The 61,698-nt window shown below is 38.6% G+C and overlaps 1 protein-coding gene across 1 annotated transcript; it reads left to right on the top strand.

Annotated features, from left to right (window-relative positions):
* Positions 1-17,051: 17,051 nt before the first annotated feature.
* PALMD (palmdelphin) lies at positions 17,052-60,733 on the top strand. The gene is made up of 8 exons (XM_036883846.2): positions 17,052-17,362; positions 31,217-31,297; positions 36,352-36,476; positions 53,018-53,132; positions 53,269-53,302; positions 53,420-53,533; positions 55,205-56,296; positions 60,379-60,733. The coding sequence occupies exons 1-8, from the start codon at positions 17,318-17,320 to the stop codon at positions 60,420-60,422; spliced, it is 1,650 nt and encodes a 549-aa protein (XP_036739741.1). The 5' UTR covers positions 17,052-17,317; the 3' UTR covers positions 60,423-60,733.
* The last annotated feature ends 965 nt before the right edge of the window (positions 60,734-61,698 follow it).

The following is a 61,698-nucleotide window of genomic DNA, read 5'->3' on the forward strand; positions in this document are numbered from 1 at the left end:
CTCTGCTGCTGGGTCGTGCTTGTAAGCAGTAAATGGATTTCTTGAATTTTATTTCTCCCTTTGACTGATTTGGTTTCAAAGGTATTTTGCCCCAGGATTTTCCCCCCAGAGTTACAGAAGGAAACCAAAACTAATACCACTTCACTTCCCAGATTCTACTCAACTATCCTGAGCCTGTCCTGGAAGGCTATAAACAAAAATTCAACAAGTTGTAATCCAATATTAAATAAAATTGCCACATGCATTTCTGGAAGATTCAAAGGTATTCCTATAAAACGTGGCAATTAAGTACATGCCTTTGGCTGAATACAAACTTTGCTCTATGTTCCCTCATAATAATATTAAATAAGGCGTGAATGAATAGAGAGAATTAATGAAACAGAGAAGTAGGGACTTACAAGCTTTCCACTTCAATTTAGATAGTAAAATATATAATAAAAACATGTACTATTTGACAATTAAAGAGTGCCAGTCTCAAACTCTGACAATGTTATAGTATCAAACTGTTTCTAAAAATTCCTTTCACAGTTGCCACTATAGAAGTTTACGTTCTGCACTATTCTTAGCTCTCAACTAGATCTCCAGCAGTTGGAGAATTCCGGGGAGTCCTCAACGCCAAATTCCAGGACATGAAGCTAATACCACTGTTTCAAACTTCTCTTTTTAAAATAAATGCATGATTTTAGGCTTTAGTTTATCAAAAGAATGCTGTTTTTAAATATAAGGTAGGCTAAAACAAATATTATCCTGTAGCAAACTCTTAAAATAATATTTGATCAATGAGTTAATCTGAGAAATTGGGAGATGCATTCAGTATTGCCTATTAAATTTATCAATCAAATTGTTCAACTATGTGAAATATCAATTTTCTTGGAAAATTTGGGACTAGAAACATATTAGGTCTGATGCTTATTATTAAAAGATGTATATAAACATACTTATGACCCCTATTGCTGCCTTTGTCATAAGCTTTCATTGAAATGGTTACTGAGCACCTATTAGGGGCCAGCAATAATGCCTACAAATAAAACAGACTAAAATCCCAGACTTCACGGAGCTTACATTCTAGTGGAGAGAGAGACAATAAAAATAGAGAAATTATGCAGTGTCCTAGATGGTGGCAAACACTATATGAAAACAGCACAGGGTGAGAAAATCAGGGTGGAGATGCTATACAGTTTTAAATAGTGTATTCTGGGTGTGCCTCATTGAGAAGGTGATGTTTAACCACCAGGGAAGAAGCTGATCACGTAGTTACATAGGGAGAGAGAATTCTGGGCAGAGGCCTATGCAAAGGCCCTGAGATGGAGCCCATCAGTTTGAGTGAGTAGGAGGGAAGAACAATTGAAGGTGAGGTCAGAAGTTAACAGGGGCCCAGTCAATGAAGGATTTTGTAAGTCATTGTTAGTGTTTTGGCTTTTACACTAAGGGTCCTATGCAGAGAAGTGACGTGATCTGACTTATGCTTTACAAGGATCAGTCCTTGTTGAAACAAATCGAAGCAGGGAGACCAGAGGTGAGAGATGGGCTTGTCCCAGGGTGCTGATAGTGGAGATGATGAAAATTGACCAGATAACATACACAGTTTAAAGGTCAGGCAAATGAGATTTTCTAACTGATTAGATCTGGGGCAAGAGAGAAAGGGGAGATGAGGAGTAACTCTAGGGAGATTGCTCTGATCAATTAAAAGGGTGGCACTGCCATCAACTGATATGGAGACAAATGGAGCAGTATTGCAGGGGTATTGATCAGAGGTTCCATTCTGAATATATTTTTTGAGATATTGATGAGTTCTTCTAGTAGAGATTTTAGGGAGGCAGAAGATAGAGGCAACTGGTTCAAAAGAATTTTGCTGCAAAGGAAAGCCAAGAAATGGAGTGGTAAATGGCAGGGATGGTGGAGTCAGCAGAAAGCTTTGATTCCATTGTTTTAAGGTGGGAAATACTATAGCGTATCTGTATATTGAAAATAATGCTCCATGAAAGTGGAAAAATTGATGAAGCAGGAGAGAGGGGGGAGAATTGTTGGGACAATGACCATTAGTAGGTAAGAAAAAAATGGGATCTAGCACACAAACGGAAGGATTGGCCCTGTAAGGAGAAGAAACACAGAAACAAGCACAGATGGTAGAGAAATGGACGCAGATGCTGGTAGACGGGTAAATATGCTGGCTGGAGGTGGGGAATTCTCATCAGTTGTGACTGAAGATGATGAAGGAGGTATTGAAGTGAAAAAAAAAAAACTAGAAACGTGGGAGGGTCAAGAGAATAGGGAAACAATTTCCAGGCAGCACTAAAGATGAAATACATATAAAGCATCAGAGATCTACCTAAAGTAGATAATCACTAATTTACAGCAGGACAAATCTGTACAAATTATACAGTGATGCAAGTTTTTCTGTTTTTCTCTAGTCCTGTTCAGATGCATTACTGTAGTTGTGTAGTAGATAGAGAGATGGATTTAGTGGCTTCAGCAAGGAAAGACACTGAAACCAAAACAGGCAAGGAATTGAGGAGACAGGGAAAGGTAGGACTATACTGAATGCAACTGGGATTTAAGGCTGATCAAGGAGGAAGAAAAGGCATCAAGAGGGTGACAGTAAAAAGGTAGTAGGATCAATGGACTGGAGATCGAGGTGGGATCAACTTGTTGGAATTCATGGTTCAGGAAGGAGTGAGCTAGAAGATATGAAGCGGTGTTCATAGAGTGGGAAGATAACAGAGATATTGCAATCAGGGTAATGACAAAATCCAGAATAACTATCTTTTTATTTATCCAGGGAAAGGTACTATAAAGGGGAAAAATAGAATGTAGCTAGAAGAAAATGAGAAAAGACTAAACACAGTGCTGTTGAAAAGATTGGTAGTTTTCAGAAACTACTGCTAAATTGCTTCATTGGGAATTTTGTGAATATGGAGAAAAAAAGTGAGAGGTGGCAGCCAATACAAGAAAAGGGCACTAGGAAGACTTCATTTCTCAAAAAGAAAAACCATATTTATAATTATTGCACCAATTTGAAGTTTATTTGTGTTATAACACTCCTCTTTTAAAATGTATTTAACAATCAGTCATCTACACCTCAGTATGAATTACAATAATTAGACTGTTCTAACGCTCTCCTATCTCTACACTTAGATATGAGGAAGTGGAAGTTGTAGAAGATGGCATGATAAACCTCAGGTGATGTTCACATCAGCATCATTCATAAGTGGACAGAGAAGGCACTGCAGACCCCTGGGGAAGGACAATATTCCATCTGTTATGCTAGGATCACTGATTATCCAACTCCTTCCTTCTAGCAAAGGCCAGTCCCTCTATCTGCACACAGAAGCCCATTCATATCTTCACTAGCTATCCCTTCTTTCTTTTACAAAATCAGTGACTCACCCTCTATTGGATCATTCCCATTGGCTTACAGATATCTTTGGTAACTTCTTTTGATTGGAAAGCCATCAAAAAGACATACCTCTTATACCAACAGCATTGGGATAGGTTTAAATATATAGAATTATTGAAAGCAAAGTTACTTTTCATTGGGGAAAAAATTTTATTATCTCTCAGACAACTATGGTCATAGCTAAAGTCTGACTATTAAATCATAAGGTCGTTTTTTTTTTAACAAGTATCACCCATTACCTGGAGGCAGTTTTCCCTAATTGTGAAATATTTACTGTGATTCTTAAAAGGAAACAAACTCTCCCCTATGCTCAGTTTGCGAGCTTATTAAATGTTTATGTGGCAACAGCCAAAAGGTTTGGCTAGTCTGGAAAGAAAAAATAAAAACCAAATAAGTACTTAGCTACATTTCGAAGGCCCAGAATTATGAAAAGAGGAATCGAATTCAAAAGGATCTCTGAATGTTTAGCTTGGGACAATTCAAATATTATCTCCTCAGAGAGGCCTTCCTTGCCTGCTTTAAATTAACCAAACACCCCACCGTATTGCGATCCCCACCCAGGAACTCTACAGAAAGCCCTACTTTGTTTTCTCTGCAGCACTTACCACCTCCTAAAACTGTGCCTATGTGTTTGCTTTTCTCATGTCTGCTTTTCACCACCGAATCTAAGGCCCAAGAGAACAGTGTCCATGCCCCTCAGAACCCGATTATCAACATAATTCATGGTATATGCACAACAAATACTGGTTGACTGTATGAATTAAACTGTGCCACAACAATCATTTCTTCTACATGTAGGGCATTGAAAATATTCATATTGTGAACAGTTTTAGATCTCAGGAAATCTTCACTTATCATCTGATTCCCAGCAACATGTTTGAAATTAAGATTTTATTTTTCACTCCAAATGATTCATCCTTTCCAACCAACCACACTAGTACCAACACACACCAGCTGACACGCAGGTGATATGTAGACATTAATTCCCACAACAGACCTACTGATGCAAGCTGGTTCCTCAGGGAAAGGATCACCTCTTTTCACACATGAGTTGGCCACTCAGTAAAGCATGATCACTTAAGCTCACATTCCATTTAGACTATGGGAATTGTTTTCATTACTAAATATATCATTCAGATCAACCTGAGAATTTTGAGGGGTGGTAGACTAGGAAACATACCTTAGAGTCATTTAACAATGTTCTACCTAAGGATAACAATTTCGTGGTTAAAGGAGGAATAGGAAAAGGGAGGGACAAGATAGACTTTGTTTATGTAGTGAGGATGCAGATAATTACCAAGGGTTCTGTGCACATTTGGATGAGAGAAAGTAAATAAAACTGGTCATGATATGGGATTAATTATGCATGCTGCCTGAGTCAGAATGTTGGCTACAAGCCCCAAATGTGTTAGCACTCCTTGGTCTGGCAGAAAGAACCAAGAGCTATTGACAGAGAGGAATAAAAGCTGCAGTAATGTTGCGTGGGAAACAAAGACTCCCAGCTATTCTTCTATTACGTTATCAAAGTGACTTGAGAAAAATCTCATTTCTTTTCAAAAACTATTTCTCTGTAGAGTGTTGAGCTTACATTTTGATATTGGAATAGCCATTGTATGTTGAAAGATCTTCCCCAGGCCACTCCAGTCCTGGAGATCCAGGGAAACCATCAAGGGTATAGTAACCATTGCAATTATCTTGGACTCTTGAGCCCCCAGCTGTGGAGGGCAATACAGTCCTAAATGTCCAAATTTTTTCCCATTCCCTTTGGTCCCAGGGGTTCCCACATGCTCCTAGTCTTTTAATCCTAGAATGCTCTGCTCTTCCTCTGGTGGCAGCTTCTATAGCAGCTCCTCATTCAGTCGTCCTGGTCCCCTCTTGTTGGGCCTCCTTCTTTGCCCTCGTGCTCAGAGCTCACAAACTGAGGGCTAGGTCCTCTCTTCCATGGTCTTTGGAGTTTCTTATTAGGGTTCTAACAGCAGTATATTTTATTGATCATTACAGCTCCTACTCAGGATCTGAGGTCAGATTCCTTCAGGTTGAATTCAGAGGCAGTGTGGGTCGTACACATGTCCTTGACCAGTAATAATGGATCCGTCTCCCAAACTGAGGCACATGTCTTTTCAACACTGTATGCCCTGTTGAAGGTGAGTGTCCTGACCACTCAGGGCATTTCTACCAGTTTCTGGACCCCCAGAGTGAAAGAATCAGTTCCTCAGTGTCCAGCTGTTTACCCTAGGAGCCCATGTGCAAAATGCCCTGATATTACAGCATTGCCGATGGGTATGGATAGGCAGATTAGGCTTCTTCCTACCCTGCATCCCACCATTCTTCTCTTGTGAAGGTCAAGCTCTAATGTAGTGTGAACTTTGTGTCTTTGAAGCAAATGTAAGTGAGAAAGTTAAAAGCTCAGCTTAGCAGCCAAAAGCTCTTTCTTGTTTATTGCAGAATCTTACCTGAAGTAGAGAGACACCAACGGAAAAAGAAAGAAGAAGGAAGGAAGGAAGGAAGGAAGGAAGGAAGGAAGGAAGGAAGGAAGGAAGGAAGGAAGGAAGGAAGGAAGGAAGGAAGGAAGGAAGGAAGGAAGGGAGGGAGGGAGGGAGGGAGGGAGGGAGGGAGGGAGGGAGGGAGGGAGGGAGGGAGGGAGATGGGTGAGAGAAAGAAAAAAGTTAAAATCAGTGGTATGGACTATAGTAAATAGAGAAAAAAAAATACTGACAATGAATCAGCTAACATTTAGGACTTCTCTGTAGCAGTTGAATATTTATCCCAAATAGAGAGGTCAGTGGGCTGCCATGTAGTATCTATTCAATCAGCTAGAACATTTTGCTCTTTAGTATACTGAAGTTTGTAAATAAAGCTAAGCTCTGAGTTGGCTCCCAAGGGCGAGATTATGCAGCTTGTTTTGGTGGAATGTCTAGATATAAGAGAAAAAATGGTCATCAATAAAGAAATGCACAGAACCGAATCATTACATTCTTTTTTGTGAACAGACCCTTCTCTATTTGAGCCCTCTGTTAGGAAGTCACTGCTTTGCCTCTTTATAAATAATTTTGGGGGCTACCATTTGTACTGGCCTCTAAGCCGTCTCTGTACATTTCACCCATTGTGTATCCACTGCATACCATTTGTTTGCACGCTAGATGTCAGAATATGTGCATTTGTCCTTGGTAGATTTGTGGGAAGTGGGAGAAGACCCAGCAGTCACACAAAGCTCAACACAAAACTCACAGTATTTACATTGCTCTGTTGGAAGAGATCTGATTACCTTCAATAGCTCCAGGAAACATAATACTTACTCCAATAGGCCATCATAAAATGCATTTTCTTGCTTCCTCACACACTTTGAACTGGTAAATTCAAAGAAAGGAAAATGGATCTCCCCAACACCCTAAAAGGATGTGATTTTTATTTCATTCATATCCATTTCCAGAAAAGAGATGTAAGTAAAGGAAGTGCATAAGACTATAGCTTGATGGAAATCAAATGTCAAGCCGGTAAACCATAGCAAATTACTAAAGCCTTGGACAAAATTAACCAGAGATAGTGATCTGGCTGACCTTTCTTTCCCAACTGAATTAGGCTCCTTCCCCTATTCAAGGTCTGCCTTTGAGGGCTGGTTACTATTGTGGTACCATAATGGCTTAGGATTTCATTTTTCAGAATTCCAAGGTCCACAAGGAACAGAGTAGACTGCTCTTTGGAATTTCACTTAGGACATTTTCATTTAAATTGCTTTTAAATTTCTCTTATAAAAAATTTCTTCTGTTACAAGATAAAAATTAGATACATACAAAGGGATGTTTTATTGGTGAGATTAAAAAATAAGTGGTTAATGGGCAACTAATGTAGGTATAAAGTGGCAGCCATTTCTGTTACTATTTGGACTATACTTTAGTCCTTCAAATTTCATAAGGACTCTAATTAACATCCAGCCCTAAGTGAGTTGCTGCAGCTCTGTTTGTGGCAACTGTATTTCTCGGAACTTAGTGTTCTTTTGAATTCTCACTCCACCCACACCACTGCATGGCTGCTTAATGCAATTCTTTCAGTCTTTGCCCTCGGTGCACATTAAGCAATCTAACTCCTACAGTTAAAATCGCATCAAAAGAGAGGAGAGATGGAGGGAAGAGAGGAGAAGGGGGAGGAAGGAGAGGATCTAATGATGAAAAAACAATTGTCCAGAGTATAGAAAATAGAGCAAATAGAGAATAACTTCCAAATAAACATGTTTGGAGTTTTCTGTTTTGTTTTATTTGTTTAGGCTCCTTTTTAAAGGCCTACCTGAGACAGGCAATAATCATTGGCCCTTACAAAGCATCCATCTCCCCAAAGAGAGAGCCGTTGAATATTTCAGAAGTAAACTTTCAGTTGGCATATTTTAAAACACTTCTTTCCAAAAATCTTCAGGCTAGAATTACAATTGTCTGGAATCCGATCTGTCAGTAAGCAAAACCTCAGAGCCTTCACTCTTAATGGTGAAATGGACTGAAGGGCAGACACACTGACAGCTGGCTCATTTCTTGCTTTGCCATGTAAATCCACTTTAACATAACTGGCTCGCACTCTAGCTTCCAGACTGATGGCTCTGCCTAGAAACCAATCTAATTGGATAAGCTTATAGCATATTTCCATAATATCAAAGAATCAGACAAAACCTTCCAAGATTTCCATAATCAGTCTAATGGAAAGACTATTGGACAGAGAATGTTACCATTTTAATGAATTGGCTCCCTGCTCAAATCAGTCCGCCCATCTATGCCCCAGTTCCCCCACGTTAGAAATGAATATATTTGATAGTTTCTTCATTCATAGAGAAAGATGAAACTCTGGTCTTTCTCCTGAACAAGTCAATTACAGTACTGGGTTATATGTGTAGAAAAATGCATTCAGCAAATGTGAAAGCATTGAAAGAAACAATAATGTGTCTACAAGAGCTAACTGACCTTTCTGAGAACTTGTCTTACACAATAATAACAATAATCATAAAAATAAAAGTTGCTACTTATTAAGTTACTGTCAAGCTCCATGACCACCTTTATTTAAATATTCATTTAACCTTAATCAAAAAATTTTATGAGAACTGTTATTACTATCAGTTTACCCTGAAGAAGCAAACTGTCAGAGATATTAAGTGGTTTTTCCAAATTCTCACCCATCTAGTAAGTGGGAAAGTTAGAAAATAAGCCCATGTCTCTCTGATTTCAAAACCACCTTGATTTATGAACTTTCTAATCTCAGCGAATCAAGATTTTGGTGTATGCAAATTACCTAAGGACCATTCATAAATACATATGGACAAATAAATTTAAAATATGTGTGTATATATGTATATATATGTATGGTCTTCGAACACCACCTACCTTAGATAGCAAACTGGGGATATAAGCCTGTACATGAACAATTTGGTGGGTCTGTCATTTCATCATCTGCTAAGGAATCTGTGCTGGGGGGATCATGCAGTCTGTCTATGATGATCTAGAAAATCAGGGGCTGGCCCCCAACTCATTCTCTTGGTTAATTCATCCAAATTGTCCAAATCTAATAGGCTCAAAAACTCAGCTCGGCTGTCATCTCTGCAAGGATGACTTTACTGAACTTTGGCCTTCCCACTGCCGACTCTGACTGTGGTGACCTAGCACTTTTTACACAGTGTTTATTTGTCTTCTGTTTACCTCCTGTCTTTTCCAATAAAAGGAGTTCATTGTCTTATTCATCTCTGTCTCTAGCACATAACACGATATCAGTTACATAGTCAGTAGATGTTTAACCCATGTGTGATGTATGGAGAGGTGAATGAATGAACAGTCAGACAGAACTCAGAGTAGTTGGGCTTCCTTTAAGTAGTGACACTCCTTTCCAACCCCATATCCATTGCATTCTGTGGAAGCCAGACTGTTCTTTGAATCTTCTTAAGGAATGCAGGTTTTTGAGATCTAAATATTAGAACCAGGAGTCCCCATCTCTAAACTCTGGAGTCTACTAAAACTATGGAATCAATGACATCTTTATGGGGAGGATAGATCCTCAATGATCAGTTTCAATTTCTCTGTTGTATTTATTATCCTGGTAGAGATTTAGGGTATTTCTTAAGCTATACCAACAGAAACTGGGATTCAAACTTAAGGAGAAAATAAAAGGGAATGTAAAAATTCCATGAATTGAAAGGGCCCCATGCAATATTTCTTTGTGCAAATCTCAGGCAAAACTTCCAACTACTCAAATGTGAAAACTTGCAATCAGTTACTCTTTAAAATGACAAACTTGAAAAGACAAAGAAGAAATAATTTTTCAAAACAAAAGCAAAGGAAGCTCAAGCTTTTCAAGCAGCTGAGTACACCAGAAGCAAGTTAAACAATTTAAACATCCAATTAGCATGTTCCATGACATCTTGCGAGCACCATTCAAAATACTTTTGACTTCAGGAACACTCTTTGGCCCAAATATTTTAAATGTTATTTTGAATTGACTGGCTACAAATGAAACTGTGAGTGAAGATATCATAGTGGAACAACATTTTTTGAAACACCCAAGCCCACAAACAATGCTGAGGGAAGGGCAGCTTCCTCACTCTGCTAACAAAGGAGAGGAAGTGAATAAGGCAAAGGTCCTCACTAAATGCTCTGACTCAAAACACATACATTTAAAGTCCAGTCTAGACGGCTCCTTTGATCCTTTCGGTGGTGCGCACCGTACCAGGGTATTCCCACCACAGCGTGTGGGTATGTGTATGGTAAACCAAAAGAGGAGAATGCATTGTGCTGAGGCACCTATAGTCCTTCATCTTGGTGGAATGACAGTTACAGTGGACCCTTGAACAACATGGGTTTGAGTTTCATGGGTCCACTTCCATGTGGATTTTTTCAATAAATACATTAGAAAAATTTTCAGAGTTTGCATCAATTAACATTTTCTCTAACTTACTCTATTGTAAGAATACAGTCTATAACATATGTAACATACACAATATGTGTTAAAAGACTATTTATCAGTAAGGCTTCCAGTCAATAGGCTGTGAGTAGTTAAGTTTTTAGACAGTCAAAAGTTATATGCAGATTTTCAACTGCACGGGGGTCAGCACTCTAAAACTGCAGTTACCCAAGAGTCAACTGTACAGACTCTTGCTTCCCTGTGGTTTAAAGCAATGTTAATTCTTTTTATGATGCTGACTGTTTTCATTTTGTTTGATGGGTGATGGGTGGGGGTTATTTTGCTGTGGATGTTTGATTTGTTAGTAGGTTATTTTTTTTATCTGTGGCTATTTTCAATAGGCTATTGAATAGTAACTGAGGCTGTGTTCAGAAAACAGCTGCTTTCTTTATCTCCAAAAAAGTCCAACAGTTGGTTTGGTTAAATATTCTTTCCACTAGGTTGAGCTGCTGTTAGAATTCTGGAAGACTCAGCCTGAAAAAACTGTATGATGTTGGAAAAGAAAGCCAAATGCTTAACCATACACGATTTTCTACTATCTGCTAATACAATTTTTTTAGTACTTCTATACCTCTGGAATACTTTGCTTAAAGAAAAGTTACAGTCTAATCTTTAAAAAAATTCCTAAGGAAAAATGGTTATAGATTTCATCAAGTCTTAAAAAAATCAATTCCACAAATCATCAAATTGGCTTGTCATACATAATATACATTCTAGGCATACAATGATATATGTAGCTAAATCTCATGCTGTGGTGTCTCATTACAACTAAGAAAAAATAATGGTAGGATGATCTAGTGGACTGAGATGAAGCTTTGGGACCAGGCAATCCTAGATTTAAATCCTGGTTACACTGCTTACTGGATATGTAACCTTGATAGTTTATTTCATCTTTTTGACTGTTGTCTTCCAAATCCATAAAGCAGGCTATGAAACATCTGACACATACTGGGTAATCAAACAGGTCATAATAATAATCATTCAACAATTATTTATTGAGTGTCCAGTAGGTATCAGAACTGTTCTAAGCACTTAGAAGACAGACAAAACCCTTCACTATGTGGAAGTTGTTCTCTAGTGACAGAAGACAGATGATAAACAAACAGAGTGCATTATATAATATTGTAGAAGATGGTAAGGACTACGGCAAAAAATAGAACAAGGTGAGGGGGATTGAGAGAATCAGAGAGAGAGGTTTATGGTTTTCTATAGTGTGGTTGACCTCATGGAGGTCAAAGACCTGAAAAACCGTCAGGGAAGGAGTCATACAGATATCCAGGGAGGTGAATTCCAGGCAGAGGTAACAGTTCCAGACCCTCGGACAGCAGAGTAACCTAAACTAAAGATAATTTGGAGTCTTGGCATATAAATGGCATTTGTAAGTTGACACTAAGTGAGATCCCTAGGGAATGAGTAGAGAAGAATGGAAAAAAAGGGTAAGAAAGAAAGACCAGTGAGGTAGGAGTAAAATCAAACGAGTGTGCTGGAGGCAGATGAAGAAGGAAGGAAGGATCAACGCTGCCCAGTGCAGGGATCATTCATGTAAATGAGCACCTTCACTGTAAGGGACTGTTTTGAAGCCTATGTATTTTGCCCACTTACCCTCTAAACCATAAAGCTGAAATCACCTAACAAAGATATGGATATATTGTCAACCCAATTATACAGAGCACCATAGAAAGAAAAACAATACCGGGGATCTCTTGTAATTCATGTGGTCATCCCATTCACATACCCGTTGGTTACTTGCATGCAGCAATTAAATGTCATCCAGGGGTCAACCGCAGAAGGAAAGGACATGAAAAATCTCACATCGCCCAGTGATGTAGCAGTAGGAGCCAAGGGTAAGATTAGAGGTGGACTGGTTAGCACAAAATAAATCTGAAGGTCAAGATTTTCTCTATGATTCTTTCAGAGAGATAGTGTGAGAAGGAAATTCTTTGTCCTTAGGCTGACAACGCTGTAGTTTCCAGAACTCTGAGAAGCCATAAAAAAAGAAGGAATGAGAGAAAGACTGCAGGAGAGAGAGAGGAGTCCATAAGAGAGTGAGCATAGACTTGTTCAACAGGAGCTGGTTTCAAAAGGCTCTAGAACAGTCTTTTCACTTAAACATCCTAGAAATATTTATTTCCTGCCTTTGGTTTCCTTCAGTTTTCTTCCTGCCATTATTTTATCTCTGTGATTTTAATTCTCTGTGGCTTTCAACCCAAAAAAATCTCTAAGCTTCTATTTGGTGCTTAATTTGGAATTTATCAAATTCTCATCTTTCTCTCCAATTTAACCCTCTTATTGAAATGTCTTTTGGATTTCTCCCTTATAAGTCATTCATATTGCCATCACCCTTGAGTTTTTAAATATTTACATTAGCATCTTAGCTACTATTCCACTTATTTTGTCCTACTCAGTCATTTACTTCTTGGCCTCTGGATTCAGACCTTCTGAAAGATAGGAAGAAGCCTGGGAACCTTTCCTTTTACAGATTATAGGCAATTTTTTAGACTCTTTCCACAGGGACTTACATTTCATATTTCCTACCTTCTTAAAAGATCTACCTACCTAATCTTTCCTAACTCTTCCTATATGGTCTGAAGAGTTGACAGTTTCATTATCTTGAAATATGAATTCGATCTTACATCTCCCACTCCCCTAGTTCATTTTCCCTGAACATCAAATTCTATGGATGGATGTATATTTCTATCAGTCTTTCTATTTAATTTCTCCTTTCTGCCCCAGGTAGGACAATCTACTTTCTGGTCTTCCAACACACTATGTTTCCCTCCCATTCACACTTAGAAATGATTTTCTGCTTTTAGGTTCTGCTTTCTTCCTGTTGCAGTTTTCCTGCAACTCACATTAATCTTTATCTTCTTCAACTCATCTTGCACTTAACTGCTGTGTCACATACTGTTATTCACTAGGCTACAGTCTCAAACAGTGCAATAGTTAGCCCTTTTACAGAATATAATGACAGTTGATTTACTCTTTCTTTGTTTTCTAATTGTTTCAAGCATGTCTTACCTCTCCAACCAGATAGCAAATTCATTCTTAAAAAGAGCACTATCTCAGAATCTCTTAAATCCCTTAACTCCTTAACTCCTAACATAAGGTCAGGTAAATTAATTGTAACTTTTAATTCTTGCCATTCTCATTTACATGGGAGCTCAAAAAACAAAGCATTTAGCAAAATTAGTTTAATAAGATAATTGGAAGCAGATAGAGTTCTATTGAATATATATTTGACAAAGATGGAATTTGGTCCTGAGTGTATTTTTAACAATTAATGAATCCTACTTTACCAGGTTGTGTTGCTTTGACTATAATTCTAGCTACTCTGCCATCCTGCTTACTTCCAGAGTCATATTTTATAAATCCAGCAGAAATTTCTAAATTCCAAACCCATATATCCAATCATGTGTTCAATATCCCATGTGAAAACTGATTTGTCCAAACCTGAGTTCTTGGAACCTACCCTCTCCCTCAAAAGAAAACCACTTCACCAACTTCCCTGTTTCAATTGACAGCAACTCCCATTTGCTCAGTCCAAGAGTTTTAGAGTTATCATGAATCCACTCTTTCACTCAAACCCCATATCCAATCTTAAGAAATCCTGTTGGTTCTGTTTTAAAATAGGTCCACAGTTTGACCAATTCCCCCTACTCTCATTGTTATCACCTTGGCTCAAGCTACCATTACTTCTCAACTGGACTGCTGCAACAGCGCCCTACCTAGTCTCCCTGCTTCCATCCTTACAAAATATGTGAGGTCATGTCACTTCTCTGCTCCAAACATCTCAGTGGCTTCTCACCCCACAGAGAATACAGTGGCCTCACCTGCAACACCCTGCATGGATTGAGACCTGTTATATTTCCAGCCCATCTCCTCTTACCCTTCCCCCTCAAGTCCCCCTCTCTAACCACAGGGGTTTAGTTCCTATAATATACCAGATATTGCCCATACTGGGACTTTGTGTAGCCTTTTCCTGATATGTTCTTATAGGCATCATCAAGGCTAACTCCCACCCCTCGTTCAAGGCCTTGTTCAAACGGTCCCTTCTCACTGAGGCTGCCTTAAAGGCCCAATTCTAAATTGTGACTTCTCTACCTATTGGCAATCTTTATTCTCCTCTTTTGCTCTGTTTTCTTTCCACAGCATTTATCACTTTGGCTGTCATGAAAATATGCCTCTCAGGCATCTAACTACAAGAGCACAATTAGCCAAAGGTCCTGGCTGCTGCACCCTGAAATCCATCCGTGTATTTGCGGTCAAGGTCATGCGTCTTGGGGGCCACTCCCAGCCAATGATTGAGGATGGCAGGAATGCTGAAACAGTCTTCTTCCTGGGAAACAGAGGACCTCTCTGGTAGCTGACTTTGGCTCCAGAACATTCTCTGATGGCCTTGCAATCTTCCTTGGCCTATACTGCAACTAGGCTGTTTCCACCTAATTTTTCCTCTCTCTCTCTCTCTCTCTCTCTCTCCTTGACTCAAGTCAGACTCACCACAATCAGATCACTCTCCCAGACTTTCCTAGCTCCAGCCTTATCTGCCTACCTCTCCATTTTCTCTCATATGGTCATTCTGCTAATAAAACCCAACACATGAACCCATCTTGGCAATTGTTTCTCAGAGGACTCAGATTAACATAATCATCTTCTCACCTACAATATTTTGCTTGCTTATTATGTTTATCTTTTATTGCCTACTGGAATATAAATTCCAAGAGAGCGGGAATTTTGTTCATTTCAATTTCCCAAATACCTAGCACAATGCCTAACACATAATAGGTGCTCAATAAACTAGTGCAGACTGAATAAATAAAACATACTTTAAAAACATTATCAAGTAGTATTATCAAGTAAAAAATAAACACAGGATGATATCAATCAGGTGTCACAACTCTGCTCCCTCCTAAATTCCCTGATCTTATTTTATCTTGTCCTCCCCTACACTGAAAACCCTTGGGATTTCCCCATAGCAGAAATGAGATTTGAAAGGTAAATCGTTTTCAGGAAAAGATCCAGACTAAAAACTGGATGACTGCCCATCCATTCCGGGCAGCAAATATGCAAGTCTGACTGAGATATTTATCACTGTTGCTCTCTTGTCTTTAATTTCAGCCTAAATCTGCAGATAAACAAAATCAAAAGTTTTGAAGGTTTGATTCATTTTAAAACTTAAATATCCATCCAGTAGTAGCCAAACTTGGTCCATGTGAAATTATTCTCCTCTTCTCTAGTCTCCCTAAACATCTCTTTTGAAGATGAATGAGCCAGAACAAACTTCTCTCAAGTGTGATTTTAGACTCTTGAAACTGGAGGGCTCACCTGGGGTTCTGTGGTTGGGTGGCTGCAAATGACAATATGGGGAAATCTTTTCTCCATAGGGCCACCTAGTTTCCCCAGAGGAGATTCCCAAAGGGTTCCACCTGAGAGGTTTACTCCTAGCTGTAAGTGTCCTGGGAGCTGGGTGGAGGAGGAGGTGGGGGTCCAATTCTTTCTCATAAAGACTGATTTAACCTTCAGCCTGTGTCTCACCCTGCCTGTTTCCTTGGGCAGGCTTGATGAATAATGGCTATTATAAAGTCAGACAGCCCAGGTTATGGCCCTGGCTTTGATGCTTATTAGCTATATGGCAAATCACTTCTCTGAGCCTTAGTTCCCTCACATTTAAAATCAGGATAATAGCACCTATCTTTCAGCACTTTGCAAGATAAATGATATATAAAGCATTTGTCTACAGAGAGTACTCGACAAGTATTAGTTATTATTACTGATATCAATAGTGCAAAGGAAATTAAACCATATGTTCAATGTTTGGCTTGTCTTTTAACCTATTCAGTTGCATGTTGCTATGAAGGTGCCTGATAGAATCCAAATACACAGCAATGAGGTAGATGTTAATTAGAGTTTACTACATCAAAACTTAAAGAAATGATAGGGAAAAGAAAACAAAGTCAGTTGTAAAACGTCCATCTTCTGCTTTGACCTAAGAGTTACACTGGGCTTGACTTTCTTTATCTAAAGAGCAAGAGCATACCCACTCCATGTCAGACTGCATGAGTTCGAGTATGTCTCTCACACTTTCCGACGCTCCCTCCTTTCTCTTGCATAACTGGTGAGGTCAAAATAGCCACCTTCCTGAAAGGCAAGAGTGTCATTTCTGAGCAAGGTCCGAAAGAATTGCATTCCACAGAAATCTAAGGCAAGAAGAAGTGGAGGGTGGTACTCAGCACTTAAACCACACTGATCAGTACTAGTGGGCCAAGTTCTTAATGGAGACACGTTAACACCCGTGATTTCGCCATGACTTGAAGATTCCTAAGTTTGTAACAAACTGCTGAAATCGGAGCAGGAGATAGAGGAAAAGACCAGATGTAAATTTACCACTATATTAAGTTCTAAAGTAACTACAGCATTTTTTATTATTCTCTAAAGCCAATCAGAGGAAGAAAGGCAAGAAGGTGACTTGGCCCAGTCAAGGTGAGGCTCTCTGTCTTTGAAAACCCTGGAGGAAAGTGCAACTAAACTAAGTTTGTACAAACACACAGACCCACGCATGCAGAGATGGTCATGTGTTGCTTGAGCAGAGGCTGATTACAAACTCAAAGCATGTGCTCCCTGTGTCACTCCTGGAAAGTAATGAATTGGGTAAGGAATGGTTAATAAGAAAATGTGCCTTGCTAACTGCGCACATTACAACAAAGAGCTGGCAGCCCTTGAAGGAAAAGGGCTTGTGCCGCTGCCGTTCAAACTTGTCAGTCAACTCGTGCCAGCAGCCTCAGCGTCTGCCTCCCCAGCACACCCTCATTACATGTGCCTGTCTAGCCTGATCTGTACATCTGCTCAGAGACACTCCTGCCGAGTCGGGGATTTCTGCCTTTCACCACTGCTGGAAAGAGCTTCTCCTTGCTCACCCCCGCTCCTCTCCCCAAGGAGGCTCCTACTTTATGGTAGATTTGGACTTCCTTCGCCGTCTGCCTGCCCTTGACTTCTAGAATGGAAGAAGCTGAGCTGGTGAAGGAGAGACTTCAGGCCATCACAGTAAGTCTGCATAATAGTTATAACTCATGGAGGTGGTTGCTTAGAGGAACGGCAGAAACAGTGCTAGGTGCCCCTGCCGCTGAGCCCCGTAAGTGGAAAAACAGAACTGTCATCCTACGTGGACGTGTCTCTGCCACTTTCTTAACCCTTGTGACCCTCTGTACCTCTTGGGTTTTGGAACCTGAGCAACAAGCAAATAAATGCTCTTTATTTTTCACAAAACTGTGCCTACATTTTAAACAGCAATCAGAAGCTTTTGAGGCAGTTTGCTATTTAACTGTCGTTCACCTTCTATGTACCTTAAAAATGCAGCTTTTCCTTAACTTTATATTTGACAGACATTAGATCAAAAAATAGATCTCCAACTTGGAAACTTTTTAAAACATTGAATAGCCAAAAAGTTAAAATCTTTTAAGAGAGGGAGAGAAAAATTAATGAAACAGACAACTTGAAACTTTTTATTTGCAATGTGGTAGTATGTCCCAGAAAATGGAACAAAATTAGGAGTGTTTTTGTACTTCAGCTAAGCTGTTAAACAAGAGAAAAGTAGGTAAAAGCATGTATTAGATTAATTCTATGGTATCAGTTTCCAGCAGAGTCACTAACTGACTAAGATCTTGATAAAGGAACGCACTGCATGCAATGCAATGGATTTGGAAAATATTTTATTAATACTGGGAAGGAAAATTGTCCATTTTTTAAATTTGTCCTGGGAAAGAGACAAAGCAAGAAATGAATTACTTTCCTTAAATGATCCAGCTTTAAAAAATTTTTTACAAAATCCTGTATTTGGCAGTAACCTGGAAATCTGTGGTACAATCATTTATCATTAGCTGCAATTTGTGATATAATTTTTTTTTAATTTTGAAATCAACATCCCAACTTCTCAGCATTTTCTACCACTGAAATTAGCTGTCAGGAGAAAATCTGCACTTTTTAAAACCTGATGCTAAATCAGGGTGGATAGGAGAATATCAGAATTTGCTCTTCAAATTGCCCTAGTAATAATGCTAATCCCAATATAGAATTTATATTAAGAGGATACAGTGTTTCAGTTTCACCCAGAAAGGATTCAGTAAGTTGAAATATTTCCTCAGCCAATGGTAAGAAACCAGAAGTCCATGGATAAGGTTGGCACTTTTCCATAAAACAATGCTTTTGAAATGTCTAACTTCTAATCAGTACACTTTCCTTTCCTGAGAAAACTTTGGTTTGGATCGTTGTTTGTTTTGTTTTAATCTTTTTTGTTGTTGAACTCGCCACCGTTTCAGCTGTCCTGCTTTAAGGGGCAGGAACTGAGCCCCACTCTGTTGTTTTTGGCACAGGCCTTTTGCATTACAGCTGTCGTCTAAAGGTTACTTTATTAGACTGTGTGAGTTGTGTGGGTGCAAGCTCCACTTTTTCTGATGCTTCTACCACCTAATTAACTGAACTAAATCATGTATCCAACAAAACACACAAGTAGTCCCTTTTAGAATTGCTGCACACCCTTGCTGAAGCCCTCATTACCTGCTGTGTGCCTGATAACTCACCCTGAAGACACACGTTCTAAAGGAATGACTGAATCCTATTATTCAGGGAGACCAGGAGTTTTCACTGGTTTCAAATGCAAATAGAGATAGAACAAGAGTCACAGTGCCTTTCAAGCAGATAGGAAAGTAACTAGGTTCCTCAATATTATAGCATACACTCTGATGATTTAAAAAAACTGCTTTTTGAATTCTTCTGTTAGCCTAAACATATTCCATTAGAGAGAACTAAGCAAATTCCAAAGGAAGATCACACAGTAATTCTCTCTTGGAAGTGATATGTTTGTTGAAAGGTTGTAAGGAAAACCTTAGAAAAAGTTTATGGGAACAAATTTCCACTAGCCTACACCTCACCAGGCTAAGTCCAGTTACATTTGTCACCACCTACAGGGAAAACCGGGCAGTGGGGTGTCCATGGAAACAACACAGCCGCTCATCCTCCTCCCAGACACCTGGGCAAGGCCGGCTTCCCCACCCTGGCCTTACTCAGGACCCGCCCCAGCTGCTCCCCGCTCCCTGGGACAAGGGACACACAGCAGCCAAAGAGTCTGCCGACGTTATTTCTCTTTTGGAGGTACTTAAAAATCTTCAAACTCTCTCACCTGGACTAAAACCCAGAGCCTGTCTTCTTATTTTAACTGTTTTTCTCCTATTTCCCTGCACTGAAATGATTCTGTATCAGAAGACAATTGTCCAGTGTACCCAAAACACAGCAATTCACAGACTTCACTTTGTTAGAGGGAAAAAAAACATAACTTTTACACTCTAAGATCGATTTGATCTTTATATAAAAATTTGTTCCTCCAATTCTGGTCTATGAAATGAAATCATCTTCACAGTTGTATTTATTCCATCTGGTTTCTAGGGCCCAAAAAGTCGTTATATCCACTGCAAGGAATTGAAAAAACAAATATTTATGACTATAACTTGACAGAACCAAGTGCCAGTTTTCTTGTTCCTCTTTTTAAAACAAAAAGATTAAATACAGAAAGGGGATGGAATGTGGTACTTAAGCTATCAAATTGAAAACTAAATTACTGTGATGGTACCATTCATTTCTCATATCACTAAATTGAATGTTTGGTAAGTCAGAAGTCTTCTCAAAGACTTAAAGAGAATAAAGAAAAAAATTATGAAAGTACACAGAAATGATGGTTTCAAGGAAGGTATTTTAGTTTAGGCATACCAAACATGGATTCTATTTTGTATACTTATGCTTGTGTTCCTCCTCCATTATTTTATCCATGCGCCAACTCTTCCCTTACTGAATTAATGGCCAAGTATCTCTTAGCGAAGGAGTTCAGTTTTCAACTATAACTCAAAAGCAGAGCTGCTTCAAACAAACTGATTAAAAATTACTTTAATTTAAAAGTCTCTTGAGGCTCTTTCCAAGTTGGTACATATTTTAACAAACAGCTGAGTTTCATACAAAAGGAGAGCTTTTGGAGGAGACTAATAATTTGACATCCACTTTTAACACTCCAGGAACTGATGGCAACCTTGTCTCCAGCAATAGAGAGTTTCTGTCCAGGAGTAAACAGGGCCCACACTAACCACCAGTGAAAAGGCCCAAGTGGATCCCCTCAGAAATAGAAAGATAACCTTAGGATGAATAATATACCATATGCACTTGACATCCTCTCCACAAGGAAGGAATCTTATCTCCATTCCTACTGTGATGTTAGGAAATACTGTTACTAAATAATATGGGATATCTGGACTTGAAAACTAGATTTTACAGTGGCTAGACATTGTAGACTTGAAGAAATAGCACCGTATTGGGGGGGGAACTCAGAAGAATTCTGAGAACTAGAATCAGTTTTCAGAGAACAGACCCAGCTGGGGAGAAAAGAGGAGAGCATAAAGCTGGCATTTTATTCTCATCAAGGCTTACCTTCAGCTGTTAGGAACGTGTGTTACCAACTCATTCTCATTCCTTTACCCAATGAAATTCCCAAGCACCTACTACGCCCCAAGCCTCATGCATTTAAATGAAAAGAAGTCCAACTAGGGGAATTGGGAGTGTCGTACGGGGTGGGGGTGGGTTGCAATTTGCAGCAAAGTGGCAAGGAAGGCCCTCCCAGAGAGGGTGACATTTGAGCTTGGCTGTGAAGGTGGTGACCTCTGTCAAATTTAAACAAAAGTAATAATCACCAGAACAAGCACCTGCCTATGACTGACTCCATTTGGAAAGGAGCCAAATAAAGTCCTGACCCTGGAATTTGAGCAACAGAGCCAGATTTGCTGGCCAAAGCTGCTCAGGATGCAAAATAATAAGGAGCTCTCACATTTCCCCCATTCCACTCCCTGTTTCTCTCCACTCCCAAAGGATTTTTTTCTAGACTTGTAAACATGAGGATTTAGGAGGCAAAAAATTCTTTAGATAAGATAGAAATCTACCCAATACAGAGACCAATATGACAACAGAAACAGACACATGCAGACTCACATTATTTCTTGAGCACGTACTGCATGTCGCTGGACACTGTGCCTCATCTTCTCTTTTTTTCAGCATTTGGTACCTTCTAACATTTAATGACCTCAGCACGGGGCCTGCTACCTAATTAGTGGAGTCCAGGACACAGTGAAAATATGGGACCCTGTTCAAAAATATTCAGCATTTCAAGATGGTAACAGCAGAGCACTAAACCAAGTGCCAGTCACTTCAAAATGTGGCACTGGGGAGGACTTCCCAGGTCACATGCCCAAGAAACCAGCCCTACTTCTCTTCCTAAGCTGTACATATGCATCATCTCCCTGTTCATTCTGCCTATACAGAGGAAAGTGAAAATGAGAAAAAGCCCACCTGGGTCTTTGCTAAAGTTATACCTCAAAGTATGTTTGGATCGTTGTACTATTTAGAGTTCTAAGGACTTCTTACAGTATTAATAGCTAAAAGAATGCATACTGCACCTTGTTCCAAAGTACTTCCTGGTTAAGACACAGTTAAAGGAAGAGCTCCTAATTTGTTGTGAGCTCCCAAAGACATTCACGCAATGATGGTGCATGGAGGTGCAGGAATCTCCTAAATACAAAAGTCCAGTGCCAGAATATTCAAACGATTAAAGCCTCTGCACTATTTTCCACAGTGCTGTAATGAGATTACATGTTTCCTCCAGAGAGGGAAAGTCTTCTTCATACAAAGGTGCTGTACCACATTTCTTTGCCAAACATAACAGCCCACCCACAAAGGAGACCATGTGACGAGGTAGAATGATTTTGATAGCTCATTAAGGAAACTGCTTTTTGATAACAGGGAAAGGTTTTTCCAGGGTGCCACAGAATGATAATGCTACTCTGCAAAGCCCTCTACTCATAAGGATCCCCATGAACTTTCTGAACGTTACCAGATGATCAACAAGAAAAGCTGCTTTTTTATAAAACTGTGATTGAAATAAATCAGTCTAAGCACCAAAGTTTGCCTAGAGTCTAAACAAGTGCAACATAGTTCAGGCTAAGCCTGAAACTGGATTTCTCCTTCTAATCGCCAGCTTGAAACCAACTAGCTTCTCTTAAAAATAATTATAATATTCTAATTTAAGTGGCAGTGGTGTCGTTTGGTAAGAGACTTCTTGAAAATGTATTTGTCTCAAGAAGTTCCCTCACTAGGAAACTTCTGAAGTGTCTGCTTTCCTAAGACACTGTAGGAGCAGTTTGGATGAGATCTGTACTTAGGGCTTCTGTGTAAAAGTCCCAGTGACTGAGTGGATTCAGTCAAGCCACTTAAGACATGGAACCAGGTTATTCCCTGAACTCTGAATGGAAATCGGAACTGGCTCCGGTTCTGATCACCAAGTTTTCAGTGTGTAACTGCATCAGTGAGGCAACATATTAAACAGAGCTACAAAAGCTATTCAAAATCAAGCTGTGCTAACAGATCTAGAACATAAAGGACATATCTGAAGCAAAAGAATTCTGAGAGTAATAGCAATAAGAACAGCACCTATGCCTACACAACATTTAGGCTTTTATAAATTTGTTTTAAACTTTCATACCAATGTCTCATTGGCCCAAATAGCCCTATAAGTATTTTCAGAAGCAGATATCACCCTTAATTTATAGATGGAAAAATCTAAGACCAAGAAAAGTTAAGGGATTAGTGAAGTAGTGCAACTTGTATTCATTCTTTGCTTGTCAGATTCTCTGACCACAATATCACAATAAATTCTAATAAACACCAGAGGCACAAACCTCACCCCCAGTCAGAACTTTCTCTGCGGTTCACTCGTAATGGAGTTTGAAGTGCAGGAAGGAGAAGATTCTATGGAGATTCTGCTTCACTGAAGCATATTTTCTCACCCAAAGCAGTCCCTCAGCCCTTGTAGTCTTCCCCAGGCCACCAGGAGTATACGTGCAGAAGGAAAGACTATGAAGCCATTCAGAAGCATTTGTTATTGCATTAATAGGGTTGCCACAGAATCATTTTTCAGAGCATCCTAAGCCCTTGTGACCTTTTCCCCATCCCACTTCCATTCCACAGTCTATTTCCTCTGTCCAGGGTTTCTTAAGGCCAAGACATCACTGCGTCTGTAACAGCACCCCCGCACTGAGTCAGGGCAAGCTGGAGCACACAGAAAAATCAAGAATGATTAAATAAATGAATACTATCAAGCTGAAAGGAGGAGAAAGCTAATGATTGGTCTATTAACAGATTGTTTTTTTTCACTGAAGACATGGACAAGTTTACCATCACCCCTTGATTATTTAGAGGCTTGTTTTGTGTTTATTGTTTATCTTTTAGTTTAGTTTTGTTTTATCACTATTCATTAGAACAAACAATGATAGACAAAGGAATAAAAGAGTAGTATACGAACTAGATGCTAAAGATTTGTCAGAATTTGTTGTAAGGCTGGAAAAGAAGACTAAAGTTACTGAATAAAGTGAGGTTTAGAAAATGTGTTCTTATTAATTCACCCCATAAGTAGTAGTTACAACCATATCCAGTTCCCATGGCTAACTTAAGAATTAGGGTATTTCTATTCTTAACTTTTTGAGGAACCTTCGTATTGCTTTCCACAATGGTTGAACTAACTTACATTTCCACCAGCAGTGTAGGAGGGTTCCCCTTTCTCCGCATCCTCACCCGCATTTGTTGTTCTTAGTCTTTTCAATGCTGACCATCCTAACTAGTGTGAGGTGATACCTCATTGTGGTTTTTATTTGCATTTCCCTGATAGTTAGTAATGTGGAGCATCTTTTCATGTGCCTGTTGGCCAAGACAATTTGGAGAATTGTCTGTTCATATCCTCTGCCCATTTTCTAATCGGGTTATTTGCATTTTGGTTGTTGAGGCATGTGAGTTCTTTATATATTTTGGATGCTAACCCCTTGTCGGATACATCATTTACAAATATATTCTCCCATACTGTAGGATGCCTTTTTGTTCTATTCCAAAGCTAGATGCAGAAATACTCATAGCACTGGAAGAAAACAAAGATTTCTTTGTTCACATTCCCATCCTGGTTACAACATTCTCAAGAGATGTTCACCCAGCTTCTCCTTGAATAATTTCAGTATCAGTGGATCAATACCTCCCAAATACCTTATTCCACTTGAGAATAGCTCTTTGTGTTAAGAGTTCTGATATAATGTACCAGAATCTAGTTCTCTTTATTTTCCACCCAATCATCCTGACTCTAGTCACTGAAGTTACACAACTTTGTTTACTTTATTTCAATTATTCCTCATATCACAGGTGCATTCTGGACACTCTTTTAAAAGTCAGTGTTGCTCTTAATATTTGGTGCTCAGAGTTAAACAGAAGAACACTGACCCATAGACAGCCCTTGGTGCTATAGCATCCCTTGTTTGGGGAATTGCGTTTTTACTGACATATCTGGGAAGTGATAAAGTCATATAAAAATCACCTTTGGAGAGTTATAGAAAATTAGATTCAACACCATTTCCAACATTGGGCCAACCACATGGCTTGAGAAAGTGAATAAACTCTCTAGTCCTTAATCCAATGTCTCTAAAGTTAAGAAATAACTTGAAAGTTCAGTAATCAGATACACAATGAATATATAAATACCAAGGCTTTCTGAAAAACAATTATTCAAAAGAGGTATGAAAACATCCATAATAACTACAAAATTTTTAAAAACTGTTAAAACATAAAAATAATCCTACTTAGGAAATATGCAGAATTTGTATGAAGAAAATAAATTTTATACCTACTATGGATATATGCAAAATTTATATACAAAAACTTGACTAAATGATATGTGTGTCTGGAGGCACACCACTCCTTGAAGAGAAGTTTGAATATGAAAAGCTGTCATGTATTTCCATATTTATTCTAAGTTTAATGCAATTCCAATCAAAATCTCCAAGGAGGTATTTTTCTTAATTGAAACATAGTTGACATAGAATATTATATTGGATTCAGGTATATAACATATTGATTCAACAATTATATACTGAAATGCTCACCACAATAAGTGTAGTTACTGTCACCATACAAAGTTATTACAGTATTGACTGTATTCCCTATGCTGTACTTTCATCCCCATGACTTATTTATTTTGTAATTGTAAGTTTACTATCTTCCAAGTGGGGGGGAAGCTCTTTATCCCCTACACCTGTTTTGCCCATCCCCCTACACCCCCTATGGCAACCACCAGGACTTTTATGTTTATTTCTTTACTGACTTAGTATTTAGGTTTTCTATCTCTTCTTGCAGGGCGTTGGTTTAAAAATATGTTAAGACAATGGCTTTCAAATATATTTTCCTTTCTTCTCACATTTACACAAAATTCTAAAAGAATAAAATAAAAAACTTTGTCAACAGCCATGCTAAAACCAAGATATACTGAATTCCCATAATCAACATATCTCCTTTCCTCAGTTTCTTCACCTACATAGTGAAGATAAATGTGGTCCCTTAAGTGCTTTAAGTAGTTCCTGACACATAAAAAGTTCTCAGTATGTTAGCTTATTGTTACAACCATCATAATCTTCATCATTTGCAGATCTTGAAAAATTAAGCGAAAAAAATATAGTTTTAAATGTTTTGCTTTTATAATCGAATACTATCTTAGACATTCTTTGTCTAAATACAACACTGTTTAATAATTCATTCTACAGCTTTGCCACGAATTAACCAGTAAGTTCACCAGTCTTTAAATATTCATAATTCACCTTTTCCTGTCCTCCAAAAGTTGAGGTGTTTGCCATGTTCTGTCATCTGATACCTCTTCACTTCACCCAAGATTCCATGATTACTTGACAATATTTTTCTGTCCTGTCTATAAATGTTTCTGCTCCCTGAAATGAAACCCATTAGGGTTTGAGGAGCTCTGTCTTTGGTGCTTTATTTCCTCTTGGGCTTCAATTTTCCTTTGAGTGTATTTGTGTCAGCCTTTCTAGGATCAAGATTGTTCTCCTTAATCAAAAATATGGGAGCAAAATAGGAGTGGAATAGTTCTAGAGTATGTCTGTCATGTTGCTATTATACTATGTAGCTCAGCAAAAGTCTGATTACTGCCTTTATCTTTTTGCTCTCAACATATCTTAAATACATACATATATACATACATACACACACACAAATGTGTGTATGTATGTATATATATATTATATATGTTATATATATATTATATATATGTATGTATTTATACACCCACATTTTTTGTGCCTTCAGTGTTTTTTACATCTTCACATCACCTTAGATTTTTACCCTGCTTACACTATTGCAAATACATACCACCTTCTTATCTTCTTTCTTGATTTCATGAGCTCATTTGGGAGCTCCTAGTGATATTAAATTATTTGTTTTGTTTTGGTTGCAGTATTTCTCTTTTCTCTTCACCTGAAATCATTATGTATCCATGTTTCCATTTGTAAATTGCCCATTCTTCATGCTCTTAGAATATTTGTCCCTTTTTCCAAAAAAAGAAAAAGAAGAAGAAATTTTTCTAAAATTTTCTTCAATAATTTTTTAAATCTATTTTCACTGAAATCTAGTAAACCTCTAACTATGCTCAGGATTCTTTTCTAGGACTATTGTGTTAGTGGCACAAACCTCTTTCAAGGTTACCATTATTTGTACATCACCAGGAAGTTCTGCATTCTTGGTAATTTAAATTCAAATAAACATTTTCTCTTATTGTTCTTTTGAGACCTTAAGCAATGAGAATGTCAGCAAGGTATAGTCATGAAGTTATAAGGCACTTGGCTTCTAGCAGAATGAATCTGAAACCATTTGACTAATTGGATCATTTGGCCCAATTCACCAAGTTTTATTATAAATAATATGTTTGATTCCAAATCAACTTCCATATGGATCCCCTTCCTCCTATGCCCCCTAAATGTAGGTGCTTCTAAGGATCTGTCATTAGCACTCCTTTTCCTTTCCTAAACACGTCCCCTGTCATCCTCTAACCTTGTCTCCTAACCACATCTAAACCTTAAAAAATTCCTGTATCTTTATATCTAGTTCTGACACCTCTTCTGAACATTCTCCAACCAATGTGTCAACTACTTACCAGATCATTCCACCTAGTTGTCACAAAGACACTCAAGCTTAGTGTGAACCCACCATCTTCCCTCCCAAACTCTCCTTTCCTCTGAAATTCCTATTTCTATTAGGCATTCTGCTCTCCTTCAGTTCCCTAAGCATAAAAGCCTTGTACCACTTCCATTTGACCTCTTCCTCTTCTGCATCCACATATCATCAGTTGCCAAGTCCTGCCAATTTTAACTCCGTGGTATCTCTGGCATCCATACCCCTGCTACTTCTTGTTCAAGCTCTCATAGTCTCATATATGAGTTGTAGCCTCGTTGATTATCCCCTTCAAGTTCTCCTGTCAATATCTACTCCACAGTTGGGCTACATTAAACTTCTTAAAACACAGTTACAGCTATCATTCCTCACCCTCTGAAAACCTTTCATTGCCCCATCTCAATACAGACATAAATTCCAAAGCCCTTGTTCTGACATTCAATATTCTCTATTGAGGATTTATGCTAATCCTATTATCCATATCTTATTACCCACTCCTTCCTTACGGAAACTTAGATTCCATACTCGCTGTTCCAAATAATGTCCCAATTTTCTACTTCCAGGCATTGCTCACATTGAGCCCTTGACTTGAATGCCCTTTCTCCCCACACACCAACTACCCAGCAACTACCCCACATACTCAGCTTGGAAGCTACTTCAAAGCCTCTCCCTCCCATTTCAGCTAGAAGCAAATGCTCCCTGTCAACCCTCAACTCTCATAGTACCTTACTCGTGCCTTAGTAATGACATTGGTCACTTATTTCTTAGACTGTAGCTACTTGCACAAAAGATTTTCTTTCTTTATGAGAATGTGAGTTCCTTGGTGAAAGTATCTACTTCAGAATAATTTTTAAACATTGCACAGATAATGTCACCTTGAACACAGCATTTGTGCATCAGTACTTAAGTGTTGGAAAAATTAATCATTAAATAACTCAGGGTTTATTAATGCCTTTATGGATTCAGGCATTTTAGAATATTAGCTAATTATTAATCAATAATATTTCTAAAATACACTCTTAATATTGTGCTTACTTTCAAGTATGTGATTGAGATATCATTAAATCATAGATGGTCACAAGAGCTTTATGGTTGCATAAGGGAAACAAATTTTTTTTCAAAATAATTGAGGTAGCCTTTTACAGGACAGAAATTTGTGGGTATCAATCACTAATATATTCTAAGTCAGACAGCTAAAAATCTAGACAGTTGTTCATTAAACAAATATCTTTGTTGAACATTGAAGAAGCAAACAACAACATAAGTTATTCATAATACTTAATATTAATAAATACCTGATATACCAAGTTACAGTTGGTATCTATAGAAGTGCTCAAGCTTCTGCAGAAATTTCGGGAAGTGGATGGCATTTCATATCTGTTCCATGATAATTCAGGAAGGAATTAAATGGCTATGATAACTTTGGGTACATGAGCAATGGAGCTAGGTATAAAACTAAGGTTGACTTACAGTTTACTCTGACATTGTGAAACTGAACTATTGCCATATTATTTCTCAATAAGGCTTACAGATCCCTATGAAATTTGGCAAAAGGATAATAACTTGCTATTGATGAATATCTTATGAGGAAAAAGTACTCCTATCTTAAAATAGAATCAAGCCTGTAACATTACAAAATTACCTTCCTAACCACCTCCACTGATATGAGAGAAGCATCACATTACCTCTGAGCGACAGAACATTGGTATTCCTTAGCAACCCCTCCATAAGCCCTGTGTTGCCAAAACACTTCAGACGCCCTGCTGATACCCACAGCTTTCTTTACCTCATTACTAACACCAAGATGAAGCCAGCCCAAACCAGCTATCGGCAGGGGTGGGGAAGCCCTGCTGGGTTCAGCAGGCATTGCCGCAGGGACAGACCAAGTGCTCTTCCTCACAGGCTATCTGTGGAGAGAAGGATTGCAGACCACCACTCAGGAAGCAAAACCGTGTTCCCTTCCGGTGAGAGACCCCCTCCTGCAGCGGGCTGTGCTCCTTAATGATGGACTGGGAGGGCAGTTCTGAGAAGGTGGACTCATTTCCCACTTAGAGAAATGTTGTGGTGAATTAACTGAAAGTGTGGTGACTTAACTCAAATTGCCTGGGTTCAAATCCTGGTTCTCCCACTTAGTTGTGAGAGCTTGGATCAGTTAATCTCCCTAAACTCGCATTTCCTATTCTGTAAAATGGAAAGTATTACAATATCTCTTTGTTATTATGACTACTGAGTGAAATAGCACCTGTCAAATACTTACCAAAGTGTTTTGCCGAATACATTTTAAATATTACTAATATTTGCTCACTTGCAGCCTCTAGATAGAGAATTGACTCACAGATTTTCAGAGGGTTTTTTCTTCCTAATGAAAATGACCAGATTTTTTCCTAAGAAAAGAAGTGATTCTATAGACCCATGCTTGTTGCCTTTTTTTCCCAAAAAGAGTGACTTAAGAAATTTTTTAAGTAATGCTGATGAAGCCTTATATTCTTCTTATACACAAAGAGGACCATGACATCTAGTTGGAATGCAACATGTTATTTTTCTTCAACAAATGTACCTGAACTTATACATCAAAAAAGAGTGTTTATCATCAAAGGGCTCACATCAGGAAGCCATGCACAATGCTGCCAGATATTTTTGGAACCCTTCTTTCTAAATTACCTCTGAGCTTGCTTCAGATCCTTTCAGATGTCTTCATTGGCAACAACTGTTTATCCTTTGGGAGTTTTCAATTTGAAAGCAGATTTAAAACCAAATCTTATACATAAGGTAGAGGATAATGTCACCTCGCCCAAAAATAAAAATATAAGTTTATAAAATAGTTTATAAAATGTCCCAAGCAATTCCAGAGAAAGAATTTCTAAACTATTTCTGACTATTGGAGGCATTTTCAGAATTAGTGGGTTAGTTTCTGTGTGACTAACAGGTTATGTGTTTATTTACTTAATTTTATTAAACAAATACGTGAAGAGCACTATGGTCAAGCACTGTTCTGGAACTTCTACATCTATTAACCATTTAATGATCATATCTAATGAGATAGCTACTCTTATTATCCCCATTTTACAGATAATTGAAGCACAGAGAAGTTAAGGATTTTGTACAAGGACACAGAGCTAGTAAAAGGCAGAGTCAGAAATCGAACCCAGGCTATTTAATATTCCTGTCATATTTTCAAAAAAGTACAACCTCTGTGCATTAATAGTTACACTTTCTGGGTTTTGTGAGGTACTGCAATTGAAGCTTGGTGAAAGATATTGTATGTCCCCATTAATTTGTAACCTTAGCTTAGCAAGCAGTATCTGAATCCTTTTCTCTCTATCTTCCCAAAGCAAGTTACACAAGAAGGAAACAGTCCCACTTTCTAGCTTCCTAGTTTTCTAATGCTCTGTAGGTTTTCCTATTTTCCCACAGAAGCAGATCTTTCACCCAGAATTTTCTTCAGGAAATCTCTCTCTTCACAATGTGTCCCCATGCCTATTTCAAAACCCTCTCCTTAAAATTCACTTTTTCCATTGCATCACTCAGCAACTCAGTCTTGCTGGACTAACGCAGAAGATAGAAAAGGGGCTCAGGGAAAGAAAAACATTAAAATATTTTAAAATTCTCCTTGGAAAAGCACCTTATATCATTTTCCATCAGCAAAATGCATGGAATGTTCCACTTTGCTCTCCTTTACTTTGAAATATGAGATTTCACATCAACTTCGTACCAATGCCACGGGCATAGCACTGGCCAGCCATTCAAGGGCAGCGACCCTGAGGAAACATATTTAAGCAAATTGAAAAACAAAAATGATCATGCTGGAAATTTTTATTTCAGGATAAAAGAAAAATACAGGAAGAAATCTCGCAGAAGCGTCTGAAGATAGAGGAAGAAAAATTAACACACCAGCATTTGAAGGTACTATGATTTTAATTTCATTTCAATGATTTGTATTCAAATGTCCTAATGGCACTCAAATTTCAATAGTAAAGATGCTTTAGGAAGGAAAAAATTCCAAGATAGTTTTACTAACACCCTAATAACCATAGGGGAGGCCAAGAAGCTAGTAACATATGTATATGAGATTAATACCTTCAGGTAAACATGTAGGAAAGGAAAACATGGCTTTATTATTTTTATCCTTTATTACTGAATTTCCTCATTCTCTTGGGTAACCTTGAGAACTCAGCCTTGATAACTTGGCCCTGAACACAGTCTTGCCTAACATCCCTAGGGAGTGGATCCAGCTAGAAGTCCCTTTTGAAATTAATGAAAGGCTAGCATTTCCCCAGCGGGTGCAGAGCAGTCCCTGCCTGGCCTGGTCAACGATGCTTTATTTAAAAACTCTATGCAGTGAATCCAGTGTTTGTGTATAGTTGGGGTTTGGTTTGGTTTTGTTTTGTTCTGTTTTGGCAGAACATGAGATCATAACCAGAAATAAACCTCCATTTTTAAAATCAGACTTAACTTCTTTCATGGGTGTAGTCACTTTGTAATTAAAGCACATTGAGTTTCAACGTTTTATTACGCAGCTTAGTCACAGGATGCAACCAAATGACAAATAGGCTCCTTGTGAACAGGCCCAAGCAGGAAACTATTTATCTGGCCGGGCTGCTATCAATAGCTTTAATGAATCCCTCAATGAAACAATGCTACAAGCTCATGGGATCTACAAACTTAAGGTAAACTTGCCAAATTCAGCTAAATCCATCTTTCTGATGTATCAAGTAACCACCTCTGAGAAGAAACATAATTTAAGATTCCATTTAGCCTCAGTTCTCTGGATTCTGTTTGCTGCTTTGCTTTTGTATAAACTGACATTTCCAATGTCTGATGGATAATTTCAAGTTAGCCTGCTCTCCTTAAAGTATGTCACATTGAATTTACATGAGTAGTAGACAAAACCAAGAAAGGCAGTGTGTACTCTAGAGATATCAGTGAAATAAAAGCAATTTTTTCCAAGTTATTTCAGTGTACCTCTAATGAAGACAAAAGTCAAATCTTCAATTTTTGAGATAGACCATTTCTAACTCCATAATCAGTGCTGGTACCCTCCCGCCCTCTCCTTCTCGCACATATGCACACACAAACATAATGAACCAATTCCAGTTTCTGAGGAAATCAATAGCTTTCTAGCATTTGGCAGTTGCTCTTCTTGCCAAATGGGTAGCCAAACAGTAGAGCTCACTGTAAGAGAAAAGGCTTAAATATCCCCTTGGTTCATTCTAGGAAGTAAGTTTCATATAGGAAAACTGACTCACTGAAAGGTCCGTTTCTGAGGTGGCACCTCTTTTCAAAACTTGCCAAAAAGAGTATAAAAAGTAATACATGATCTTCCCTATAGGCTTGCTTTCTGGAACCCAGGAGACCTCTTCTAATCTGAGCCAATCAAGATGTGTATCATGCTTTGGACTTCTGTACACAGTTGCACAGTTTGCACACTGCACAAAGATCCCTGAGAGTGGAGGGCTAAAATCCTGCCCACTTTCCCTTGGAACCTGTACCTGGCTCAGGGCTATTTCTGTCTGGAGGATGAAGTGTTGTTTTTTCTTTGTTCTGGGCGAAGCTGCCAGCCACCTTCTCAAGCTGTGCACTGACCTGAAGGATAGGAGTGGGAAATGGTACTTTTCCTAATTTGCATACTAATGCCATAGAGACTATCAATGGCCCTGGAGGGCTGTAGCCCTTCTGCCTGCATTCTAGTGGGAAATTAAAGATTAAATAAATAATTAGAACAAGTTAAGTGATGATTATTTTAATATAAATAAGAGTATAAATAGTAATTCTTTAATTTGGGATGGGTAAAAAGGGTTCTACTATAGGTGTGGGATTTAAACTGAGTCTTAATAGAATTTATATAGGTGTACATAGGGCTTTTCAGTCAATAAACACTTATTAAGTACCTATTATGTGCAAGGTACTAAGGTAGACATTAAGAATAGAAAATAATGTTTGACTTGTGCCCTCAAAATGGTAACTGACATGTAAACTTAAAATGGCATTTATTTGCATAAACTGCAAAGGGAACCTGGAAGAGAGAGTGGCTGTCTCAATAGAGTTACATTCTTCCAAGTTTTGCAGAAAATGTTTGGCTATAACAAATAGCAGCTAGGCATAATTCCAAAAAAAGGTTCAAAAATGTAGAGAAGTATTTTAGAAATTGACTCTTAAATATATTCACCAAGTCAAGAAAGCTCTATTGGCCTCTACAGTTACCATTTTTTTGTTTTCTTTTTCATCCATTTGTCTCCCTTCCAGTGACTACCCTCACTACTTCCTCAATTGCGAATTATTTCACTACACTTCAAAGACGACTTTAAACAACACAAACATAAATATGTACAAAGTGCTCTTTCTGTATCAGTAGTACCCACTTTTCAAAACAGTTGTAGTAACTCACTCTGATATTCTTTAGCTCTGGAACCTGACAATCATACCAATGGCATGCTGGAAAGGGAGTTTCCAGGCACATTATTAGAATTCTAATATTCGAAAACCCTAAGATTTGTGCATGACTGTCTTTTATTATAAGAAACACAAAATACACTCAACCTAGAAAACTCTTCTTTTCTGGAAGTCCATTTAATTCATGGTATGAAAAGTAATTTATTCCTAATGTCTACTGTAGCTGCTATGTAGAATATAGAAATGCTTCAGGAAAACTTTTCCATGAAAGACTGCTAAAAGATATATTACTTGCACATTACTTATATTTTCATTTAGTTAATATGGCTTTTGATTCTGAATGTCATTTTTGTGAAACAGATTTTATTCATCAGTCTTATAGGGTAAAGCACAAGTCTAAACTGTGTCATAAAAGCAAAATAACTGTTTTGGTTTTTATAATATGTGATTATACCATATCTTTTGACTGTACATCCAATATATAGTCTATATTTAGATGTATATAGTCTATATTTAGATGTGAACAGTTCTTTGCCAGAGATAAATAACAATTCATGAATTATGAACAAGTTTTATAAGGCTAAAATTTAAATGATTCCTATTCCTAATCAGACTAATAATCAAGAATGAAGCCCCAAGTTAACACAATCATGTCAAAAGAATTGTTTTCTGTCCTCTACAACTCAGCATCATAAGACCATCCCATCTGAGTGTTTCTCATAGTCATATGGATAAAAATGACTGAAACTGTGCTAGCAGGTGATTTGCAAGCACTGTAATTTACTTTGATAGGTGTCAGCTCTCTTCACTATGCACTAGCTATCATCACATTTCATCAAATAAAAATAAATTAATATTAAGGTGAAGTCTTAAAATGCTGATACACTAGGATTTTTCTTGACATCTTTGACCTCAGGAGGTAAATCTTGACCTTTGTTAATAATATTTATTGCATCTATGGGAAAACATCTTATAAACCACCAAAAAACTATAATTAAGGGTTAAGATAATACTGGGGGAAAAAAATCTCTGGCTACAACCTGGATTAATCCAAGCTGCTCTTATGGGTATATTGCTTACATGCAATTGTTTGAAACTCTGAAAAGACCAACACAAAATATGATGATCCAGGATCAGGTTGTCATTCAGTCTAGTAGCTTTCAAACTATGTTCTGCGAATCCATATGCTTCCAGGACCTTCACTGCTTCAACTCAAACAGTCCAGATTTTATCTATTCTACAGATTATAGTTCCATTTAATGTTTATTTGTAATCAGTATATTTTTTTAATGCTTTGAAAACCACTGCCTTACTTAAAATAAGATTTTATCTATTCTACAAATAAAAATTCCATGTAATGTTTATTTGTAATCATTGTAATATTTTTTAATGCTTTGAGAACAAATGCCTCACTTAAAATAATCATCCTTTGGTAATTACCTAGAACAATCAACCTTATTTCAAAAAATTTTGTATTCAGAGATGCTTACAACACAGTGGTATTAATTCTAGCATCCTTTTTAAAAGACAAAAATTCCTCTTATTCGTTCTCATTTTAATCGTGGTGTAAGAGAAAGAAGTCTCAGAAAATAAAGTCCCCATTCTTCTCTCCTCACCCTTTGAGACACAGTGAATCCCCAGTATTAATTATTAAACAAATTGTTTACAAAAGTAGATTAGATATATAGTGACAGCACTTTTCTTCAGGAAGAAAAGGAGAAGCTCAAACTTTCAAAATAATACAGAACAGTTTCTACTTGAGACATGGATGGAATGTAACTAAAACCCCTCCAAAATTTACAGGTCTCCTTCATTTGCTGTAAGTATTCTTAGGCACAGGTCCAGGAATTTAATTCTTTCATGGAAATTCAAGGGGATTTCCATGGAATGTTAAAGCTGACACAAATTTAACTCATCAGTATTTAGATGGACTGGTGAATTTAGTGCATGATATTACTGGAAAAAGCAAGGAGCTGAACTTAGCTCTCTAGAACAGGGATGTTCTCAGGAGAAAGAAGTTGTAAGATACAAAGAATTGAATTGTATGATACAATAGCAATCTTGCTACCATTCCAATTAATCCCACAGACCATTTTTTTGGAGCAATTATTGTATACTGTCACTGAGATGAATATCCAAAGGCTTTTTACATTAAGGACAGAAGACACAATAACAGTAAGGTATCACATGATGAGGTCCCTATGTGACCACTAAAACATGCATGTGGACACACAGTGCCATGTGATCCTGAAGAGTCTCTGAGGGTGACTATGGGTCTGTGGGGGGGGTGAGGGAAGGGCAGATGTTTACAGAGAGGAGGGACCTGAACTACAACTTGTAGGATAAATAGGATTTAGATCCACAGAAACTAGCTTTGAAAGGGGGTCTGAAAGGGGGTCAAAAAGCGTACAAAGAAGGAAAATAACAGATTTATTCAGGAAAGGCAGTGAAGGAAAATAATTTCTCTATAATTTGTCCACTATTGAAATTCATAAGATTTGAAAGCATTCGAAGATATTGGACATTGTTGACTGACAGGAAAACATCTTTATGTTTCCTGATATCAGAAAAAGGCCTTGAGGGAGAAATGGCTTCTAGATGGAATCAGCAGTGGAAAAGAGCAGGAGGAGATGAAGAAGCAAAATCTACAAGACCAACACCAGATCCAGGTCCTAGAACAGAGCATCCTCAGGTATGGCCCTCACTGAGATACTCCACAACTACTTTTGACTTTGTCCCACATTGCATGTGAAAGAGCCATTCTCATTTTTAGGGACACAATCAGACCTTGCATTTGGATTTCTGATAAAGACCAAGGAAATACACCAGGAGGCGATTTTACTGTAAATGTCACCTACACATAGCAACGCAAGACTTATTTTTAAAATACAAATTGTTGACGACCCACACATCACAACTTACCTGAGCCTATTTCCTCATCTCCAAAATGGTAGTAACAATGCCTATCTTTTAGAGTTGTTGAGCAGATTGACAAAATATGTGCTAAGTGACTAGCACCTACCTGGCAAACACCAGGTGATCAAAAAACAGTCCTTCTTCACAGGCCCAACTGCCCTGTCACCTTAGGACAGGTGATAGTTCTACAGGTATGTTTACACTGTCCCCTGTCACACCTCTCACAGGCCCTCCTCAGTCACATCCAGAGAAGACATAATAGGAATAATTCACTAACATTTTCTCTCTTCTAATTCCCTGATTCTTTGGTGACAGGTGTGGACCTCAGTTCTCAACATCTTTCTCTGCCTGTCACATACAATCAGTAGAATCAGCAACTTCTGATATAAGTAAAGTTTTAAAATTGCCTTGGCTTACAATGAGATGATAGAAAAGAAAAAACTGGAAAGCTCAAATAGGAGGTGGGATTATTATTATTATTATTATTATCACAAAATATAGATAGCATGGAAGAAAGAGATATGGGAAATGTCAGAATGATTTTCTAACCTACACATGGAAAACAGATGGAATTTCTTGTGGTATAATAATGACAATAATTTAAAGCCTAAAGATCTTTGAAAAGAGATAACTTTCAAAACCTCTCTCACTGCAAATTTGTTGTCTTTCGTGAGGACTCCAGGAAAAACATGGATATAAAAACATCCAGTAGCTGTGCTATGACCCCATTTAGTCCGTATCAGATCGCATTAGCCCTGAAACTGACAACATGGAAAAAGCTTCCCTTTTCAACTGATCATCATTTTACTTGCTTAATTTCATATTCTTGTATATTTAGTAGCTAAAATCATTGACTACTTATTCTTACTTAGATGTTCTTTTAGTTAAAAATTTTTTAAAGTTACATTTTATACCTGAGATTTTTACATTTATACATCCCTCAGTTGTTTGCTCAAAGATATGAAATGCTTCTGAATGGTAGATAGAAATACATAAAAATAACTCAGTAAACAACTCCACAGTTTGGAAAACTTGATTCTTTCTAAGGCATCTCTTAGAGAGAGTTTCTTACCAAAGTCTAGTTTAGCTGCTGATTACTTTCCTCATTCTTCAACACAGAACACTTATCTCTGAAGGAGTCCTGAATTTAATCTCCATACACCCTTCGTTGTAGGCAGACACCTCCTTGCTTCCCTTCAGAGCCCCCTCTTTAGAGTCTTTCCACATACTGAACACCTACAGCTTTCCCTGCACTTGATGATAATTGAAGTGGCTACATATACTCAAACTCCATTAACAAGTTTGGGCAGCATCTTGAGTAATCCCAGAGAATTTACTGACTCTACTGATTGCTTTCAGACCTTGCCTGAATGCTCTGAAAAGCACAGAAGCTTCTAGTAGATTTGATAGTGACTTGCCAAGTTAGAGTCCTATCAGACAGAAAAAAAAGAAGAGGAAAGAGGAAGAGAAGGAGAAAAATATTTACTAGCCGTATTACCTCCCAGGCACTTTACATATCATCCCATTTAATCTTCATAATCCTGTGAGGTAGGTGTTACTACCTTCACTTTTTGCAGAGAGATTAAAGAATTCACACAATTAGGAAGTGGCAGATCAGAGACTAGCTCATTTGACTACCCTATGCTACCTGTAAAACGACAGCATGCAGCAACCTCTGTGGACTGAAAGGTATTATCTTGTAGAAAGTCTCCGATGCAATGGTGTGTCTCTCAGCTCTCCTGTCTCCAAACAACATGTTTCACATTCAGGAATCTTCTTCCATGACCTTCTAATGTCTTTGTTAAATTACCAATTACATTTCTGTTCAGGTACCAATTACATTTCTGGCATCTCACTATGACTTTATTTTAGATCTTCATGATGTCATTAACCATTTGGATCCCTTTATTAGCACAAATTATTTTAATCCCCAAATACAAATAATAATAACAGGAATGGTTCATTTTTAAATGGCCTTGTGCAATTAACAAAGCAGTTGCACTTATATAAGTCACTTAATACTCACTGCAATCCTAGAAGGAAACACTGACTCCTCCATTTCATAGATGAAGAAATAGGCTCAGGGAGGATAAGGGACTGATTTAAGAACACGGAGCCGGTAAAGGATAAACTTGAGCCTCAAAGCAAGTCAACTTCAGTGCTCTCCTGCAGTACAAGTATAAGAGAGCTGTAGGCTTAAATGCTCTGGAAATAGTAAAACACCTAAGGCCTAATAGCAAACTGCTTTGTTTAAGGAATGGTCCTAAAAAGATATATTTGCAGAGTTACTAAAGAATTTACATCATTATGACCCATAAAGACATGTTTATCTCATTGAAAATGTGCAGAGAACAGAATGTTCTGAAACAATATACGGAGACAAAAAAGGTTCTGTGCCTCCTGTGTATGAAGCAGCCTCCACCACTGCCCGGCATTGTGGAAATCACGTTGCCAAAGCAGCCTTACCTGACAACTGATTCTTCTCAGATATTTCTAAGGCTTCTAAATAATCAGGTTCATGTTTTTAAATTCACTCTTTCTCAGAAACAACTACCCACAGTATTTCAGAAGCTTTTATTGCCAGCTAAATACAGTACATTTTCCTGTTAGCTCAGAGGAGCAACAGAGCGAAAGGATGAAGCTGAGCTGGTCAGAGCCGTCCTCCTGCCCTAAGCACGAAAATCAGCCCACACCCAGAATGTGATTTGTCACTTGACTTAGGTGCCGGCTCAAGGGTGACATTTGCCATCTGCCAGGCCTCTCAACAAGAGGATAAGATTTTAATAGGAAAGCATCAAAACAGCCGCGTTGCTATTACCTCAGAGTCTGTAGCAGGGCCAGATTTTACCCGTGAAGTTTTCATTCCTCCGACTAGCAGTTTGTGAGATGAAGTGAAAGAGCGTGGCCTTTAGCCTTCAAATTCCTGTTCTGCCTGCCACAGTGTGCATAAGCCTGGCCACACTCTCATCTCTTTGGGCCTCAGTTTCCTTTTCTGTAATAGGGGCCAACCACAGCCACTTCATGGGACTTTGTGAGTGAAGCAGATTCAGGAGAGCCCACACATGGTAGGTATTCAAAAAATATTAATACTTCTCCTTATTAGGGGTCAAAAATTTTTAGAAGAAGGACTGCCTAGAGCTTCATCCAGGGATTTTTATGTTTTGGCCAAGATCTCTCATTTCTTTATGCTAGAACAAAGAAACTTTTTCTTTGAGTCAGCTGACATTACCACCCCATGAGGATTCTTTCCATTTGGAAATGATTGACAAGTTTTCTTTAAAGCTTGCAGACTAAAGCGCTAATAATAGGGGTTAATTTTTACAGTGTGTTTGTTAGAGACTAGGCCCTGTGCTAAGAACTTCGTAAAGATTGTGTCATTAAATTCTCACAAAGACCTTGTGAGGTAGATAACATTTACAGATGAGAAATTATCTGACGTTTGTAGATGTTAACTTGCCCGCTAAAAAATTAAAAGCCAGGATTTAAATCTAATTAAAAGTTCTAATCACAAAAAGAATTGTGCCTCAGATCCTGTGGGAAAATTTTACAAAAGTAAAGTACTGCAAATGCTATTCTTTTACAGATTTTTTTCATTTCCAACCCATGCTATGATTTCACTTTTATGTGCATTATTTTACATAGACATTCATGTGACTCTCTACCATTTTAAAAACACCAGAGGTTCCCTGACTCACACATAACCTTTAAATAAAGCACATCTGCTTATTCATTCTCTCACCTTTTCTTTCAAAAAGAGGCAACATTTCAGCAAGTAAGTGGGCTGCCATAGATTTGTCTCTGAGTCACATTCTTAGCTTTGGTATAATATTAGTGAGTATTTCGCCTGGTGCCCTAATATCTCAGGAAGGAATGGTCCCAGGAGGAAAACTATATTGAACATCTCCTTCTGAATCACTTTGCTTTAATAGAGTTTCTATTTGCCTCTCAAATGAGCCCTGCTCTTACTGTGACCACTGAGCCATTTACTTCCTGATTGTCGGCACAGGTGAAATCCAACACTGACTTCTCAGTCCAAACAACCGTGTGCACAAGTTTATAGGCTGGCTTACAAATCCTCTTCTGACACGTCTATTGCTCCCCTCCATCCAATAGTTTGAACCCAAAATGCTATCCCGAGTGCCCCACCTAAGTGTCCAAAGACCTGTGAGCTATGGCGTCCACATCCTCAGTCCCTCTTCCCCCTCCAGCTGCCCTGTAGTTCACCGTGACTCCCTCTCCCAAGCTGCTTTCCATCATGCTCCCCTCCAGACACTTGCTACTTCTTGAACTGTGTCCAAAGACCTCTGTCTTTAATTGTAGCACACAGAGTGCCGGACAGAAATGTCATAGGCATAAAATGCAAAAGGTTAACTGCCAAGGAGAGTGATGCAAATACACTGCCTTCCCTTTGAGAAGGATTATCTACTTATGATTAAATGTTCTCTGGTAGGGATTTTTTAATATTCCAAAGTACCCTTCTGACCCTCTGCCTTCCTTTAATGAACTTTAATTTGTCTCCAAATAGTTAGAAACAGACTTCAGCATATGGTACTAATGGGAAGGTGCATGTGAAGTACTGGATCTCTATGTGATTTGTGTCATGAGAAAAGCTGAGGAGTGGCCTGTTACAGCCGCTATAGCCATCCTACATGATGTGAGGGAAATTTCTCCAGAAATGGAGAGGATGAGCACCAGAAAAAGCATTTCCTCAATGACCTATAAAGCATGATCTACTAAATTAACTTGAAAGTTAAGGCAAGATTCAATTTCAAAAAAGAACTCAAAGCATTGACTTAGAAATATAAAGCTTAAATGACTTTGTTAGTGGTTATGATTTATCAAAGGTTAGCTCATTAAGATTTCTATCCAGTTTAACCCCTACCTAATGCTCTTGTCTACCTGTTAGGTTAACTGTACTTTAATGAAACAAGTATCTCATCAAATACAGCAAAAAAAACTGCCTGAAAAAATATTACATACTAAATGTTTCTGCCTCTTGCTCTGAACCAATCAGCCAACATCTAACATCACATTGCCATGAGATAGATACAAGCTGTTCTTTTGTGACAACATAAGAGAGAAGAGAACCGAAAGAAAGGAGGAAAAACCTCCACCATTTGTTTCTTAAATTTTCTGTTGCCTAGAAACACTCAAGAAATTTTCTGAGTCAATTATAGGAGTCAAAATCATTCCAAGCATGTTTTTCACTCTCTGTATTTGACTAATTGGTTTACCAGATTTGCAATAGTTCATCTGTTGTTTTTAATTTCCCAGATATTCTGATTATTTTTAACTCAGGAGATTTTAAAATTAAACAGGAAGAGCTAAGTAAAAAAGGAAGAAATCTACCACTGCCACCAAAATGCCATTACCTTGCCTACTATGAACAGGAACCTACCTCTGACTAAAAAGCTATCAAGAGAATAAATGAAAAAAAAAAATGGATGATGACTTGAAAACACCACCTATTTAAAGAGACTAACTGAAGACTAGACAAAGATGTAACATTAATGCCATCGCTTCACTTTCTTACCTTGCCCCTCCTTCATATGCTCTTTGATTTCCCCAGCATTCTACCTTGCTCATACCTGCCAATATCATTGATACATTGGTAGCAATAAGGGCTAAATGGTAACCAGAATAAACACCCCTTCACACCATGGAAGGCTAAAAGGTAGATTAGGATAACCTGTCAGTTCTCCCTCTATCTCACTGCAATTCAATAATAACAGTATCCTTTATAGAGCATGTATTATATGCTAAGTTGGTATTAGTAACACACTATTTTTCTGAGAATGACAATCCTCTGAAGGATGTCTAGTTAGCCTTGTTTTATCCATAAAGACACTGAAGCATAGACAGCTATAAATCTAGTAACAGTCAAGCCATGAGTCATACATATACCTTTCTGATTCCAGACGCTTTCTACCACTCCTCAGCCCGCTTATTCTTGATTCAGTTCAATGAACATTTAAGGAGAATCAGCCACATATAAGCCTTTGGTCATCTAGAGGATATTTGAGAATCATAAGCTCCTCAAAGCAAATTGTTTACCTCTTCTTAGATCCTTTAACTTTTCCAAGTGCCTTTTACCTTAATTATCTCATTCAAAACAATATTCAGTAATCTGAAACACAGACTTAAGATCATGTCATAGATTTTTGGCTGTATTGACATGAGTAAAGAAGGAACAAAGGAATAATGGAACAATCCAGAAAATGGGAGGGGAATTAATTTCAGCGATCCATCCTCCAGGTCCTTGTCACAAAGAATGTTCAAGGGGAGAAACTCATTGCATTAGACAAAAGTTCTGGGCTACCACAGGGTGAGGCTTCCCCATTTTCAAGGAGAGAACCCCTATGGCTAAATTTACCAGCTCTGAAAAACCACAGGGCCCCTTTGTAATGCATCTTTTGTCTGTCCTAAGATGCACCATTTAGACCACCTACGGCTAACTGGTCCTTATTGGTTATCCTGTTATAGGAAGGCTGGAATGTATATTCATTGGTCTTCAAATAATAGAGTCCTGTTCTTGGTATCAAGAATGAACAGTTAACACTAGAAGCAAAGCAAAAATGAAGTGGATAAAAATAGAAAATATAGTGGCTCTTCTATAAAATAGTTAGAGATAAGTGTTAGAGGTTACAAGGCACAAAGCCAGTAATTATCCCTGAATGAAGACAGTCAATGGCTATGGGCATTGTTGAATGTGTTGTGCCATTTAATAATATGGTTACAAGTAGTTGAGTCTCTAAAAGTATTTTTCCCTACAACTTTAAGAAAGAAATCTTCCCCAAATCATGGATAAGCTCATCTACAACTAACTTGCCATGTCCTGGCTACAATAGTATTTGAAGGTCACTTGGGAAACTTTCATCACCTCTGTGGAGGTCAGTTTGAATTATTATTGCAATTATTTTGCTTTTATTAAGTATTTGGCATGTACTACAAGGTTCTCTACAGGCCATAATTAAAAACCACACACCCAGCTTCTGTCCTGCCAGAACATTTGAGAAGCCCATAACTCACCAATTCACCATACCATACCAACCTCCAGGGCATGCATTTATTCGCATTCATTTGAAAATACATTTGTAACTTGCACATGGAAGTGGCTGATTCTCTGGAAACCAGTTTGGTTTCTTATTTTTCATGGCAGATGAAACCCTTCATTTACAAAATATTAATCTGATTAAGAGGATTTGCTTTTCTATTGAATCATTCTCTTTTGACATTACCTGCCTACACGGCAGTTTTAAATCATGATAGTGTCATCTGCCATAAGATAATTATTCATATATACAGAGTTATATTAGGAGGTGAGATTCACCCAGGCAAAAGCTTCTCACATGTAACTATAAATTATTCAGCTTTTCTAAACATCTGCCCTGTTCCCAATTATCTGAACAGACTGACATTTGTTTCAGTGTCGCTGTTGGGCTGGCTCTCTGCTTCTAGTTATCTTGAAGCTGCTGTGTTGATTGCTTGTCCTGTTCTTAAATGTTTGGGATTAGAGGCAACAGATCTGGCTGGGGGCAAACAGTGTTTGCTGGATGCCAAATGTCCTTTAATTCTCTGGCATCTTACCCATGGCCTGTGATTGTTTGCCCTGCTGGGCTAGGTCTTCTTTAGTGTACCTGTGTCTGTTGCCAAGGACTGACTATAATTCTTGTCCTATGTCTGTGCATTAAAGCATTCTCCATCTTTTCTGATACACTTATTTCTGTTTGTGAATAAGAATGTGCCTAACATGTAACAAGTGCTTCATAAAAGTTTGTTAAATGTTAGATGACATTTATCAGACCCCAACTTTAAAAACTAAAACAAAACATCCCACCTTCTACTAAACTACATCTTCTCAACTTCAATGAGAAAATATAGTTTGGCATTACCATTGGCCAAATTATCTATAAATAGAAAATATCTTTAAAGAAATCCTCCCATCTGCAACAACATGGATGGAACCAGAGGGTATTATGCCCAGTGATATAAGTCAGGCAGAGAAAGACAAGTACCAAATGATTTCCCTCATTTGTGGGGTATAATAACAAAGCAAAACAGAAGGACCAAAACAGCAGTAGACTCTTACCAAGAAGGGACTAGTGGTTACCAAAGCGGAGGGGTTGGGGGGCGAGGAAGGGGAAAGGGGATTAAGGGGCACAATATGTGTTGGTCACGGGGATGGTAGAAAAGCACGGAGAATACAGTTAATGATTCTGTAACATCTTCCTACGTTGATGGATGGACAGTGACCTCACTGGAGCAGGTGAGGACTTGATAATACAGGTAAATGTTGAACCACACTGAGTTGTGTATTTAAAACCAACATAAGATTGTATATCAATGATACTTTAATTAAAAAGATGAAATATCTTTAACCTCTAACCAATTAGTAAATAACTTATCCACCTGCTGCAAATGACCAACACACTTCAGTCAAGATTGCCTGATTAAACTCATCTTCATTTTTTTTATTATCATAGAAAATAAGAAATTCTTTTATGCTGAGCAAAATGAATGTTGTGTCTAAGTTCATAAGACTGTTTTTAAGAGTTTTGCTCCTAATTTGAAAGGAATTAAAAGCTCAGACACTTGAGTCCCTGTTGGCAGATACTTGGTCCCCACTTCCATCCTGCAGCCTCTGGGCCAGTTGCCTTTACAGGTGCCCAGGTTTTGCTCGTCTGTCAAGTGGAACTGACACTTTTGGGGTTGTCATAGGACTGACTTTGTCAGTGGGTGCTAAGTGTTCAATATATTTTAAATGTTGTTATAAAGGCTGACAAGTGAAATGTGGTCAGGTAGGACATACATTTATTTTTTATTTTTTCTCCTGAGTTCCAGTCTGTTTGGCTCCTGATGGCAAACTCCATCAGGGTGTTAGTGCTTGTTAACTCCACCAAAAACTGAAAAAGATAAATGGACCCTTAGCAGTAGAAAAATTGCCTTCTAAAATGACCCTTTCTTGGAGCATCCAGCATTTATGTACTGTCCTTTTTCTAAGACAAAAAAATTGCATGTTGGAATTGGATTGGGACATTATCTGTTAATGATTAAGGGAGGTTATTACTGGAACGGTGCATGAAATGAAAGTACCCTCTTTCACCTAGGGAGTTCTCGAAAATAACCCTCTTCTTCCCCGGCAAATAGGCAAGAGAAGAAAGATCCAATAATGGATAGCATTACAAATCCTTTTTCATGTACTCTGCTTATCTAAATTGGCACTTGATGCCTGCCTACCATCTTTCAGAAGTTGTGAGAGGTACTAACTCACCCATCAGGCCCTGCCTACCGCCCAGGAGGCACCAAGAAGGATCGTTCTCTTGCTCTGCTGCCTGTTTCTCACCAAACTGAATCAGCATTTCTGGGAGCTCAGTTCCCATTCAGAAAGGTGACACCTGCTAGAGATGGCATGGCAGCACTTAGGGAAATTCTAACCATCAGCTTTGAGATAAGCAGGTGAAGGTTAGTGCGTTATCCCCCAGTGACCTTCCCAAAAGCTTTCCATGTAGAAAAGAAAATTGTTTTACATATATGTAAATGTATATTTATATGGGGCTTGTACAGCTGAAATTTTATATATATGCATATATATATATACGTATTGTGTATATATGGGCATGTCCACATAGAAGATATATACAGATATACATATATATACACATATCTATCTCCCCAATACTTCACTAACACCTGCTAAATTTTTCTAACTACCCAAACTTTTGGAAAGGGATTGGATATGAGTACCAAATTTAAGCCCTGAATTTTTTGAGCTTTAAATCAGGGTTGAGTGTCCTCTTAACAATGAATTGTTACTGAGCCAGGGAAAATATGTAAATACACACACGCACACACACATACACATATATTCATGTGGATAGATATTTACATAGATATATATGCAGATATATATATATATAGAGAGAGAGAGAGAGAGAGAGAGACAGAGAGAGACTTAAACATAAATAGAGATAGTGTGAGAAACTTGCAAAGCAAGTTAACCCAAATGGTAATTTTAAATAAAAATAGGCTTGATCAAATTCTATTCAACTTAAAGTTTGGATTACAAATTATGGCTAAATGGATGAAAGAAATAATGAGGAAAAAGTAAAAACACCAGAGACATGAATATTTTTTAGATCCCTGGTAAAGCCTGTATCCAGCATCTGTACTCTACCAGGCACTGCTTCAGGATTTCTCAGCCTCAGCATCCCTGGCATTTTGGACCAGATAAGTCTTTGCTGTGGGGACTGTTCTGTGCATGGTAGGAAATCTAGCAGCACCCTTGGCCTCTCTACCCAGTAGATGTCAGTAGCACTCCTCAAGTTGTGATGACTGAAATGTCTCCAGTAATGCCACATGTCCTCGGGAGAAAACCACCTCTGAGACATACTATGCTAGTTATTCAAAAATAACACCTGCTACCAAATGCAACTTCCATTTTATGTTTCTTAAGAACAGTCAGTCCTCAAAAATGTGGTGCCTCATCTGGTGGGGTGGTTGTCAGACCTCCTCTTCTTCCATGTGGGCTACCATAGAGCCTCCCCTTGGAGTTCGGCCCCTGGGGGTGGTGGCCCTGGGGGAGAAGCTAGTTCCATGTTCTCGGTTACTATCTTCCAGGTTTCCCATCATTTCACTGTTGTTCTGATCTCTTGGAAAACTTTTTTTTAGGACAACAAATCTCTCTTAATGATATTTATATTGTCCATAAATAATATATGGAAGTATCAAATCTACATACAAAAATAAGATACTGAGTTTCACATGGAAGTGGGAATTTTAAGAAATGCTCTGTATCTGTAAGAATCTCCTGCAGGGGGTTATGATTTTAAGTCATCAGCACCAAGATGCTTCCTTATTATCCTGCTTACCCAGGAGTTGGTGATAACTAAGTGATGAAAAACAGAAAGGGAGTGTTTGTTTCTATTTGGTTTTCATAAACATGTCATGATGTGTCATTTGACTGCAGCCCCATATTAATGCAACTTTCACCTGGTGACTTGAAAACCTTGGAAAATATCATTAGCAGATGCTTTGATGAGGTTAGTGGACTTTCAACCTCATATTTTTACTATATTAGTCTAAAGACAGTTATGAGAATCATGTAGTATTACATTACCCATGGGCCTCTCTACAAAGGAAAATAATTACAAATACCCCACTGTGCATTTCCTAATTCCCTAAGATGCAATTGCCCAGGCAGACCCAGAGCTCTCTCCCTGTGCCCCAGGACTAGAAAGAGGCAGAGACAGGAGGAAACTAGCATTTGCTGAGTGCTATTTCATTTACTCCTTATTAAACTCTGAGAAGTAGTTAACATTACCCAGACCTCTAAATGTATAATTGCCCCAGGATTTAGTCTTTCAAATGCCTGACTTCTGAGGAAATCTTCTTGACTCCTATGGCTATAAATACTAACTTCCAAATTTACTTCTTCAAACCCAGACTTCTCTGAGTTGCCAACTTTTATATCTAGAGGTCTTTGTACCACCACTTGACTGCCTCGAATGTATCACATCTCCCATGAATCTTTCTTCTTTCTCCCGGGTTTCTGTTCAACCAAATGCATTCACATTTTTTGAATTATTCAGGTCAGAAACACTGGATTCACCATTGATGTCTCCCTTTCTCTCACACCCCACATGTCATCTGTCAACAAATCCTGGCAGTTCTTCCTTTGAAATATTTGCAGAATCCAATCACTTCTCACCCTTCTACCACCAACCACCCTGGATTAAGTCCTCTTCATCTGGATTAGTAGAACAACTGACCTCCACGTTTGCCCACAACTGTCAGTTCTCAACACAGCAGCCAAAGTAACTGTTTAAATTACAAGTTACTGCACGACTCCTCTGCTCAGAACACCCAGTGGATCCTTGAAAGCCTTTTCATACATAAGGCCCATACAATCTAGTTGCCTGCCACCTCTTTGACTTCATTTCTCACCATTCACCTACTTATTTGTCTGCTCTTACTAAAATTTTTATAGTTACTCTTCCCTCCCACTGAGGCACACTCCCCTGAAACCTTCATGTGTCCCTCCCTCATCTCCTTTGTGTCTCTGTTCAAATGACACTTTATCAAAGAGCCTGTCCCTAACCACACTACATAAAATATTGTCTCCTCCCCAGCCAGCATCTGTGTGTGTGTGTGTGTGTGTGTGTGTGTGTGTGTGTGTAAATAATGTATTTAAATACATTTGCAAGAGTTGGCAAACTATGCCCCAGGACCAAGTCCAGCCCTGGACTATTTTTGTATAGCCACAAGCTAGGAATGGTTTTTCATTTCATTAAAGGGTTGTAAAAAGAAGGGAAAAAAAGATGAAACTCTTTTCTGTGTTTCTATGAAAACATACAGAAACTATGTGTGGCTTGCAAAGCCTAAAATATTTACTATCTGGTCCTTTTAAAAAAGATTGCTCTGTTAGTGTGTTGTCTGTGTCCTCCCACTAGAACGTAAAGTTCTTGAAGAAAAGGACTGTGTTTTCTTCACTGTCATATCCACAGCACATAGAGTTAGTGTCCAGCACAAAGTAGCTGCTAAACAAATATTTTTAAATGAATGAATGAAGAGAAATGAGGCTTAGTGAGGTCTGGTGACTTGCCTAACTTCACCAGGAAATTGGCAGATGAACCAGTATTCAAACCCAGGTCAACCTGGTTCCACAGCTGAATCCTGCTTGCAACAATTATTTCAACCTCCTTGTTTTCTAGCCAAAGGTTCCCATTAGACTGTCTCTAACATTGCTACCAAGTAAAGGATCCTGTGAGAAAGGCCATGGAAGGAGAAAAAGACAATGTATTGTAGAAAACCTTTAATAATTATACCAGAATAACATTTACATCTGATATTAACCACATTCAATGTCCTTTCACACACATCATCTCTTCTTAGCTTCACCAAGTTTCTGTATAAAGTAAGATGTACTATATTCTCACAAGTTACAAAGCTGAGTTTCAGGGAGATTAAGGGAGTTGGCTCTCACAAGTAGTGAGTAGCAGAAATGGAATAATCTAGATCTATCACTTTTAATATAGAACTTTCCATTCTACCAACCAACATATATTCCCACAACTCTTCTGACAGGCAAATGTGCTACTATAGATGCGGAAGGATTTTTAATAGAACGGAAGTCACAACTCAGTAATTTCTGAGAAAGCAGAGATACTACATTTTATTTGGGATTCGACAAACCAAGAAAACCTCCTCAGCTGTAAATGGTCAACTACCAGCAGCTGGAGACAGCAGGACAGAAAGACCTTGGAAACGAGCAATGCGCAGGAGAATGGAGAAGCTGACCATATCTTGGGATTTTATTGGTGTGACTGTAGCTGGGATTTGGAGCTGCCAGATCTACGACCATCTTAAAGAAGAAAGCCAAGAAAACTGACCATTATCGCAGCTGACACTAATGTCTACAGCTGCCATCTCCTGGACTAGCTTCTGTATCTAATCAGCCCTGCTCTGAGGCAGCTGACTTTAGGGCTTAGAGTATTTGGCTGAGAAACCATGTATGCTTCATGGTGGCCGAAGGCCAGCCTTACTAACTGTGTGCATGCCAGCAGGTGTATGTTATATGCAGGATAAAGGTCATGCTGCTGCACTGTGGAGTTGACTTGAATCTGATGTGCGGCTGTCCACTGGTCAAGATATACCAGCTCAGAATGTTTGCAACAGTCCAACTTCAAATGTCTCTTTGTCCCTACAAGTCCCCTTATACCTTGTCAGGCCTTTGGTGCTCTTTTTTTTTCCTAGAAAATATGGTTTCTATACATCATAGCAACAGCTGAGGCCACTGTGCTAGATTTTGTCCATTTTTCATCTCTTCACTCACCACAGTGATAGGGCACAATTCGTAGGAAACTGAAATTACAATGAAATGTCATTTCAATATTAGGATATGCAGGGTTTTTAAGTGTTAAATAGCTGTGATTATTAAATTCAGTTTAATAATTATAATGCTATAAAGGGTTGTTTTGTCAATGAGTTTCAGCCCCAGGCAAGTTCAAGATGGATTCAATGTGACCAAAGAAATGACAGTAGAACATTCTTGGGGTGAAAAGGTTATACCCAACCTTATTTCCATGGTGGCAGGTCAGTCACTAGAATCGTGTCCACTCAGAGAGAGTCTGCATGCAGCAAGCTCTTCTCTGCCTCTGGGCCTCTCTACCCACACAGCCAACCCAGTCTCTATCCTCGACACCACCACCACTCCAGCCTCTGCTCTGCTCTCCTGCAGCCTTACAGCCATGCCACCGTGTCACCCAGAGCACTGGGCAGGGCTCCCTACATAGAGTCAATAACAATGCATTGCCCACAAGTGTGTAGTGAGCTAGCCAACCAGGTGTAAAGGGGTGGAGGACTGGGATCCACCCCAAGAGAAAGAAAATATGTTGCTGACTGAAATGGAAACCCACAGGAACCTTCATTTTATCCACATTCCATCCCTCCCTCCAGGATTCTCGCCTCTCAATCTGTGTGCCCTCAATCCTCTGCGATGGTCCCTGTGCCAGAAAGCTGGAACATTGTAACCAAATTACATAATCTATGACAATATACAAATAACAAAAATTACAACAAATTATAATAACCCTCAAGCCTGAGGAGATCCATTGCCACCAAATGGTCATCTGGCTGTATTCAAACCAGTTCTACTCAAAGGAGTTAACCAAAAGGACCATGGGTGGGCCTTACAATTCCCACCTTCTCCAGCCTCTCCAGCAAAATGTCTGGCAGACACACAGGCCAATCTTATTGCTTTATCTCTGCCCTCTGCTTCATCCTCAGCAGCCGGAACCGCTGCTCCAGTCTCAGTTGTTGCCACAGCCCCAGTCCAATTTCTGTCTGTCTGCTGCCTTTTCAAACCAACCTACATCTGGGTCCTCATGACCTTCACAGGGCCCTTTAAATTCTTCCTTAGAGAAGCAGACTGTATTTCCTTTTGTGCTTGAGCCTGAGGACAGAAGCAGAGCATGGAGTGCTCCACAACCTGAAAGACTCTCCCATTGCTGAGTCCTTCAGGCTCTCCACCCGCTTTCAACCAGGTGGGGTCTCAACCAAGGAGGGGTGGATGCCTCTGGCACCAACAGGGCTTCCACCCTCACCTGTTCATTAAACCTCTGCTCCTCCATTTCTGGAGCTGACGGCTCCACTACATCCTTCACCTGCCCCATGGTACCTGGCAGTCTGCGCTCTCGTGCTGCTGCTTCTCATGCTGCCACAACATCCTTTACTATTTCCACATCACTTCATAGTGATGCCATTTCAGTCAGCACAAATTTTATTTCTCTTGGGGTGGACCCCAGTCCTCCACCCCTTTACAGTAGCACATATCTACTGGGGGACACTCGAATGTCTCGCCGTCCATGGGTGCAGCCCACTGAAACACTCCTTCCATGAGGGACTTTTCTTTTCCTTGGTCAACAATGAATCCTGCCAACTATGCCAATTGTCTTACCAATGGGTTTCAGCTCCAAGCAAGTTCACTATGGATTCAATGTGACTAAAGAAATGACAGTAGAATGTTCTTGGGGTGAAAGGGTTATACCCAACTTTATTTCCATGGTGGCAGGTCAATCACCAGAATTCCATCCACTCAGAGCAAGTCTGCATGCAGCAAGCTGGTCTCTGCCTCTGGGCCTCTCCACCCTTGCAGCCATCTCAGTCTCTGTCCTCAGCGCTGCCACCACTCCAGCCTCTGCTCTGCTCTCCTGCAGCATTGCAGCCATGAGCACTGGGCAGGGCTCTCTATATAGAGTCAATAATGACACATTGCCCACACATGTGTAGTAAGCTAGCCAACCAGGGCCAGGTAAGAATCCTGGCCACAGGAACCTGCAATTTTTATCCACAACGTTTGATTGGCTAGAAAAAAATAATTATAATGTTTTCTCTAAATAATTTATATGCAGACTTGAATAAGAAAAATTATTGAACTACATAATATCTATAGATATACCATCCTTTCAGTTCAACTTTAAACTTGAGTCTTTTTATAAAAGAAAATTCTCCATTTTTTTTAAATAACATTAGTAATCACAGTGGAGAAAGTGAGGTGAGAGTCAAATAGTTTACCTAAGAATTCACTTTGTCAAAAAATAAACACAAATTTTAAATTTGAATTGAAAAGTGTCATATCAAAGTCAGATATTAGGTACCTTCTATGTACTAAATGTGATGGTTCCAGTGATGCTACATTCTTAGAAATTATCTGTATGCTTCCATGCAATATTCCAAGGAAACTTTACCTATGGGGGATATATTTGAGTACTCACATTTGCACTGTCCTTGGCAGTAAAAAGTATATTTTTTTGTTGTCAGACTTGAGAAAGAGATCCAAGATCTTGAAAAGGCTGAGCTGCAAATCTCAACCAATGAAGAGGCAATTTTAAAGAAACTAAAATCAATCGAGAGAACAACAGAAGATATAATAAGGGTGAGCATTAACCAACTTTTTAGAGCTCTCACCCCCTCCCAGAATGAGTCCCCAAATAGTATATAATTCTTCAAACTATATCCACACTTAGAATTTATTTTTAACTGTACTAATCATGGCAATTTTTTTCTTATAGTCTGTGAAAGTGGAAAAGGAAGAAACATCAGGAGGTATGTTTTTGAGCAGTCTGTTGAATCTCTAAGATATGTCTTAATAAACTCACTGAATTTTTTCCCATCATTGTAAATATATTCTAAATGTATTTTGAATTACTATTAATTTTACAGAGTCCATTGAAGACATCTATGCTAATATCCCTGACCTTCCAAAATCCTATGTACCTTCCAGACTAAGGAAGGAAAGAAATGAAGGAATAGAAGATGATGAACAAAATAGAAAAGGTATATGAGAAATTTGTTTCCAAGGCAGGTTCTCAAATGCAGATTTTATAATGTCAAATATTAACAACTTGCTATGACAACCTATGCTTCAGGTTAAGCAATGGTCCATTTTACAAAGTTGTATGAGCTGTGCGAGCCACTTGCATAGGTAGGAATAATGGGGTTACAGTGTTTATTCTATGCATTTTATCCCCTAGTAAATGAGGTAGAAACAAAAAAGATAAAGGCCTGAAGAAGATAAAAAGCTCTTAAAAGTACAGCTCCCCTGATCAAAAATATCTCTCTCAAAACATTCCACCTAGAAGACACCCTCTTGGGTTACTAAAATCCCTTATAAAAATGAAAATACTACCCTTGGGAAGGTTAGGCATTATTTACACCCATGTGGGAATGATTTTCATAAAACTAATACTCCAAAGCCTCTGGAAAAATGAAGACATGCACGGGGCAGAGAGGAAACCTTTTGATATTAGACTTAGAAAGAGAAGGTTCACTCTATCTGCAGGTAGCAGTTGTTCGTTTAAATACTCAACAAATATTTAGTGAGCACATACTATATGCCATGCTCAGTTCTTGCACTAAGAATACAGTATTGAATAAAATAACAAAAATCTCTGTCCTCGTGGAGCTGACCTTCTAAGACAGAAAAAAAGACCAAAAATATAGGTAAATAGATAAAACATTTTATGTTAGGATGTGAAAATGCTAAAAAGAAGAAGAAAACAGGGAAAAGAAATAGGGAAGGTGTGGCTAGGGAGGTTGCAGTTTTAGCCACATGGCCAGGGAAGGCGAAGTCCATCAGGCAACAGAGAGGGTATGAAATGCAAGCAGGGCTCAAAAAGGAAGGTGGGAGGCTGCCACAAAGCAAGCACTGCCACATGGTAATTTTGCCCAGAATCCTGGTACCTCCACTGTGCCAGTTAAAATTCCAGCCTTAAGGATCTTGCCTGGACCATGAAGCAGATCTCAGCTTTGCCCAAATCAACCAGCTCTCTCCAGCCCAGTTTCACTACAGCTGGTATTGCTCAATGTTTAGCCCTTCCTCCACTTGAAAATTTAAGTAAAAATTAAAAGAAAAATAAGGCAAAAGGAGAAACGTGATTCTAGCCTCCACCCTCCCTCTTCAATATCAGTTCTACATTTAAACAACCACCTGTTACAAAAACTTCAGAACATTCCTCTACAATTGCAACAGGTTGCTGGCCTGTGTTGCAAGGATGTAACTGAATAATATACACTGGGCAAGGCCTTCTACTACTGCCTAGTGTGACATAGTCTTCCTAACTAAAGAAGGTCTAATTCCTCCCCTGAGGAATGTAAAGGAGTGTAAATCTGTCTTGTTGGATTTCTTAATTAAAAAGGGAATATCTCTTGACTTCCCAGTGAAAATCCTTACTATTTGGAACCATCAGCTTCTCTTCTCCAATCAGCCTTTCTTCAATCCCATTTATCAGTAATTCCATACATCCTTACATAAAAATCCATATCATTACCATGTCGATCATTATATAATTAATGAACAAAATTAGAAATTTCTTAAAAGATAGACAACATGTCAGGTTTTAAAAAAAATTAAAGGGTATAGTTAGTATAAAAATAAACCCTGGAAAACCAGCTAATTTACAACAGGAAAAGTTGTGTAAATCAAAGATCAAATTTGTCTCTCAACAGCTTTGTATGCCATGGAAATTAAAGTTGAAAAAGACTTGAAGACTGGAGAAAGTACTGTCCTGTCTTCAATACCTCTCCCATCAGATGATTTTAAAGGTACAGGAATAAAAGTTTATGATGACGGGCAAAAGTCGGTCTATGCAGTAAGCTCTAATCACAGCACAGCATACAATGGCACAGATGGCCTGGCACCCGTCGAGGTAGAAGAACTTCTAAGACAAGCTTCAGAGAGAAACTCTAAATCCCCAACAGAGTATCATGAGCCTGTATTTGCCAATCCGTTTTGCAGGCCTACAACCCCACAGAGAGAGAAGGTAACCCCTGTACCAAACTTTCAAGAAAGGATCAAGATGAAGGCTAACGGACTGGGTAATGATATGAATGGATCCATACACTGCATGGACAATGGACTTCCAGAGCGGGGCAACAGCTTCAATCACATCAGTCCCGTTCGGCCAAAACCTCATCCCCGGTCAGTGACTCAACAAGCAGGGGAGACAGCCCACACCATGCAAAAGAGGCAGATGGCTCCTTGGGAAGAATCAGATATGACGCAGGATCACTATGCACCCTCTCCAAAGGCAAGACTGAGTCCCAGTGAAGCACCGGCCAGGAAGTCGGAGCACCAGAGCTCTCCTGCTTGCCCGGAGGATGAGGAAGACGTTAGATACAATATCATGCATTCCCTGCCTTCTGACGTGGCCAATGCAGAGCCTGTGACAATGATTTTCATGGGCTATCAGCAGGCAGAAGACAACGAAGAAGAAAAAACGCTTCTGACAGGGTATGACGGGATCATCCACGCGGAGCTGGTTGTGATCGACGACGAGGAGGAGGAAGGAGACGGAGCGGCGGAGAAACCATCCAACCACCCCGCGGCTCCCCGCAGTCAGGTGTACCTGCCTGCCAAGCCCACGCCGCTTCCCAGGAAGAGACCAGAAGGGAATTCCCATGAAAACGCCAACTACAGATCGGCCCACAAAAACTCCATGTCCCTGAGGGAGCAAGAAGAACGCTTAGGCGGCCGCGCCCACCACTCTCCGTTCGATGTTCAGGTAGCTGGAGATGGGACTGAGGATCCATCCTTAACAGGTAATAAAAGTGGCAAGTCTTGCCGCTGCTGTCTAGTCATGTGACAGTCTTTGTGTTGTTAACAAGTCCTCTTGCTTTCAGCTTTCTTGACCACCTTACAGACTAATACACGCTAATATTTTTTTATTAATGCTGATCTGCATTTGTATCACCATAAGAAAAGTAAGTCACTTCAAAAGACAAAGAAAATGGAAAATAAATTGTTGCCTTATTCGGATATTGCATTAATTGACCTAACTTGAAATTCATCTTCTGTCACAGTGTGTCACTGCCTGTGAAGGATTTGGGTCACTACTATGCTGGGCCATCTATATCATATCTTTTCCCACCAGAATCTAATGCCAGCTACTTGTTTGTGCCTCTGTGCAATCCAAACATAAGTTAACAAATTGCCTTACTTTTGCATGAAAAAACAAGAAACAAATTTTATTTTTAGTGTAATATTTTATTGCTTTGCTATATCTTGTTTCTCTATACTTTTATAGTTGTATTACCTTTATTTCATTAATTTTTCTACATTTTAAAATAGAATGTGAGTTTATCTTACATTATAATATTGGCCATCCGGTAGTCTTCTCTAGCTTAGCAAAATTTTTTTCTTTTACCTATGTATTCACACTTCTCATTCTCTATAAAATTGTATACCTATCTAGCTTTTCTAGGACAGAATGAAAAATAACAATTTTTCTACAAAAATGGTAGCTCATCCATTTTAAGTTCCTCATTGTAACTTAAATACTGTGTTCTACTTATCACTTATAAAGAATAAATAAGAACCTGACAAAATCAATTATAATAGCTGTACTTACCTTGGTTAAAAAGATAAGTTAAATACCAGATATATAGGTTCTGCATGTATGAATGGGACAGTAGTTTTCAATGTCTTTAATGAAAGAATTCTCATTAAAAAGTAATAAATGTTGTGTCCCAACTAATGCAGTGAGCAGAACCTGATAATTCTACAGAAGTATGGGAGTCCCTGAACAATTCAAGGATGGTTCTTCCTCTACAACCCATACCCCAATCTTGGGTTGCCAGTAATATAAAATGAACCTCTCCTATTCTCCTTTTAAGTAGTAAAATTAGTCATACCATTTGAAATTTTAATTATCTGAAGAATTTCTAGCCTCTTGGTAAGTGTACACTTACCTTGCTAATTCAGAATTCAGTGTAGTGTCTCCACAATGGAAACCTGCTAAAACTAAAAGTTCCTTTCTGTTTTGAGGATGAGTTTTGTTTGCTGATCAAACCTTGTATCTTAAATTCATTTTTAAAACAACAACCCAGAAGACTTAGAAAAGAGGAACACGTTGTTTAATGGTCAAGAGCAGTAACATTAACTGCTGCAAAAACCTCCTGTTTTTGAACTTGGATGTTAGCCAGCATCTCCTGAACACCCTTATTCCTTCTCCTCTATCCAGGTCAACACATTTACCCCATAGAAAAAGACAGGAAGTGACTAATGTTTCCAGACAACACTAATCATGCCACTGAGCTAAAATAATGAAAACAGGAAGACATTTTCCAGACCAAGTAACAATACAAAGTTCTGTACTATCGATCAAAGCATCTTATAAACAGAATGCTCCAAATTCCTTGCCTTCCATCATGATATTGTTTTACATTCCTGTTTTCTAATTCAGCACATGAATTACAGAGTTGATATTTTTTTTAGTGGGTTCTAAAAGTAAGTATATCATATTGACATATGCCTTAGGGGGCATCCATATACATAGTATATACAGTCCCCTATGCATTCCAATTTCATGAGCACCAGGTAGGTTGGGCTTCTTCCTCTACCCACCCCCAAAAATGCATATTGATACTTGAAAATCTACTGCTTTAATCAATTTCTTTATTTATAATATAGGTCCCCTGCTAAATATTAATATTCCTGGTAAGCATATAATAGTTAAGAATTGTTAGTCTCTTTTCTCTTGGTGTAATTGTAATCAAAACCTTATATAAGAGTAATTTCTAACTTGGAAAGAGCAATAATGTGGGAAGAAAATGGAGAAAGTGGAGCCAGAGATCCTAAAGATCAGATTTTTTTAGTCAAAACTTTAAACAGGATAAAACATGATAAAATTTAGACAAAGTTATGTCTATCTGTAAATAGAGTCATGTTCTAAGGTATAACTCAATGCCAGACACTTCCCCAGTGAGCGGCCCCAGCAAGCTTCTGGTGGGACCCTACTACTATTCCCAACCAGGCAGGTGGCTTTTTTTCCAACCTATTCTTGTACTTCAAGTTCTATTCTCCCCTCTTGGAGATGCCAGTGACATTTCACAATGAAGGTGTGGCAAACCTCTGCTCTTAGAGATTCACATGTTCTCAGCACCAATTGCCAACCCGTGGCAACCATTAAGAGCAAAGAAAGTAAGGAGAAAAGCTCTCTTCCACCAGATTCAACCACCAGTGTCTGAACTGCTATGGAGAGAGGAGGTAGAGATCAGAAAGTAGCAGAAAGAAGTTAGCCGCTACACCTACCAGCCTTCCCCTTGCCAACATGCTCTGGCCCTACACATCTACTTGGAACTCACACCATCTACCTGTCCTAGGCCTAAAGAAAGAACTAGCAGACTAACAATCTGGAACATTTTTCCTCATTAGGAAATGAGACAGGAAACTGCGAATCATCCGACTCTTGAGGACGTGCACATCCAGGATGTCCTTGAATGTTTCAGACACAGTGCATGCTCCCAAGGAGGACTTTGTCTCTGCCTTAAAAGAGACCTTTTAAAAAGTCCCTTAAAATGGACTTTGGCCCTGCTCTCTTTCTTAGCATGGGCAAAGTAGGGGTCCATAAAATCCAAGAGTAGAAACTATAAAGCCTTGCCTTCTGCCTTCAGTTCATCTCATGCTGTGAAAATCCAGTCCTCTCCTCAGGTTTCACTACCCAACATCTCCCAGTAATAGAAATCAACCTCTTGGCTACAGACAGAAAATTCTCTCAGTTGATCCTAAATTCAAGGAAGTATTCTTGACCCTCCCACTAGAAATGATCGTTCTCTGTAAAGTTCCAAGGGAAATAATGTCCTTTGATTTCATTTAAATGAAAATGTTCCACACAGGTAAAGTGACAATAAAAATGATCATGGTCTTGTTATAGTATTGGGTCCCATCCCTTCTCATATTTGTGAAAAAGAGCTTCTTAGACACAGGGTCATTTCAAATGTTAGGCAATTAACATATGGCTGAAAAATGAGAGATTATGCCTTCCCTTTTTATTTTTTTCATTGAACAAAATTTTGCAATCAATTAAATAGCTGGATCTTGGGCTATATTACACATGATTGTAATGATCAGTGCCTTGAAAGCATCTCTCAACTTTTGGAACATGACTGAGATAGCTATACTCTGAAGTCCTCAATATTAAAGGCATGATATCAGAACATCAGAGGAGTGTCATGAATTCTAAGCTACATTTTTAAAGTGGTTTCTACATCTAGTCTATCATTAGTGGTGGAATATGCTCAAAAGATATATTTGCCATTTCAAGGTATATTTATAACATGTCTTGACAAAAACAGTTTATAATCAGTTCAGCTCTTAATTACTGGTTCGTATTGTTTCATTCAAAAAGAAATTTGATTTTGTCATTCTATATTCAAGATGGAGCCCCTTGGGACAACCAAGTTTTATGAGTGAAGAGATATCCCAACCATGAATTAGAGTTTGTGTCAATGCCTTTTTTTTTTTTTCAGTAATCCATAGCTCAGAAATATGCACAAAACACAGTCACTGACCTATAGGAATTTATCTATGGCTAATAGTGAAGTGGTGCACTAATCCTATACTTACCAAAAGATTCGTAACTTATGCTGTGTTTGCTCTACTAATTTTTCTAATCTTAATAGAAATAGGTTCCTTCTAGTTCTGAACCTGCTTCAGCCCTAAGTTAACCATAGCTTATTATTTCTACTGTCTTTTTGTGCTACTAAAACAATGCTCTCATTGTTGGATAAAATCATCTGAGGTATGTTTCAAACTTTCCTGCTTTCTATGAAATGGTCATTTAGACTGAAAATTAGGGCTAATTTTTTATAATTCTCTATTTCTTCTTTTCTTTAATTTGCAGCTTTAAGGATGAGAATGGCAAAGCTGGGGAAAAAAGTTATCTGAGAGGTGTATCATCTACATAAACATCCTTTGGAGAAGAAACTAAGAAATGTAAAAATTTCTCTTCTGGATATTTTGTTTCTATTTCCTGAGATCCAAAAATATATAATTGTACCCATATTAAGCCATGTGAATAAGCAGCAGTCATTATTTGCAAAAAAACTCCAAAGAAAGCTGGGGAGAACAAACACTTAACTTTTCCAGTTACTTGACACAACTCAGTGGGGAGAAAACCAGCATATTTTTATTGTATTGATACCAAAGCATTTCTAATGAGACCTGGTTAAATTTAAGAATAAAGTTATTTAAAATAGCCTGACTATAGTCTATTAACTGACATTGTAGTTTTGCTAATACAAAGACTGAAAGATCACAGAAAGTCATTGCACCTCATCTTCAACTCTGACAAGTAAACATGCATCCCAGATTGACAAGGTTTTATGACAACTGTGTCCTCTTGCTAAGGATCAACTCAGTTGATTGGTAGAGACTTCAAACTCCTTGTGTACACCCAAAAGGTGCATGCAGTAATTATCCTCCAAAAATTTTGGGACTGGATTTGGATTATCTTGATAGTATCCATGCCAGCTAACACATTCATTCTTGAAATATCATTCTTTTTTCATATCAATGTGAATCCCATAGTGCAATGACTGATTATGAACTAAGGCTGTTGGATGGAGATATTCCCATATTCTCAAAGAACACACATCTGGTCAATGTTTGACCAATCATTTTAAATAGATTAGAACTGTAATACTAAAACAATTAGATTGTATACAGCATGTCATTCCTAAATATTCTTGCCAGAACGTTAAGTCCTGATTTGAAAGAGAATACTCCCATGCCAATTCTCTCTTTACCTTATTGTACTGCCTCCACCCAACACCCTCAAAATCCCACACGTCTGCCCCAGGATCATGCCAGGACATATTACTAGGCCCTGCAAGTCTTCGGTGAATAGTCTGTTTCCCTCAGGGCAGAACCTGAATTTCCCTGGTGTGGCTCTGATGAGACTATCAGAGTTACTGGTCTGGAGTCAATGAGAGAAAAAAGAAATATATCTTCAAGAGGACAAGCTTTAACCTGCAAAGCACCAACCTCAGATGAGTAGTTTGCAAGGGGCAGTTGTTCTCTAAGAAGGGAGAGCTCCTCTGCCAGCCTGGAATGTTCTGGGAAATCTGGATAGTCAAATTTCAGGGGTGCTTTTGCACCAACACTACCATCCCAGGTCCAAAGGTCTCATTCATTCCCTTTTATGGCTTTAACTTTAGCATAA

This window comes from Manis pentadactyla, chromosome 4, assembly GCF_030020395.1.
Source record: "Manis pentadactyla isolate mManPen7 chromosome 4, mManPen7.hap1, whole genome shotgun sequence".
In the NCBI taxonomy this organism is placed as follows: Eukaryota; Metazoa; Chordata; class Mammalia; order Pholidota; family Manidae; genus Manis; species Manis pentadactyla.

What these genes read in the sequence shown, in the direction of transcription:
- PALMD (XM_036883846.2), top strand. Translation starts at nt 17,318, where the DNA reads ATGGAAGAAGCTGAGCTGGTGAAGGAGAGACTTCAGGCCATCACA. An exon ending in AGAGACTTCAGGCCATCACA is followed by an intron (nt 17,363 to 31,216) that starts GTAAGTCTGCAT and finishes TTTTTATTTCAG; the next exon opens with GATAAAAGAAAAATACAGGA. An exon ending in TGATGAACAAAATAGAAAAG is followed by an intron (nt 53,534 to 55,204) that starts GTATATGAGAAA and finishes GTCTCTCAACAG; the next exon opens with CTTTGTATGCCATGGAAATT.